Source organism: Notolepis coatsorum (assembly GCF_963971535.1).
Source record: "Notolepis coatsorum genome assembly, chromosome: 11".
Classification (NCBI taxonomy): domain Eukaryota; kingdom Metazoa; phylum Chordata; class Actinopteri; order Aulopiformes; family Paralepididae; genus Notolepis; species Notolepis coatsorum.
The window spans coordinates 40,144,682-40,216,770 of NC_140175.1; the positions used below are offsets into that span (position 1 = coordinate 40,144,682).

The 72,089-nt window shown below is 45.2% G+C and overlaps 3 protein-coding genes across 3 annotated transcripts; 1 reads left to right on the top strand and 2 right to left on the bottom strand.

Moving 5' to 3' along the window:
- Positions 1–16,400: 16,400 nt before the first annotated feature.
- Positions 16,401–38,018, bottom strand: LOC311236792 (uncharacterized protein). The gene is made up of 16 exons (XM_084324551.1): positions 37,887–38,018; positions 36,585–37,273; positions 35,123–35,234; positions 32,351–33,578; positions 29,901–30,989; positions 29,618–29,698; positions 27,621–27,733; positions 27,434–27,492; positions 27,066–27,155; positions 26,698–26,741; positions 26,393–26,565; positions 25,734–25,804; positions 24,571–24,731; positions 21,916–22,060; positions 20,040–20,186; positions 16,401–17,357 (listed from the first exon to the last, which is right to left on the bottom strand). The coding sequence occupies exons 2-16, from the start codon at positions 37,104–37,106 to the stop codon at positions 17,070–17,072; spliced, it is 4,323 nt and encodes a 1,440-aa protein (XP_084180677.1). The 5' UTR covers positions 37,107–37,273; positions 37,887–38,018; the 3' UTR covers positions 16,401–17,069.
- Positions 38,019–39,823: 1,805 nt separating this feature from the next.
- LOC311237100 (uncharacterized protein) lies at positions 39,824–44,025 on the top strand (the record flags this gene model as incomplete). The annotated part of the gene is made up of 2 exons (XM_084324906.1): positions 39,824–40,025; positions 40,651–44,025. The coding sequence occupies 2 exons, from the start codon at positions 39,824–39,826 to the stop codon at positions 42,330–42,332; spliced, it is 1,884 nt and encodes a 627-aa protein (XP_084181032.1). The 3' UTR covers positions 42,333–44,025.
- A 2,814-nt stretch (positions 44,026–46,839) lies between these two features.
- hcar2 (hydroxycarboxylic acid receptor 2) lies at positions 46,840–47,724 on the bottom strand (the record flags this gene model as incomplete). Its single annotated transcript, XM_084324907.1, has 1 exon — positions 46,840–47,724. The coding sequence occupies one exon, from the start codon at positions 47,722–47,724 to the stop codon at positions 46,840–46,842; it is 885 nt and encodes a 294-aa protein (XP_084181033.1).
- Between the last annotated feature and the right edge of the window lie 24,365 nt (positions 47,725–72,089).

Consider the following 72,089-nt stretch of genomic DNA (forward strand, 5'->3'; position numbering starts at 1 on the left):
TTAAAAGCAAAGTACTGTGTGATGTTGTAGCTTGGTTTAAAACTGTATTGGAACCAGACCAAATATGTAACGCGTGCATTGACACCTTCACAACTCCTCTCAGGCCACCAGAAACGTGTCCAAGGGCCTGCGCCGGGCCGCACATGAGGATGCCTTCTAAGAGGTGGGTAGACTGTGACCCTTACTGTCCTGCGTGATCCAATAGTAATGAAGTTGACAGGTGAGCTTTCTCTAAATATTCAGGTGAAAAGGTGGATATATCGATATTAAGGGGGGAGGGGGGTATTTTTCTCCCCATAAGGCCCATCCCTCATACCCCTATAGCTGCATAATATACCCTCTATAGTACACCATTGCTCACAAACAACTTCACATACTTGAGCAGCAGACTTCAAATGACAACACCTTTTGAGAAACCATCTCCCCACCTTTAAACCATACGGAGCTTGAAACAAACGCACCAGTCACACAGAACAATTGACCAAACAGAGTATCACTGTGTAGAGAGAGGGGGTGGGGGGGGGGGGGGGGGGGTACGACACATACACAGGTGCTCTGTGTCTCAGACTGGCCTATTAGACACACAGCCCCCCCCCCCCCCCCCCCATCCCTGAGGGCAGGAAGCAACTATTGACTGGGAGACATCAAGAGAAACACACCTTTCAAAGCACACAACTTCCGGGCACACACACACACACACACATACACACACACACACACACACACACACACACACACACACACACACACACACACGCACGCACGCACGCACGCACGCACGCACGCACGCACGCACGCACGCACGCACGCACGCACACACACACACACACACACACACACACACACACACACACACACATACACACACACACACACACACACACACATATACACACACACTCACACGCACTACTATATACATCCCACCTGGATAAAATCTACCAGGTATCAGGTACTGCCCCGAGGGACAGGGTTGACCTCTTGAGACAGAGGGGTGGGGGGTGGTGGGGGGGGGGGGGACAAAGAAAAGGGGTCGAACTCACACGTGACACACACAGGTCATTCACTATCACATTAACCCTTTAAACACACAATATACTACTCTGTATCTCCCGAGCTACACGTTTGAGATTGAAGATTACAGATCAGAGATCACGATGCACAATGCGCTCCATCATCGAATTCATAGCTATACGCCTGAAAGTAGCCATAAAGCATGCAGTGGCTGAGACGGGGTTAAAGCGGCTTGTCTCAGTGCCGATTCAAAAGCGTACGTTGAGATTAGGGAAGATAAGATGAGAGAGATCACTGCACAAACATTCTCGCTCTACCCACTCTAAAAAAACTACAATTAAAACTCAACTCCACCCTGCATTAACTTATGTTGCCCTTTCAGATGTGGTCCGCCGTCGTTATGTTTGTCCACAAGCCCCCCGTGTCTTGAAAGCCACACCGGGTTGAGGCCCTGTGCCTGAGGAGTGTTGTCAGAGAGAGAGAGAGAGAGAGAGAGAGAGAGAGAGAGAGAGAGAGAGAGAGAGAGAGAGAGAGAGAGAGAGAGAGAGAGAGGGGGCAAAGTTAGGTCATGCGTTGGAAATGCCCTTAAGCAAGGCACTTTACCTTAACTGTTCCAGTGAGAGGCTCCTTTGGTACAAAAAGCCCCACGTTTGTGAAAGGGCACGGAGGCTGTGAAATGTAAAGAGTTATTCATGTTGGGGGACTTTGGTCTGCTTGGCAAGCGAAATGAAAACGTCTGGGTTTGAAGGTCTGGGGCCTCGTGAGAAAAACAACACTAACAAGTGCAATCTGGGGGAAGAAGAGGGAGAACATGTCACTCGTCTTCGATGTTTTAAGAAGAGGGACAACACGTGGCTCGTCTTCGATGTTTGACTCCACCACGGCAGAGAAAAGGATCTAAAAGGATAAGGAAAGCCTCAAAAAGACAAGGACTGCACCATACTGGTGGTTTGGAAAAGCAGCAGGTGAAACAGATATGTTATTCGATCGGAAAAACAAAGTCACCTGCCCCATAAGATCACCTGCGCTGATGGCTCAGAACAGGAGTTTGTCAGCTTCTACAAATACCTTGGTCTCTGGCTCCTCACTTTCTTTCACTTCTCACATGCCTGCAGGCCAAAGTTAAGGGCAGACTGGGGTTCCTTTACCGTAACAAGGCTTCTTTCACACATTCTGCCAAACATACTCTGGTGAAGATGACCATACTCCCCATGTTTAAACAGGCCCTCCCTGGAAATTAGACGCAACATCCACTGGCTGGCCTTTGTATATAAAACACTTCTAGCCGTACTCCCCCTTACCTTACTCGCCTAGTCCAGGGGTTCCCAAAGTTTTCAGGCCGCGACCCCCGAAATAACAGTGTCAGAGAGCCGCGACCCCCACTATCATAGGAGGTATAAAAAAATAAAAAATATATATAATATAATTATATATATATATATATATATATATATATATATATATATATATATATATATATATATATATATATATTGATATATATATATATATATATATATATATATATATATATATATATATATATATATATATATTGATATATATATATATATATATATATATATATATATATATATATATATATTGATATATATATTGATATATATATATATAATATTTTTTTTTCTTTTTTTCTAAATGGAAATGTATGGTTGAAACATGCAAACGTTCAAACGCACACACATTAATACGAATTGGAGGCTTTTAACCAGGGCCAGACTGGGGAAATAATTCAGGCCAGGAAATATAGTGCGAAATATAGCCCCAGTCAGGCCACTTTTTAAGCGGGGGGTGCCCCACCAGAAAATGTTGTGTTACAAAGACTTAATTTCCTGCATTCTGGTGCAGGAATTGTTTTATTTGTACCCATTAAATGGCAGTGTTTGTGATGGCATGACTGCATAAAAAAAAATATTAAATATATATTTTTTTTAATCATCTGGCGACCCCCCCACGGCGACCCCCCCACTTTGGGAACCCCTGGCCTAGTCCACCCTTGTCTATAATTACCGAATAATAATAAGCGAATTACCACACCCGGTCAGCCACACATATCCTGGTAAACGCCCCCCATGCCAACTCCTCACAAGGCCGTATGGTAGCGTATCGTGGTTCGAGGGCCTGTCAGTGAACATAAAAAAGAAGCTTCAGGTTTCCCAAAATAAGCTAGTAAGGGTGGTAATGGGTCTTGGCCCTCGCACCCACATAGGGAGGAGTCACTTCCAGGAGCTAAACTGGCTTCCTATAGAGGCCAGAGTTACCCAGCTCAGACTGAACATAGTGCACAATATTATAAACCAAAGGTCCCCTAGATACCTCCAAAACTACTTCACCCCGGTTAACGAATCCCACAACCACAGAACTAGAGCAAGCATAGCAAACCTGAAGCCTGCTTCTTTCCGATCGAAACTGGGCCAATGCTCCCTTACTTTCTCTGGAGCCCAGGATTGGAACAAGCTGCCTCTCCCCATCAAGCAGAGCTTGAGCCTCCACAGCTTCAAGAGAAGCGTCAGGAAGTGGCTCATGGACAGAATAGAAGAATAGCCCCCTATAGTTTGAATGGGTTTCCAATCAGTTTTTAGTTATTGTGGGGTATACAATTTTAGCAATAGGTTAGTCTTTTAATGTTTTAAATGTATGAGTTTTGTGTAATTGTCAGTTTTTAGTTATTGTGGGGTATACAATTTTAGCGTTAGGTTAGTCTTATAATGTTTTAAATGTATGAGTGTTGTGTTATTGTCGTGTTTTTTTGTTGTGGCCTAACAGCCCTGGGACCATGACGGAAATAAGGGTTTTACTCTTTCTCATGTTATCCTTTGGATCCTTGTTGTGTGTTTTTAATCCATCAATAAAATAAAATCAAATCAAATCGTTCCTCCTTTCAGTACGCAGCAGCTGATAGCTGGAACACAAAAAACCTTAAATATGGAAACGTTTATTTCAATTAGATTGTTTAAGGAAACTTTAACAAACTCCCTAGAGCACTCATGTAGCTGCTTCTCCGTGTGCTGATTGATTGATTGATTGATTGATTGATTGATTGATTGATTGATTGATTGATTGATTGATTGATTGAAAACTTTATTAACAGATTGCAGAATGGGTACAGTACAGTACAGCTCAATACATACAATTGTTAAGGAGATGCAGAGAAATACTTTCGGCTTGTTTACATCAGAGTCCCCCATGCTAACACCATGCTGCCACTATTGTTCTGTTGTCTGTCAGTTGTTGTTGTTCAGTTCAGATGTTGCTCTGTATGTATGTCCTGCTTTTTTAATAATGTTCCTTTGTGTTTTATTTTTATTTATTTGATTTGATCCCCCATCCCCTTTCCCCTAGGGGCCTTTTTACCCTCAAATAGGCCGTTATTGAAAATAAGAACTTGTTCTTAATTAGCCTGCCTATTCAAATAATGGTTTGATGATGATGATGATGATGATTATGGTGATGTCATCTATATGGCTTCCAAGTGTGCCCCTAACAGGCTTGATGTTCTCCACCACTCAGGCATCCATTTAGCCACTGGTGCACCTTTTTCCACCCACCATTGTGAACTGTATAAAGGCGACTTCACTGGCTTCCACTTATTTACAAGCGTCTTCTAGGAAAGATACCTCAATACCTCTCCAGCCTCCTGGACCTTTCCCATAACAACTACCATCTGAGGTCCAGTGATCTCATTATTCTATTCCCAAGGTCCATTCTTTGGCCAGAATTTCTTTCATTTTGCTGCAGCAAATGACTGGAACTCTCTCCAAAACTCCTTCACTTCCACTTCCGTAATTTCATGTGTTTAAGCTGAAACTGCAACAGTCCCTATAGCTGACTGTTGCACATGCAACTGTCACCTAGCTTTTTAACTGTAATTTGACTGTTCTGCTTCATGTATGTATCAAGTATGTATCACGTATGTCATTTTATTTGGTTGTTTGTTTGATGTGTGTTTTAATGATTTCCATTATCTCTGTGATGTATGTACCATCTTTTTTTTGTCCCCTTTCCCTGTTACCCTTCAAGGGGACTTTTTGTCCTCTCGCCAGTCACTGAAATAAGAATTTGTTCTTAATTGACCTGCCTGGTTAAATAAAGGTTACATTTAAAAAAAAAAAAATTATAAAAAGGACAGAAACCAAATACACCATGTTGTACACCATGGCTGTCTTTGGTTCCTTGCTTTTACAGTGTTGTTGGTGTTACAGTTCAAGGATTGGAAAAGTATGCTTGAGACACTCTCTGGCACAAGTGGACAGAGAGAGAGACAGTGAGAAAGAGAGGTTGAGAGAGAGAGAGAGAGAGAGAGAGAGAGAGAGAGAGAGAGAGAGAGAGAGAGAGAGAGAGAGAGAGAGTGAGAGAGAGAGAGAGAGAGAGAGAGAGAGAGAGAGAGAGAGATAGAGAGAGAGAGAGAGAGAGAGAGAAAGAGAGGTTGAGAGAGAGAGAGAGAGAGAAAGAGAGGTTGAGAGAGAGAGACAGAGACAAAGAAAGAGAGGTTGAGAGAGAGAGACAGGGAGACGGAGAGAGGGCGAGAGAGAGGGCGAGAGAGAGAGAGAGAGAGAGAGAGAGAGAGAGAGAGAGAGAGAGAGAGAGAGAGCATAAGTAAGAGAGCTGACACAATGTCTGGCTGAAGGACCTGAGTGGACAGGATCACAGAGATCTCAAGGGCTCTGGACAGAGAAGGCTGCGCCACGCCACCAGCAGTCAATAATAAGGTTTCAGGATTTCAGGAATATTCAAAGGTGAAAACATTCCATGGGAATTAGTGGGAATATATGGGAATTAACGAGAATAAAATATAGGGGTTATTTGCACAGACTGTATTTACCATGTCATATACAGATAGAAACATAGCCTTTTTACCAGATCATGAGCAGATATAATTGCAAACCCTTCTAATAGAAATGAAAAGAAAATCTACAATTTAGTTATCAGTTGAACTTTAAAGCTGCAATAACTATTTTCTGACCACTAAAGGGGCAAGTCGTCACTATAAACAAACTCTTTATCCTCTTCACATGTCAACATTTTGTTGTTGTTTACAAGATTTCAACTACAATACAATACTTTCTCTTGGGCATTTCCTGGCTGTGAAACAATGTAGGTAAATACCTCACCTACAGACACAATATTGTTCTGACAGCACAATGCTGATGTAATTAAGAGATTAGCGTAAACAAATATTTTTTAAATGCATAGGTATAGAAAATAAGCAAAGCCAAAGTGTGTTTGTTTGAGTAGGACACCATGTCTCAATGAGACATTCTGATAGCAGGTAGATAGTAAGGTTTGAAAATGTAAAAAAATACTGTCAGAAAATAGATACTGCAGCTTTAATTATTTCATTTCATTTCATTTCAAATCGAGTCACGTCGAGTTACACACAGCATATAAAAACATAACAATAAGACAACAAGATGAGGCAAAAAGCAAGGATAACAAATCAATTAAAATACGTACAACTTGATTGACAAAGGTTGGAGATCAAGGTTTTAAACCCTGCTACAGGGGGGAGAATCGCGCCTCTTCATCAGAGAGGGCCAACCAACCTTGTCATAAAGTACACAGTGATGAGTGTTGTATCTATCACCAGTGATGTAACTGAGGAGTGATAGACAGATTTCAAGGATTTAAGGGTCTATAGATTACATCACCATAGTTCTGGACTGATAAGAAAACTGCTTTGACAACTCTCTTTCTACTAATCAAAGGAAAACTGGTTCTGTTTATTCTAATTAAATGAGTTGACTCTTTACATTGTGTTATATATTGTAGTCAAGTCAAGAGTTTTATTTGTCACGGCATACAAGTATACAATGAAATGCGGGTGGTCTTGCCGGCAACGATGTGCAATACAGTAGTAACAACATACTGTAGTGATGGGAGAATGCACTGTGCAGTGTGCATGCAGAGGGTTGTAATTCTGATGCTGCAAAGTCTGTCTAAAGAGTTCACTCTGCCGCCATCTTGATAACAGGGACTAACAAGACCAGAATCCTGTCTCTCTGAATGGGGAGTGAACCGTATCTAAGAATCATGCATGAGCCATGTTCTCCTGTTAGCAATATTCTCAAAGTACATTAATTATTGATAGGTTTATATGAGTAAAAACAGGCGTGCAAATTCCTCAAGGCACCATCGTTGGTTTGAAATATAACTTGTGTAGTCTTCATGTCATTATGATGAATTGAAAATGGGGGACCCTGATGTAAACAAGATGTAAATCAATCAATCAATTCATTTTATGGCAAAACAACTTCATTTTGCCCAGAGACAGTAAACGTATCCTAATTTGGTCACACTACACACTACACACACACACGCACACGCACGCACACGCACGCACGCGCACACACACACACACACACACACACACACACACACACACACACACACACACACACACACACACACACACACACACACACACACACACACACACACACACACACACACGCACACACACAGCTTAGGCTGTGCTGCAGAACATTCTCAGACAAGTATTTTTCACAGATCTTGAGTAAAAGAAAAATGTACATGGCTCGGCAGTTTCAACAGATATATCCTGACATCAGTGCAATATAAGAAATGCAGGATTAACATATGTCGTTGTTAACAGAAGTACAGAAAAACCTTTGCATGAGCTCACGAACACAAGTTAAATTCTCTTCAGCCATCAAGTAGTTTCAGCCAGAGTCCTCAATTACCATGGCAACCACTCACTGTGCGATTCCCAGCCTTTTGGCAGAGATCATTATTTATTTGAAACATCTTTAAAAACTCACTTTTCACCTTAAGATGTAATAAATTATAATTTCACTAAACATGAAATCACATTTTATTATTTTTCTCAGAATGTTTATTTTCCAGAAAGTAGTTTTGTCGTTGCCTCCATCTTTAGTGTTACAGATTTCCCCATTAAAAACGTACGGTTATGTATATAACCATAGTTATATGAGCATAGTGACACTCTGCATCTATTGCAATACTCTTCATATCCAGTATTGAACTGAATAAATTCTCACATGTACCTTTACATACCATCATCTGTCTGGCCACACCCCCATCCGCTACCTACATAAGCAGGGGTGTGGCCATACCATCAGCTCCTTCCCAAGTCTTTCACCACAAGGCAAGATCACGTCGTCCTCAGTGAGTCCGACGCAGAGCGTCACTATGCTCATATAACTATGGTTATATACATAACCGTACGTTATATATCGCATAGCTCTGCTCTGCGTCTATTGCAACACAGGAGCTGAGCAGAGCGGAGCTCGACAAATGTACCCGCTGAGGCCCCCCACAACCATCAGAACCGGGGAGGACCCGAGCCCCCCGAACCCCCCTAGCGGAGGACGGGAGGATGTCGGATCCGACTGCGCGAAGAGGAGATTTCAGCAACTCAACGCACAGGGTGAGCAGACCGTGGGGCGTACCCACGACTACACAAATGCACAACCCGCATGCCACTAGGGAACGAACGGAAAGGAACAAACCCCCGTTACCACCCCTAATATCACGGGGTCAAGAGCAAAAGCCCAACCCCATGGCAAGGCCGTAGCAGCGGAGCGCGAAGGAGGACCCAGACCCAGAAAGGGACTGGACCCCCCCGGAAAAAGGGGGCCTGGAGAGGCCAATGACGCCACAGCATCGAGACCTCACCAGGCGGTCACTAGTGACACCGCCCCCCACATCGCCAGCGTATTCGGACAGGGCCCATCCAAGAGCAGGCCCTTCCCCCCTACAGCAAGCTGCCTAGCTCACTGATCCTGGTATACCCAGGCAGTCACCCATCCAAGTACAACCCAGGCCTGAACCTACACAGCTCCCGAAATCGAACGAGATCGGGCGTGTCCAGGTTGGTATGGCTGTAAGCTCGAAGCACTCAAGAGGCTACACCCACAGCGGAAGCAGGCAGCGCACCGGGGAGACGACCCCCAAAAGAGGTCGATCCATCAATCCAGGCAACAGGCCACTCGACCTGAGCCTGGAGCACTGCGGACTAGACAGGCGCCAAAGGGGTCTGCTGAAACAGCACCCCGGCGGAAGGGGCGTATGCTGGCATTGTTGTGCACCATGTCACAGCCTCCACACAAACCCCTCGACTCTCTAGAGGGGCCGAGGCAGAGAAGGCTGACATGATTGGCAGACGTCATGAAACGTGCAGGGGCACACTCACCGGCCTACCCCGAGAGTTGACTCCGCTACCAACACACCAGGGAACCAACCACCCCCTTGGTTCTAACATGAGGCGGTTGTTCCTATAACCCCTCAAGAAAAAACTCCAAAACACAACTGCGGGTATACACTGGCTATACCGCAGTACAAGTGTTTCAGTTTTCAAAAAGGGGTTATCCCAGGCGTACGGGTCGACGAAACAATTTCGGACCAGGCCCGGCGGACCGGGACGTACACAGGGATGCCAGAGGAGTTCTATAAGAATCACCTCAACAGCCCCCTCCCAGCCATGCTTAAGCAGGAGAAGAGAGGGGCGAAAAGAATGGAGAAGGACCAGGCCCCCTTAGCGCAGCGCAAGGTACAACACAACATGGACCAAGCAACAGTGAGGGGTAATACGTAGTAACACAACCACAAACATCTCCATAACGTCAAACCCTGCAACACCCGGGCCGACCCGGCATTTCCCCCCCCGAAAAAAGCACAAGTCCCTCAGGGTACCAGAACAGCAGATCTGCGTCCCCGGCGGACAACGGGTTAACTGACCTGGACCGGCGCGACCAGAATCAGTCCCGTGCCCTAATCACGCCGCCATCCCCAACCCTAGGAGGGGGGTAGGTACGCGTGTCGATCCAAAACATTATAGAGGGCGCCACCCAGACGGCCCCTTTCGTACCGCGCTCGGTGGCCCACCCCAAGGGCGTGAGACCCCTCTACCTATGCTTTGATCTATTCCGTTAACATCCCCCAGATATGAACCAGAATTCGTCGAGACAAACCTACTGGCGCTCGGAAGAGACAAACTCCATCCCAGTTCCCCCATAAAAACGCTGTTTCAATGATGAGCAACCAAGGCGCGCCAGCCCATGCGTGGTTCCTATCAGAAACACCCAGGGCCAGCACTATGTACACGTCGAGACCCAAAACATATCAATGGATAGTCTAACAAGACACCAGATACCGTTCCTCCAAGCCGCCTGGGAGAACGACAAGAAGCCGTTTTTTTTCACACAAAAAAATACGGACATGGGTCCCATACGACGCGGCTGAGGGAAAACAACACCCCGTCAACCATGCTCCATAAAAGAGGGGACGGGGAGCAACGTACCCTATGACAGGGGGAAACCCATGACTCAACAGACCATTACCGGCGAGGAGTCAGGGAACTCCCTAAACAATACCCCGTCAACCTGCTCCATAAAGGAGGGGACGGGGAACCCCCAGAGAGACTTCCCACGTGAGCAATAGATTGAAAAGACATATTGCAACATTGAGCTATAACAATTGGACTAGGACTCTCCGAGGAGGAGGCTCTGAAACTCTGAGGAGGCTCCCTCACTGAGAGGGAGGCTCTGAACTCACCGAGAAGGCTCTGAACTCCCTGAGGAGGAGACTCTGAAAACTCCCTGAGGAGGAGGCTCTGACCCAATACACACACTACCAGTAGGGAGCAGAGCAGAAGAACAAAACGTCTCTACTGCGTTGCATCACCCACCAAGCTCAATACACATACAACAGAGCAGAACTTTTTAAGTTCTACTCACCTTGACAATGTGAGGAGGAGGCTCTGAAACTCTGAGGAGGCTCCCTCACTGGGAGGGAGGGTCTGAACTCACAGGAGGCTCTGAAACTCCCTGAGGAGGAGGCTCTGAACTCCCTGAGGAGGAGGCCCTGAAAACTCCCTGTAACAGAGGTCCACAACATGGAGCCTGAATAACCCACGGAAGTCTTACCAATAGAAACACGCCCAGTGACGTACTCCATGGCGGGGGAATTTCCGTGGTCCACCGCCCAATATGGGACCAGGAAACTCCCCCCCCCCCCCCCCCCCCACCCTGTAACGCGCTGATCCAGCAACGTGGCAGGAAGCCCGAAGGACAGGGGTTTCTGACCAATCAGAAAAAGGGGAGGAAGGTTTTACCAGTTCACCCCCTTATGACCCCTCACCCCTGATACGATGTAATGACAAAGTAGAGCCATGACACCAGTCACAGCATGCTACATGAAGCGTTAACAGCTTCACATAGACTCATGTGCGAACCTGCCATCTGAATTTTCAAAGGAAGAAAACACAGACCCAGAGAGGGCCCCTTTAAGAGCCCCGGTACCAGAGCTTACACATGTGACTTCTGTAGGCCAACACCTAACCCAGTTGTGGATCTTAACGACACACACAACCCTCCATCACAACAAAAAAGGCAAAAGTACACTCTCACTACCGTAAGAGGAACGCCGTTTTTCATAACGAGAGAAGACACAAGTCCTCGATTAAGTACTGGCCACAGGCCTTGCTAAGTCCACATGATAGCGACCAAACAATCTTTTCCCTAGGAAAAAATTGTTTCTCCAAGCAGGAGCACAACCCCAGCAGAAGCTGAGGGATTACACCGTATCCCCACAAACATAGTGAAACAATATATTGTAAACAAAAACATGTTTGAGAGGAGGGGGGGGCCCCAGGGAAACCGGGGGGGATCACCCCTCACCACCTTACCCCTGATACGACTAGGTTGAACAGGTACCGCCCTGTTAATATGTGAACACGCCACCTGTTTATTGTCATCACAGGCTGAGAGAAGGACTCACCCCTCGATCACATGTCACTAAGCATAGCTTTGCAGGGTTATTAACCCAGCTAGTTGTGAGCTCAACTACGTTATCAAACGTTACATGAACACACAATTTCTCATCACAACCAAACCAGTTCATTTTTACTCACGTAAAAAACAACGCAGATTTTCTAGGTAGAGAGAAAGCTATACCAGCGACAAGACAATTCACACACAACACATGTTGCATCTCCAATGTAGTGAAGCAACATACGTTTTGGAAAAAAACATCATTATTTACAAAACATTTAGAAGGGAAGGAAGGAAGAGGCGTTAAGTGTCCAAAGGACCCTTACCTATACCATGAACGCAGGCTGAGAGGACTGCAACACTGGTCTCCACGTTGACGAAAGTCCTCGCTGGCGGGGCAACAGAAGCTAAGACACCCCCCTCCAACAGCCGATCATGGTGTAGGGCCGACTACATCCTCTGTCAAAGATGACGTCGTAGTCAGAGTGTTATGGCCTGCTATTCTCACGGCTAATGTTCAACGGTGTAGCATAAGCTAACAGCCAACTCAGGCCGACTGGTGGCAACAAGCTAACGTTCCTAGCCTAGCGAACGTATCGAGCTAGCGCCGCAGCTAACAGCTAACTGGCTAACAGGTAGCTCACCCATCTAGAACGCAAACTAAGCAGCTATCACCGAATTGCACAACGGGAGAACACAATAAAGCCAACACTTCAGACAGTCGCCGTCCGTCCCCCTCCTCATCCTAAGAGAGAAGAGAAAAAGAAGTTAACACAGTTTTCAGAATGGTGATTAACAGATATACATCGGTATCGGCACAATTCCCTCATGGGCTGCAGCCGATTTGGGCGTGGAGCTTCCGATAACAAAACACCAAACCCACTTTCATCGTGATAGGGTAACTTTCAACTTGAAAGATGGGGCCATTCACGTGACAGAGAGAAATCCGCTCGTCCAAAGATCCGGGGTTTTAACCACAGATCTTGGTCACGGCCCACTAGTTTGACTACCGTGGGCTTCAAACCAGGACCCTCTCTCTGCCGTCTAAGAGGCAGAAAAAGGGTACTAGTCTGGGGCCGGCTTTCGTAAATCGTGCAGCTAATCCCCTCATAGCAACACAACTGGCGCTCGCGTACAAAATCATCACTCACCCAGAGAGGTAGCTAGCTTCTCACAACAGCCGTCGCCCCTCCTGCACAGTCCAGCTGCAGAACCGCAGGTAATACCTGTCCAGCTGCAGCTTGGAGGACTGCAGGTGGGGATTAGACCAGCGACGCGAGCCCCTAATACGAAAATGCCGGTGGAGGTTAGAATGATCATCATCTTCTAGACACCCCAGTGGCGAAGACATTATCGCTGTATTTCCTTGAAAATAGTGAGAGAGAAAACAAAGATATAATGTCAACGTAGCTCCTTCATCTCCTATTTCCTTTCTTCAAAAATCCATCAAACTTCAAAGTGTGGTACTTGCAGGCACTCGACGTGGTGAAAACTGAAGAAGGAGCTGATGGTATGGCCACACCCCTGCTTATGTAGGTAGTGGATGGGGGTGTGGCCAGACAGATGATGGTATGTAAAGGTACATGTGAGAATTTATTCAGTTCAATACTGGATATGAAGAGTATTGCAATAGACGCAGAGCAGAGCTATGCGATATAACTACCACAGTGATCTGTCTATTGTAGACTGTCTCTGGTTAAACTACCACAGTGGTCTGCTCAGTATACTGTAGACTGTCTCTGGACGCTGACAGTTACCTGTACATGTGATGGAGGAGTGCACTGTATATTGAATACAATTCAATTGAGTTTTGATTAATGGGGATATTTTAACTAAAACATGCCACAATATTGTTTTACTAAATACCTAATATTGCCTTATTAAGTGTATTTTCCCCAAAATAAGTTCACTATTATAGGCAACCCCCTTTGCAACCCTAGTCGTCTAGAGCAAAGCCACTGTAAGAGGACAGGAGAGACAGAAAAGAGGAGGACAAGCCAGGCGGAGAGCAAGAAGCTAATGGAAATAAAAAGAGAGAGAGAGAGAGAGAGAGAGAGAGAGAGAGAGAGAGAGAGAGAGAGAGAGAGAGAGAGAGAGAGAGAGAGAGAGAGAGAGAGAGGGAGAAGGAGAGAGAGATAGAGAAGGAGAGAGAGAGACAGAGGAGAGTGAGAGACAGAGAAGGAGAGAGAGAGAAGAAGAGAGGAGAGAGAGAGAGAGAGAGAGAGAGAGAGAGAGAGAGAGAGAGAGAGAGAGAGAGAGAGGAGAGAGAGAGAGAGAGAGAGAGAGAGAGGGGAGAGAGGGAGAAATAAAGGGTTAGTGTGGATAAAAGATAAAAAGTAACAAGTAGAGCGTGCGAGGCGTCAGCGCCAGATGGAGAATGTGTGTCGGGAGGGACATGGAGGACAGGCAGGCAGAGAGAAGGAAGCACAGCAACAAATGTGTGTGTGTGAGTGTGTGTCTAACTGTCTATATGAAAGGTTATGTACATTGGCAACGTTCAAATCAGGATAAGCTTGCGCGTGCGGTGTGTGTGTGTGTGTGTGTGTGTGTGTGTGTGTGTGTGTGTGTGTGTGTGACAGTGGGTGCGTGGGTGGCATATTTGAGCAGATCTCTATTAAGAGTAGCTGTGAGTGTTTGGCAGTGTTCAAAAACAAGTTAAGTGTTTGTGTCACCGTGAGGGGAGGGAGGAAAAAGAGCAGAGCCAGGCGGGAGCGACCGTATGTGTCGGAGGGGGGGGGTTCTTATTTGGAGGCCAGGCGCCCGGGTGAAGGGCGAAGGGAAAGCAGCTCACTGGACACGGCCCTAATGATCACAACTCGGGCTCTTGCCTTTTTAATTACCCAGCCAGGCCTGACTGAGCAGCACAAAGCTCTCCAGCCCCACAGAATGGAGTGGTTGAGGACGGAACAAAAACAGAGCACTTCCTTGTGAAGGATGCCCTCTGAACCCGGCGGCTAATGCAGGCCTCTCTGCCGGCTCCCGCTGCTGCGGCCACTCATTGTGTCGGAGTGGAGGAGAGAGCGAGGTGGCACTCCAGAAACAAGGCCTCCGCCACCAGCGCGGTCATGGTCTACGGGCCACGTGAGAACAGAGCCTCGGTCAAGACCTCTCTGATGACACCAGCAACACCCCCCCCCCCCCCCCCCCACACACACACACATACGGACGAAATGGAGGGTTGGAATTTGAAATAATAAAACATATGACAGATGTGAAGAAGTCTGCACACACTGCTTTTGCAATGACTTTCTTATTTAATTTTTTATTCATTATCTCTAACGTTTTCATCCATACGGACCTTCATCGGAGTATGGATTATTCTTTATGAAGGAATATATAGTCTGACAAAAAATTATCCTAATAAAATGTTAGATCTAACTTTGTTGCAAGAGCAGTGTGCAGGAATTTTGTCATTTCTAATATATTGAGCTCCTCTCAGCCGCACCTGCAAAAGAAGAATGGTTGTGCAAATTCTGCAATAAAAAATATGACAGAATTTCATTTTTCACACAAGAAAAAACTATTTAGAATTACTTTGCTAGCTGCCTCCTATAGCATGGATTTCGGTCACACCCTCAAGAACATTGAGGTTAGCCAAGATGGCGTCGCCTTTCGGTTGTATCAGGCTCCACCCGAGTCATAGTCATAGCCCAGGGCACCTCGTCATTCAGCCGCACCGTCAATCACCCCCATCTAGAGGATCTGACGTTATCTTAATGAGCTGTTGTTGTTCCAATGAATGAATCAATGAATGAATGGAGAGAAGCTTCCATTCACAACACAAGGAAATAAGCATTATCACATTACGCCAGCTATCACCAGCACAATGCAACCACTCACCGTTGAACCACCCAGAGCCTGATATTTAAGTGGGATGACAGAGGGTTTTCTTTCCTGGATGGAAGGAACTCCATAGAGACTCTCTAGGCCCTGTGTGGAAGTCGAGGGCCTCAAGAAATATCCCCTCGCTCAGCGATGCATGCAGACAGACAGACGGATGGATGGACAGACAGACAGACACACGGGCCGTCAGACTGGGACAGTATGACCCGCTCTGTATTGTCTGTGGCCCTCATTGCGTTTCTTCTTTTGTCACATCACATTCCCGCGTGTCATCCTGGACGAGGACATTAAGGAGGAATGTATGTGTCTGTGTATATGATTGTGTGTGTGAGTGTGTGGTGGTGAGGGGGGGGTCATCCCAGACATCCTGTCCTTATTGTCAGCCTCTCCAGGCCGACTGTCGCTCAACATGTCAGGCCTGAAAGGGAACAAAATGGGGGCATGTGTGCCACCGACAGAGATCACACACACACGCACGCACGCACACACGCACGCACACACACACACACACACACACACACACACACACACACAGACACACAAACACAGCCCTCCTAGTCTGCTCCATCTAGTCACTGAGGCTTGGCCGGTATACAGCCACCAAGGCATGAGTAATGAAGCATTCAAATTATTAGGTTTCATAACGGAGTTGACAGCTGAACTATAAGATGGCACAGTAATGTGGCAGCTGCTCCAGAGAGAACCACACACTCACTCTATTGAACACTGTATTTAAATGAACAACACCAATAATCACATTTTCAAACGATTTTTAAGATAGTTTCACAAACACACTCGGCTATAAAAGTACATTTTTCCTCCGACAGTGCATCTCTATTCGTGCCTTCATTCATTCGTTGAGATGTCCTGTAGTATAGTACCCTCTTGTGGTCGGAATTGCACAGGACATGCTTTTGCCCAGTGGTCAACACGGGCAAAATAAAAGCACAATATGGAGACTAATTGGTACAATTACTGGGCAGAATAATCGACATCTATGTCAAGGTGATGACAATGAAAAGTCATCAAAACATATCCATATGATCTCACTGGGGTCTGAGTCACTTCACACAGATCACCAAGAACTCTCTTAAAGAGCTTAAAGCAAGACCCCCTGAGGTTCCTCTTTATAAATGTGCAAACAGCCAAAGAAACATTAAATTAAATAAAAAAAGGGTGAAAGAAGGGTGAAAAATGCATACAAGACAACGGTAAAAATGAAAACGAGAATGACAGCAAACTCCCTGAGGCAGACTGAAGACATGGTCTCTCACTCCACACCATGGACACCTGTAGGTTCCCATTCAGCAGAACTGTGAAAACAAATCCACAAAGGGGACTACAGTACCCACATTCCATTGCAGTAATGTAACAGTAACAGCTTCCCGTGGACTAGTGTTTCAGAAACCACCATCATATAATGATTTTCTTTTGTCTCTCTCAGAGTTCTTTATTCCGTCTGATGATCCTGTGATAGGTCCGTCTCTCAGAGATGTTGCGTTGGACTTTGACCATGTGGGAAGAAGCCGTCTCCAGCTTCAGAGAAGGGCTGGAGTGGGACCTCTTCAGCCTTCCTTCCTTCTCCTCCTCTCCTAACGCCGCCAAAGAGTCTTTATACAGGGCCTTGTCAAACAGGTTGAGTTCTGCGGTGCCGACCGCAGCGCCAGCTGTCTTGTCCAGTCCTTTCCAGGCCTCCAAGACCAGGAGGTAGAATTTATAGCGACATATCTGCGAGGTGTAAATGAGAGATATGTATTTATATGGGCAATAATGCCTGTACAGTTGCTAAAGTCTATGGACTACTTAATATGAACGAGAAGAGTTCTCCAACTTACAACTGACAGACACTTTTGATAATAAAATACTTGAATTGTATACACCAGGGGTCAGCAACCTTATTGCACGAGTGCCACCATTGGCACGTGGTATCTTAACCAATGGCACGCTAGCAAGTGTGTAAGAGAGGAACCTTTTAGGAAATGTTGACGTGTCCTCTCATCCCCATGCAGAGTTACCTCTTTCACAGCCATTGGCAGTTGCACAGCCTGTTATTTAAGGTAGTTTGACTGATATACCAGGGATATTTCAGGGTCAGAGCCAATCAGACGGATCAGTCTGTTGTTGTTTGCCGAACATTGGACCTCATGCAGCAACATTCTCATAAATAACCTCGTAGGAAGTTCGTAAGAGAAAACCTACAGGAGTCATCAACGCGTGGAGAGGTTCTCTTAAATTGCCAAAATGATCGCAGCTCCGAACTCCTTGAATGAAGTTCTTAAACTGGAAGCGTGTTCTCGTACACCTGAATTTGCATACAGACACACCCCGCCAGCTCCTTATAAGGCGAAGGACTGTCAGTGTGTGCAAAACAGAAGCGAGAGGCTCAACATTGCATCTGTGCTGTGCTGACCCCCGTATTCAACAGGTACTGTAGCCCGGAAGCAATTTGCGACTGATCACAATTTGTTTAGATTAAAATGTATTGTCATCATACAGCACACTATAGCTATAGTGGAATAGACTGTATTAATATTCCATATACCGTCTTGTTGCGCGCTCCTGGCCACCTGCACTCAGCTCACACACACACACACACACCACACACACACACACACACACACACACACACACACACACACACACACACACACACACACACACACTGTATACGTGCGTAATGAATCGTTCCAGCAACAGTAGGCTTCCATTATTCTAATGACTTGTTTTATTAGGAGATCGTGGATATGTGCTGCCCTATAGTAGTAAGTCATACTTCAGAACATTAACAGTGCACATCTTAGGGGGCGGCTAGGTGGTGTAGTGGGCAAGGCACTCGCCATCAACGCTGGAGACGCTGGGTTCGAATCCAGCTCTCGGCGTTGCTATCAGCTTGGCTGGTCGTTCATACTAACACAATTGGCAGTGTTAGGGGTGGGAAAGCTGATGGGTGGGTCCTGGGCGTTGTGGACAGCGACCCCTACAGTTCGGTCGGGGCGCCTGCACAGCGAGGGTAGGATCTGGAGGGAGGTAGTGTGACCTTCCACACGTTACACTCTCCCGGTGAGAATCTGCGCTGCCAGGCTGGCTGCCGGCTGGCTGCACATGCGTCGGAGGAAAGCATGTGACAGTCTCCGGCCTCCCGGACCAACAGTAGGGGGGAGTGCGCAACAACCAGGAAGGGGGTTGGGAATTGGCATAACGACTAACAGTGGGATGGGAGAAAAATTGGAAAAAGGAGGGGGGAAAAAGATACGAAAAAAGAAAAAAGAAAAAAAAACAGTACACATTAGCGCGACATCTTATTTAGTGTCAATACGGAATGACTGTGCGCTTGGCTCTCCACCTCCTGCTCCGTCTGCGGGTTGGTGAGTGTGGTCATGAACCAGGGGGCAGCGCATATCCACGATATCCTAATAAAACAAGTCATTAGAATAATATGAGCCTATTGTTGCTGGAACGATTCATTACGCACGTATACAGTGTGTATGTGTGTGTGTGTGTGTGTGTGTGTGTGTGTGTCTGTGTGTGTGCATGTGTGTGCGTGTGTATGTGCACTGAGCGCAGGTGGCCAGGAGCGCGCAACAAGACGGTATAAATATGGAATATTAATACAGTCTATTCCACTATAGCTATATCCGCACGATTGGGTTAGTTCTTATTTATTTATTCACTGTCATTTGTAGTGTTGGTGTAGTGCTTTCATTTATTTTCGATTTTTTTTCTCTTGAAGCATGACTGTAAATGTGAAAGTAATTTTTAACGAGACAAAGATTGTCGTATTTATTATTATTATAATTATTTAGTTCCGAGGATGTCTGTAGAATCGACGTGAACGCAATCACCATGATTCCTCCCAAATAAAGCCCTTAAGAACACAGCGCATACCAGTCTGTCCGACTTACTGTATGACTGCTCTTCCGTAATTGTAAATTCTGCTCTTAGCTACGAGCGAATCCCCGAGAAGGAACCGTTAGTGAATGCCAAAATCAGCCCGAAAAGGTCGTAAGTGGAGCTAGGATGAAATTTGCTCGTAACTTTTGTCGTAAGTCCGTTGGTGCATGAGGGCCATTGAGTGTTAAACAGCATTTTGAGAAATGACTCTAATCATAGGTTTTACTCTCTCCACTGTTATCTCACCACCTACAGTATAGAGACAGTTCAGGAATAAGTCACATCTAACTCATATCTTCTCAGACGGGCGTCCCAGAGACTAAATAAAATCCAATGGGGGATGTGTATCAATGTGGAGGACCTTGACGTGAACCACTGACCTACAACACCCACATTTTCTCTACACCTACTTAGATGTACATTCATCCATTTAGTACATTTAAACCCCAACCAACTATACGTACAGCATCGTCTGTAAGCACAAATGGTGAATAGAGTTGTAAGTTGGAGCCAGTATACCTCGTGCTGCAGGTACTCCTCCCGCAGCCGCTGCTCCTCCAGCTCCTTGGCCTTGGCCCTGCGGCCCTCCGGTAGGTTCTCCTGCAGGTAGGCCAGGTCTGCCTGGAAGGACTCCAGCATGCCCGCATGGGACTGCAGCTGACGCTCCTGCACAGCCCAAGAGACACGGTAACCACGCGGGACACTCAGTGGTCACATTGGTTATAATAAGCAGAGTAGGATGACTTCAAGTATGGACGCAGAGACGCAGGTACAATTCACTAGTTTGTGGTGTCAGTCTGGCATGGCCCTTCTCGGCTTTCTTTCTCAATTTCAGTTTCAATATTGTAAACGTACGGTGTGTGACGTGGTCGTTGGTGTGAAGCCTTTCTCCCAAAATTACAATTCTAGAAATACAGAAAGTCTGAGGTGTACAGCTGAGTTGAACTAGTAAAGTGTTCGGATGATGTGTATGGTTTTCAGTTTAATTGCTTTCTATTACATTCATACCAAAGGAGTTCCAACGATATTAACATACCTTAACTCAATCAGCGCCAGACCCGAGTAAAGTCGGGTTAACTCGCCAACCGTTCAGCGCCAGACCCGAGTATAGTCGGGTTTTCATCGTTATTTCTTTTATTCGATATTTCCATTCATTACAGGCACACGGACTCAGGGTTAACATTGGGAATCATCCTGAGAATGCCAAAGTACAATACCGGCCGCATCCAGCTATACAGCGGTATCGAGCACCCTTTGTAACCTTGTATCTTGGCCTGTGTAATGGCCAAACGTCTCCGGTTTCATTTTTCCTTGTCGGGCGAGGGGAGCGGTTCTCCCGGTTCCATTGAAGCACGTCAAATATCCCCGATCCATATGTTGTGGTGGATTATGCCATGGACCAAATGGACATTGGATGTACCAGATGGCGATCAAACAATTGGAATATTATTTTTGGAATACTCCCGATCACAGGTAAGGACGATCTGACGTAAATGTTTGCTTGATCCTGCAATGCTTTTATACCGATCGGGCTGATAAGCGTTTTTAGTGTTCAATATGAATGCCGTTACTGACAATCAAATAATCAGAAACGACCCCCCCCCCCCCCTTTCATGCATTCATGATGGAACATAATACCTATGATATAGATTTGATTTCGGAATAATAGCATGTACAGGCAAGAAACGGCAACGTCTATAGTGGAATTGACGTATAAGGCTATAACTCAGCATTTCATGAATTACCCTAGACCGCTCTAAAAACCATACTTATATTCACCACGGTATAACACGGGAACGTATGGATGGAAAAATTTATTCTTTTTCACATACTGAACGATAGATAGGTGATGTCAAATGGGCCATAGTATTGTATCCATAGCTATAATATAGAATATAGTTATAGCTCTACAAACAAGGTGACGCACTCCTATCGTTTAAAGCGTGGCCTAGCTACAGCGGGCCTCGACTAATAGCTGGTGCTGAATGTGTTAAAAGGTAGGATCTGTAATGCGCTTTGTTTACTTTTTTGGTTTGACTTGTGCGTTGCAGTTTAGTAACTTATGTATGAGGTGTGGCCAGCAGTAGTAATCCCTCCCCTATCCCCACTGAACTCCACCCCATACACACAAAAACATAAACAAAGTACAATACCAAGTGGGGCTTTTTTAGCCTACAGGTCGTTGTTTGTCAACATTAGATTCTACATTTAAAGACAGAATATGTGATGATGTCAAACAGTGACCTCTAGGCAAAATAGCCCAGCTCGGTATTGCTGTTTGTTTATATTCCTCGTTGGGTTGGAGTTGAGTGGGGATAGTGGAGGGGTTGTACACATCAACCAAGAAGAAATAACAACAACAGAATCCAGATGAGGGATCAAGTGAGCAATGTACCACTGTCAGTGCGGACTGCGAGGCAGGCAGGATGGGCCTACAGAACCTCCTCTGGGAGCCCACAGCGGCAGGGAAGGGGGGTGAGGAGTGGAGGGCAGACACCAGGTTGATACGACCGATCCATGAATCCATCTCTACCCTGGAGCTGATGGGAGGAGGAGGTCAGTAAGACCAGAGGAAAAGCAAACACAAACCAACAGTGGCTTCAAAATAACTCTTCTTAATAATCCTTTAGATGAAGAATCACACAAGTCTGTTTTAGGTTTGAGGTGGAGGTGTATATTCATAGTTACAGACCGTATAGAGGTTGAGTACTTTCACATTCACAGTCCAAGCAATTCAGATTACCTTCACAGCTGAACATACATGGGTCGTACTAAATATTTTAATTAAATATTTTACTAAATATTTTATAACAGACTTATATGGTTCTTCGTCTCAAATGGCACACGATTCCAAAGGTGTGGCCGGTGCCACCCTTGAAATCTGATGGACCATCCGAGATGCCACCTGAACATTTCTGGCTTCTACCTCGCTGGGTGTTTATCCAGACACTGAAGCGGAGGAGATAGGGGGGCAAAGGGGTATTCCGTGGCCTACAGGAAGGCCCAGGTGGCTGCACTGCTCCAACTCAATTGAGTGGAATCTTTAACTGCTCAAATCATGTTTAAAGCCAGAAACAATTAAAATAGCCAACTGTCTGCACCACTCTTAAAAGCATGTGCATTTCAGTTTGTGGGGTAGCTTCGTGGAATAGACAAACACAGAACTGAGGAACTATAGATAGTTGGAATGTTTTGATTTAACCTTGTTTTATTTATTCTTATTTTTCCTCTCTTTTAGGTAGTAAGATAATTCATTTTAAATGGTATGATACTGTAAGAAAGGGGCAGGACTAGATACGCTTTGCTTCCTTCTGCCCCTTCTCTAATTCATCCTTGTTTGTTTTTCTATGGAGGAAAACAGACTAATTTGTACATTTGTTCAAGATAAATAAAGATCAATCAATACCCCACCGGCTTCCTACCCGGGAACACTGCCAATTGTGTTTGTAGGGATGACTGACCAAGCGTCAGGTACTGTTGCCAGGATTTAACCCAGGTCTCTGCAGTGGTAGGCAAGTGCTTAGACCTCTGCACTACCCAGCCGCACCGAAAAGGAAGCTTTGACACTTGGAATAACATAATGGCTGGAATCTACATTACTCAACAGTTTATGGTCAACAAACAGCACAAATGAGTCGTAAATATTCATAAATTAGTATGAAAACATATTAGCGTGTTAGTTTGTCTTGCAAGCTAACTTTTCTAGTTATCAACCAAAAGCTGTGTTATTCACAGCAGTCTATGAAAAAAATAAAGTATTTCTATTCTATTCTATTCTGTCTTGACAGCAGTGAGGCAGACAATTTCAGTTGTGGACGCATTGCATCTGTAGGTCTTTTAATTCAGTACTCCTATCTCCTCTTACATTAGTCCTATCCCCTGTTCAATTCAACACACTGTGTTTGTTTGGGTAATAGAAAAGCTATGTACAGTAGAAAATAAAAGTGCTATGTGAGTGAGTGAGCGAGCAAGTGAGACTCATTGATCATAAAATCAAGCGTTGGTGCCCTCTAGAGGCTGAGGGACGGTAGACAGCCCAACTCGGGACATTGCTTCTGTTTAGCCATTGCTCCTGTTAATATATTATTTAATGTATTTCAGAGCTATACTTATCCTTGATAGTTAACTCGCACATTCCCTAATCAGAATATACTTGTGAGGAACAATATGGGCTAAAGAATGTGTAGGAAATATTGCTTTTATTATAAATAATTGAATAACTCTCCCAATATCTGGGCAAAAGACAAGCATTAAAAATGGGGCAATCATCAGTCCAATCTACAAGAGGAAGTTGACTAGATTCAAAATCATGATAACAGACTGTAGCCTGTAGGCTAAATGGGACTGTTGTCATTTTGCTTTTAGGATGGTCATTTACCTATTTATTTAAAAACCATGTATAAACTGTGAAACAGAGAAGCACCATAATAATACTGCTGGGGTCTAAGTTACTTTCAAAGTAGAAATTGTCATTGGTTTACTAAACAATTCAGACAAGTAATTTTTTGTTAATTTAGAGGAAGACAGAACCCAGAATAATGCATGTTTGTGTGGTGGTGGATTGCTAGAGCATATGTCTACTTAATAGCCTTTTGTAAATTAAAAGAAGGCTTCAAGGCTCAGAGAAAAGCCTTGATGACAAGAGGCTATAGCCTATTTATTTGTCAATGGTAATGTTAGCCTACTTAGACTGTAAAGGTTCTGCAAAACAGGAGTGAGACTGACCAGCAACAGTTATGTGTAGCCTATTAATTTATGTTTTAGCCTATTATTAGTAGAATGTTTGTTTTATTGTATTACAATAACAATCCAACTTCTTTTCCTGTGCATCCATGGCAGGCAGTGGCCACCTCTGGACAAAGCATGGCCACCCAATGTACACAGTACATTTCGTAGAGTACATTTTACTAAAACTGAGTACAATTCACTCTGCGAAATTTACTGTGTACAGTCCCCCCCCCCCCACACGCACACGCACACACACACACACACACACACACACACACACACACACACACACACACACACACACACTCTAGTAGTGACTTACGCGGCCTGGAACAGAAAGACCCTCCAGTCGGCGGTCTGCAGGCGGAAGACGTGTGGTTTCTTGGTGTAGTCTGCAGCCCGCTCTGCCAAGGCATGGTGCACACTCACACACTCCTCTGTGTACACTCCTCTGTGCTCCTCTGTGCTCTGACTGTATTCATCCTGACACACACACACACACGCACACGCACACACACACACACACACGCACACGCACATACATACAAAACATTCTCAATCAAAAGGCACAGAAATAGGTAAATACCAGTTGAACCCTTGAGATGAAGAACCATATAAGTCTGTTTGTTTTTAAATGTTTGGAGCCAAAGTATAGTTTCAGTAGTCAAGTTGATACAAATCACTTAGTTGGAATCAAACTCTACTGTCTTTAATTATGAGATACACAACACTCATAATTAACACTGTTAATCTGAAAACTTAATTTATACTTATATAAGACTTATACGATTCGTCTGAAGGATATTTGATTATATCCAAGGATGAACATTTTGAATGAATTAATGAATACATGAATGATAAAGAACTTTTCAAGACACTGGCGCTTTTACAATGTAGAGGGTAAATTGCCTCCTCCACCAATGTGTAGTATTATCACTATTATTACTATGTTCTATGTTCATTACTATTACTATTGCTATTATTACCTCTTCTGCATGTACCTCCCCTCCCCTGTGTTGCTATGACACATGCATTTGCCCAAAGGGATTAATAAAGGAACACATGACTTGCCATGCTAAATAAAACAAAACTTGAACTTGAACATGACTAGTTACGTGGGTTCAATGGCTGCCAGGCAAGGATTGTTGTCAGCCAATTAAGGACAGGGATGATTATATGTGGCCCTGATGTCAGAGACCTGATTGGGAATTTGGCCAGGAACTTCAAGGAACCCCCTACTCTTTAGGTTTGACACCATGGGTTCTTTAAGGACTGAAGTAAGTCAGGATCTTGGTTTAACGTCTCATCCGAAGGATGGCATTCACAGCTGTCCCTGTCACCATGACAGGGGCATTGTTACTGCCAGGTCCAGAGGACAGAGTGCTCCCAACCGGACAACAACACCACTTTACGACTCTCTGCCTGAACGTTTTGGAGCATAATACCGGATTCATGTGAAAACAAAACCTGAGACGTGCCACTCACTTTCTGTAAATACAGGACCATTCCCTTCAGAACTCCGTAGAAGGTCTTCCAACTCCTCTTCCCCCAAGGAACTGGCTCATAGGAAAACATGTCAGCAATTACATGGTGGTTCCAAAGAGTGAAACAACAAGCCATCCATTATGAGGACCATTTAATGAATCTAGAAGATAGGGGTGGTTCCAGTAGAGAGAGAAGTGTGAATATAGACAGATAATATGGGATTGTGTCATTAAAAAAATTTATTGATAGAGCTCTTGATACAAGGACAGCCAATATGTGGTAGTTAAATGTGAATTTAAAACTATAAATTGAATGTAATGGTTGTTAGGTTTGCATTGGCTTGTATGCATAGACCTAAATTGAATTTTTCCATTAGTTGGATGCTTTTGATTTATCTAAGCTATCAGCTAACACATCTATAATAATACATCACAAAGATGTTGATAATGACTGAGAAGTAATATAGCATAATTGTACTTATTAGCTCAGAATTTCTGACATTAATCAAACTGTGATTTATGAATCAAGATACATAATATATTATAAGCCTGTTAATAATTCAATATTGTAAAACATATTCTGATCTATTACAGCTGTATGCCAACTGTAATAAAATGTTGTTGTTAAAAAAATAATATATATATATTTGTTTAACTCACTGCGTTTGCCATCAATGTCAGCGTGCGCCTTCCTCTGGAGGATTCCCTGTTTGAACACTGCGGCCTTCTTGTCGTGAGGCACGTCTTGGAAGGGGTTGCTCTTGGAGCGCGGGGGCGCGTCCTCTTTAGCGTCCTCCTCAAGCAGCAGGGAGGTCTTCAGTTCGTCCTCATCACTTCACCACGCGGGAGGACAACGAGGATGACACAAGTGAGATATAAGAATGAGGAAGAACCGGCTAGACATTAGACATTGGAGATAATAACAATGGTGCCAATTTCCTGGTAGCTCCGGTAAGTATACTTACACAGCCCATTCAAATGGCTCACTCTTAACAGAGCTGTACAAGCTCTGAAAGACACGACGAGGAGAGGAAGAGTTAAAGGAACACGTCAACATTATGGGAAATGCACTTACTGTCTTCTCCCGAGTCAGATGGTTTTGGCCAACAGCTAGTGGTCCGTATCCACTTCCATTAATCTGTGCTAAGCTAGGCCAGCTTGCAGCCGGATAGCTTTCTACTGAACACACAGAGAGGAAATTGGTATCCATCTTCTTGTCTGACTCTGGAGAAGATGGTAAGCGTACTTTAAAGTACTTAAACCAATGTAGATTTGATATGAGCATTACAAATGTTTTCTGAAACAACGGGTAGTGTGGCGAGGAGGGAGTTACTTTTAACAGATCCTTGTTGAAGTTTTCTCCTTCGTTCATTCCGTCCAGGTTGGACACGAAGCAAGACGTGGACATGGCTTTACCCACATTCTGTGAAAACGCAGAGTATCAGTATGATAAGAACGTATTCACAGTTCACTGTGAATAAACACAGACATACAGTATACATTTAGTTTTCAGAATAGTATTATTTCCTCAAAAATATCCTATTTTCATGGAATTTGCCTCTATCTGATACTACTTATTATAATCTACTATGCACTCTATTTCACAAATAAAAAGATGGGTAAACTGAGGCGGGTTACCCTCCACCACATCCCTGTTCATAACATAGAATACAAAGCGTGAGCAAGGTTTCAAGGCCCCACCTGTCCGTGCAGGTCAGTGTTGAGAAGCATCACAGCACATGTTAGTGTGAGCACAGGCCCTGAGGACGGGGAGGACACACAGTTACTTCTCATTGTTCAGCGACACACAGTGATATCTTTTAAACAGGTTTGAAAACATCCGAGGTAACAACAACGTTATCGTATAGCTGAGTGACCAAGGCCCCACCTGCAGAGGTGAAGGACTGGGTGTTGCACTGATGGAAGCGGGAGGAGAAATGCTGCAGCACTCGCTCCCTCTCCTGGGTCTCCCCTATCAGCACCACCACCTTCAGGAAGCCCCTGGTACAGGATACACAGCAAGGGAAGATATATCAACATCCTAGCACCCCACCACCAGGACCAAGGACCAACCCTAGGGGTGACAGGGCTGTTTCCACTCCTGCACCCTCCCTTTGAAACACCCTCCCTTTGGAACACCTTCCCTTTGGAACACCTTCCCTTTAGAACACCTTCCCTTTGGAACACTTTCCCTTTAGAACACCTTCCCTTTGGAACACTTTCCCTTTGGAACACTTTCCCTTTGGAACACCCTCCCTTTAGAACACTTTCCCTTTAGAACACCTTCCCTTTGGAACACCCTCCCTTTGGAACACCTTCCCTTTGGAACACCCTCCCTTTGGAACACCTTCCCTTTAGAACACCTTCCCTTTGGAACACTTTCCCTTTAGAACACTTTCCCTTTGGAACACCTTCCCTTTGGAACACCTTCCCTTTGGAACACCCTCCCTTTGGAACACCCTCCCTTTGGAACACCCTCCCTTTAGAACACTTTCCCTTTAGAACACCTTCCCTTTGGAACACCCTCCCTTTGGAACACCCTCCCTTTGGAACACCCTTTCTTTGGAACACCCTCCCTTTGGAACACCCTCCCTTTAGAACACCTTCCCTTCGGAACACTTTTCCTTTGGAACACAATCCCTTTGGAACACTTTCCCTTTAGAACACCCTCCCTTTGGAACACTTTCCCTTTAGAACACTTTTCCTTTGGAACACTTTCCCTTTGGAACACCCTCCGTTTAGAACACCTTCCCTTCGGAACACTTTTCCTTTGGAACACCCTCCCTTTGGAACACTTTCCCTTTAGAACACTTTTCCTTTGGAACACTTTCCCTTTAGAACACTTTCCCTTTGGAACACTTTTCCTTTGGAACACCCTCCCTTTGGAACACTTTCCCTTTAGAACACTTTTCCTTTGGAACCCCCCCCCCTACTTTAGAACACCTTCCCTTCGGAACACTTTTCCTTTGGAACACCCTCCCTTTGGAACACTTTCCCTTTAGAACACTTTTCCTTTGGAACACTTTCCCTTTGGAACACCCTCCCTTTAGAACACTTTCCCTTTAGAACACTTTTCCTTTGGAACACCCTCCCTTTGGAACACTTTCCCTTTAGAACACTTTTCCTTCGGAACACCATCCCTTTGGAACACTTTCCCTTTAGAACACTTTCCCTTTAGAACACCCTCCCTTTGGAACACCCTCCCTTTGGAACACCTTACCTTTGGAACACCTTCCCTTTGGAACACTTTCCCTTTGGAACACCCTCCCTTTGGAACACCCTCCCTTTAGAACACTTTCCCTTTGGAACATCCTCCCTTTGGAACACCCTCCCTTTGGAACACCCTCCCTTTAGAACACCCTCCCTTTGGAACACCCTCCCTTTGGAACACCCTCCCTTTGGAACACCTTACCTGAACACATCTGTGATGCCAGTTCACTCCACACTTTCAAAACATCTGTTCAAACTTGCTTGTAACCTTTGAGTTTCTTTCTTTGAGTTTCTTCTGTGTTCCATTGTTTTGTTTTTTTGTCCCTTGTAATTCTAGCGTTTTCTCCCATGCTTTCTCTTTTTTAATCTTTGTATGTTTATGTCATATTGCCATGGTGTTTTTGTAATTTAATTCAGATTTTATACTGATCTCTATATAATTATAATTATTAGATTATTTGTATATGTATCTCATGTAGTGTGTCTTTGAGCACCTTGAAAAGCGCTATACAAATAAAATGTATTATTATATATTATGATTATTATTACTACTACTACTAATAATAATAATAATAATAATAATAATACTATAAATAATATCAATAATAATAATAACAACAGAATAGTTATATAATGGAATGTGCATGTGATAAACTGTGATGCTGTGATGTCCACCTCAGGCCTTGGTCCAGAGTCTGATCAGTGAAGTCAAACAACTTGAGGTATTCCTCTCCTACGGCTCGGCTGAAGTCATTACTGTAGGGAGGAAACAAGCCATTCTGTATCATCATTATCACAAATACCTCTCTTTAAAATTCAAAACACAGTCACTAAAGTATGTACCCCCAGCGGGGTTGGGATCAATTCACCTTCAATTCTATCAATTCAAAATATTAACGGAAATTGCTGTTTGCTTGCTAATGGTGAATACGGTGTAACATATATAAAATGTCTTTACTCTTTGTCTAGATGTTTGACCACGTCCGTGCGTCGGATCCCGTCCAGCTTGTGGAGCCTTTCAGCCAGACGAGCGGCCTTCTCCCTGTCCACCCCTCCTCCGTTCATAAGCGTCTTTGCTGTCCCTGAGGGCTCCGACTGTACACTGTCGTCCACTGTCATCTGCAAGGCACATTCCTCTGCACATTCTGGGTGTTCTGTCTGATCTGACCTGTCGGTCCGCGTATCTTCTTGTGTTAACTCAGTCTCTGCTAACACCACTGACACCTCAATCTTGGGAGATGTCTGCAGTATCCGCTCTGACGTGTCTGTCTGCGGAGGGTCCCCCGGCTGCTCTGAAGGAGGCTGCTGATTCTCCTCCTCTGACTGTTCCATTCGCCGTGGCTGCTCCGTCACTTCAGGTTGTCCCGATTGCTCTGAGGCTTCAGGACAGTGTACCTGCTCGTTGTGCACCTCTTCTGGCTGTCGTAGCTGCTCCGTCTGTTCTGTTGGTTTCCATTGTTCCAGGTGTTCTGGTCGCGTTGACTCGTCCCTCTGTTCCACCTGTTGCGTTTGTTCCAGGTGCTCCGACTCTTTTGACTGTTCCGAATCTTCAGAGCGCCGCGTCTGGTTTAACAATACTCTTTGATCCGACTGTTCCCCCGATGGCTGTAACTCAGAATGTCGCGTCTGCTCTGAGGGTTCCATCTCCTTCGAAGCCGCCGTTCGTTCAGAACGTTGCGTCTGCTGTGACTGATCTTCAACACAAATTGTCTGCTCTGGTTCTTTTGATCCAGAGCCTTCTGACCCTTCTCGTTTCTGAGCATCTTCGTCGTGTTGCGGCTGTTGAGAGGCCTCTGACGGCTCCGCCTCTGCTTCCTGCTTCGCCTCTTCACACTTTGCTGGCTTGTCTTCATCTTCTTCCAGATCTTTGGACTGTTCCCCCAGATCACGCTGCTCATGTAAGCGCTCTGGCTGGTCTTTAACATTTCCGGACCCTGTCTCGTTCTCTGACTGTTGCCCTTCCAGCAACCGATCTGATTGGTCTGAATGAATCAGCTGATCTGGCATTACTGTAAGTCCAGGGTGATCAAGCTCTCCAGCATGCTCCCTGAAAGGATGTGGGACAGATGTGTGTTACAATGCATTCCATATGTTATAATACAGTACATATGCATAACGTGCAACAAAAGGAAAAGGATGAAAAGCACAACATGGATGAAATAGTATGCTGCCCTACAAGGGCAAAGGTAAGGGACCTGCGCAAGTAGAGTGAAACTTTTTGTATATTATATATCTACTTTTCAAACCAACAAACCCTTTGGCAGTACAGGAGATGATGCTGAAGTAATCTTTCTCTGCATCACTGCTCATGCAGCAACAGCTGTTTGCCTTTGATGGCAGTGTTGTAGTAGTAGTAGTAGTATAGTAGTAGTAGTAGTAGTAGTAGTAGTAGTAGTAGTAGTAGTAGTAGTAGTAGTAGTAGTAGTAGTAGTAGTAGTAGTAGTAGTAGTATAGTAGTAGTAGTAGTAGTAGTAGTAGTAGTAGTAGTAGTAGTAGTAGTAGTAGTAGTAGTAGTATAGTAGTGGTAGTAGTAGTAGTAGTAGTAGTAGTAGTATAGTAGTATAGTAGTAGTAGTAGTAGTAGTAGTAGTAGTAGTAGTAGTATAGTAGTGGTAGTAGTAGTAGTAGTAGTAGTAGTAGTAGTAGTAGTAGTAGTAGTAGTAGTAGTATAGTAGTAGTAGTAGTAGTAGTAGTAGTAGTAGTAGTATAGTAGTAGTAGGTAGTAATAGTAGTAGTAGTAGTAGTAGTAGTAGTAGTAGTAGTAGTAGTAGTAATAGTAGTAGTAGTAGTAGTAGTAGTAGTAGTAGTAGTAGTAGTAGTAGTAGTAGTAGTAGTAGTAGTAGTAGTAGTAGTAGTAGTATAGTAGTAGTAATAGTAGTAGTAATAGTAATAGTAGTAGTAATAGTAGTGGTAGTAGGTAGTAATAGTAGTAGTAGTAGTAGTAGTAGTAGTAGTAGTAGTAGTAGTAGTAGTAGTAGTAGTAGTAGTAGTAGTAGTAGTAGTAGTAATAGTAGTACTAGTAGTAGTAGCAGGTAGTAATAGCATTTAATAGTATTTAGTAATAGAAATTTTTTTTAAACCAAAAGCGAATTACTCATTCTTACATTTATATCAGCATTGTTAACCCCAACAGAATAGAAATACATCTCCTTTTAATACCTTTCTTAGCTTTTTGAACAGTAAACTTATTGCATTCTGCCACTGCATTCTACTGCTAGCGGGGGACCCTGATGTAAACAAGACGAAAGTCTTTCTCTGGTCTGCATCCCCTTAACAATTGTGTGTATTGAGCTGTACTGTATTGTACCCATTCTGCAATCTGTTAATAAAGTTTTCAATCAATCAATCAATTTTCAATCAATCAGCAGTAAGAAAAACGCTTATCTCAAGTTAAATAATGAATACTTACTTCTCATGTGGACAAGTGTCGTCAGCCATCTCTCCCTCTTCACATTCTCTATGAAAAGCCTCGGTCTGCTCCCCATCGTCGTGCCCTCCTTCCTCATTCTCATCTTCATTCTTCACACCGTTTGCTGTAGCAGCGCACGGCTCTTGTCCAGTCAGCAGAATGACAGGCTCTTCCTGTTCCTCTTGCTCACTCTCCACCCCAAGCTCTGAGTCTCCACTCTCCTGAGGTCTAGAGACTCTCTTAACCCCAAGCTCTGAGTCTACACTCTCCTGAGGTCTAGGGACTGTCTTAACCCCAAGCTCTGAGTCTCCACTCTCCTGAGGTCTAGGGACTGCCTTAACCCCAAGCTCTGAGTCTACACTCTCCTGAGGTCTAGAGACTGTCTTAACCCCAAGCTCTGAGTCTCCACTCTCCTGAGGTCTAGAGACTCTCTTAACCCCAAGCTCTGAGTCTACACTCTCCTGAGGTCTAGAGACTGCCTTAACCCCAAGCTCTGAGTCTCCACTCTCCTGAGGTCTAGGGACTGTCTTAACCCCAAGCTCTGAGTCTACACTCTCCTGAGGTCTAGAGACTGTCTTAACCCCAAGCTCTGAGTCTACACTCTCCTGAGGTCTAGAGACTCTCTTAACCCCAAGCTCTGAGTCTACACTCTCCTGAGGTCTAGGGACTGTCTCCACCCCAGGCTCTGAGTCTCCACTCTCCTGAGGTCTAGAGACTCTCTTAACCCCAAGCTCTGAGTCTCCACTCTCCTGAGGTCTAGAGACTCTCTTAACCCCAAGCTCTGAGTCTCCACTCTCTTGAGGTCTAGGGACTGTCTTAACCCCAAGCTCTGAGTCTACACTCTCCTGAGGTCTAGAGACTGTCTTAACCCCAAGCTCTGAGTCTACACTCTCCTGAGGTCTAGAGACTGTCTTAACCCCAGGCACTGAGTCTACACTCTCCTGAGGTCTAGAGACTGTCTTAACCCCAGGCACTGAGTCTACACTCTCCTGAGGTCTAGAGACTGTCTTAACCCCAACCTCTGAGTTTACACTCTCTTGAGGTCTAGAGACTGTCTTAACCCCAAGCTCTGAGTCTCCACTCTCCTGAGGTCTAGAGACTGTCTTAACCCCAAGCTCTGAGTCTATACTCTCCTGAGGTCTAGGGACTGTCTCCATGGCTTCAACACTGTCTTCAGCTACTGGCCATATTCCATTATCTTCCCCTAGATCTACCCTCTGCAGCATCTCTGGAAGACAGATTGGACATATGTGAACATTAAAGGACCAGTGTTTTTTTTACATGTGGGTCCCATTAGTCATTCTTGCCTTGATACAAATCTTCATAATCTTTTTGTTACGGTTCCACCTACACAATCCCCTCTGTCTCCGTCACACACCTCCGTGTCTGTCTCTAACCCTGTGTCTGTCCCATTCACTCCCTGCACTTCGGCGCTCGCTCGCACAGGTGAAAATCATCACGCTGATGGATGGAGACTCCGCACCTGCCTGCTAATCACCACACCACCCTACAAGATACCAGGATCTCCATGCATCAGCGTCAGATCTTCGTTTTAAGATGGCCTGGCAAGTATCTTTGATATTCTTCCCACTGAATATGTTTTTTGTCGTTTCTATGTTAACCTTACTCCCGTTGTGTTTTCGTGTATCCATGTTTTTTTGACGTCTCATGTTTTTGTATCGTGTTTTTTCCGTGTGCTTCCCCTCGTTTGTGCTGTGAAGACTTATTTTGGTTTTTCTCTCTGTTGTCTTCACAGCTTCACTCCCGTGCGTTCCACTGGTCACGGTTACCCACTCGCCAGGCTCAAGACGCACACACACACCGCACTGGTGTTCATTCATTTTTGCAATGTATTATTAAATGCCCTTCGGGGTTGAACATTCTTCTATCTCCTGTGTTGTGCATTTGAGCCTACCTGTTACCGGTTCCTAACACTTTTACCATATATGATTAGTTTTTTAGTTTAGTTAGTTAAACACCACATAGACCCATGAAAATCATAACGTTAGGCTGAAATGCCATCCTAACATCTGAGGTGCAGGTGCTCTAAAGTTGCTCTATTGACCATATTCACATGGTGGCCATTTTGCTCTTAAGTTATGCTCAGGTTGGGTTCCTTTCCACCCCTCTCCCACCATTGTGCCTTAATACAGTGTATAACAAGGATGAAGATACTGTATTATATAACAATGGCAAAACCTTTTCAGAAAACAAGTGACACATAAGAGGTTAGCATGGCATTTCTGTCAAATGTGATGATTTCCATGGGTTGGTGTTGTGTTTATGATTTCAGATACACCGAAAGCCTATGGCAGTGATGAACTGGCAACAAAATATTAAACAGGTAACCTACTAAATATGTCAGTAATAGTAAAAGAGTATGGGTAAGTATTGAGTGAATTGAGTATTGAGTGAATAAATAATCAAGGCAAGAATGATATATGTCAAAAACACTGGTATTGTTGCAGTCAAACACTGATATATTACGCAGGTGGGTCAGATGCTGGGGATATTGCAGTGTTCGGACTTCTAAAATAAACATTCCAATACTATTAATAGATTCATACCGCCCACAAAAAGGGCTCTGTATGCATCTCGTCTCTACACTGTGGGAGGTGACAGAGATTCATACCGCCCACAAAAAGGGCTCTGTATGCATCTCGTCTCTACACTGTGGGAGGTGACAGGTGTGTGTGTGGGGGGCGGGGCGGGGCTTGTCCTCTATACATCTTATTCTGAAGTGCTGGTGTGTAGGTACATAATGACACTCACCGTCATTGTCTTCTAATAGTTGTCGTGATGGCTCCTCCTCCTCGTCCTGTGTCTCCTGCTCCTTGATGTCTGTGTCATCACATGGCTGGATGTTGCAACAGAGGTCAGCAGCCTGGGAACATTAATATGTAGGATGAGGGAACTTGTGATGAGGAGCAGTGTAGGTTCATCAGCAGACAGCTGTGATCTGAGGCTCATCTGACCCAGTGTGTGTTCAACCGGTACTGTTGTGTCCCACCCGCCTCCGCTCACCCCACCGCAATAACCTACTCTCATCTGTCTATATGTGGATTAATGTCTCAGTTGCGGCGACGTTTGATAACACCAAGTTTCCGCACAAGCTGGAACCAAAAACAAAATAAAGGCCATATGGGATATGATGCTACTGTACATGTGAGTTTAAACAATCACACGAAGAATCCTCTTAGTTGCTCTCACACTGGTTGGGCCATGCGAATTCGGAGGTCAAAGGTGAACACATTTTAACTCTTGAGTAAAAGACGCAGAATCAAAGTGGAGCAAATTTAAACTAAGTAAAAGAAGCAGAATCCTATTTGAACTCTTCGAGTAAACAAAGTGGAATACATCCGCAACCGGACGCAAAAACCGGGTGCACTCTTGCTTTAATTGACGTGAATTGAAGATTTTGCGCTGGTGTGACCGGGCTGTTGGTGTGACCGGGTCAGATGAGAATAAGACAGAGGTGGCATGTCTACATTTAGGTCTACGCTAGGTCAGACAGACTGGCTATATCACAACCACAATCTCTATATTGACACACACACTCACACATACACAAACAGAGGCGCACACACAAATGCAGATAGTATACATATATAAACACACATACACAATTAATAGAAACACAATTTGTGTCATTTTTAACACATCTGGGCCTAACGTGACGAAACACCAGTAATGGAAGGTGCTGCCCACTTGATAACCTTGGTGATATGCTGGCTCTCTAAATGTTGGCTTGTGGTGGTCATTAGGGGCCATGTGGTAGGGTAGGTATTATCGGTATTGTCAATACCTAGAGCTCACATCAAAGGGGCACAAGTCTGTTGAAGTTGGCAATGCTGTTTGGGGGCCATTATGGGCCATGTAATACATTAGTAGTAATTCCATTTTAAGTATTTCTTAAGTATTTTTATGGATGTTAGACGTTCCTTTGGTAATGGGAGTGGGTTTCTTCATTGAGGCTTATCCTTATCATTAGGGGACAAGTATCTTGTGTTTTATTATAAATGTTTATTTGTAATAAATATTAACACAACCTGTGTTATTTTAACGCATTCCTTTTTGAGTCATGTCTTTTTGAGAGTGCACTCTCAAACACAGTCATATCTTTTAGAGAGTGCACTCTCACCCAAACACAGTCATATATTTTAGAGAGTGCACTCTCTCTCACCCAAACACAGTAAGACAACCTCACATGCATTCCTGTCTTATCTCCACATACCTGAGACACGCTCTCTTCCTGACCTGCAGTCGGGTTCAGAGACCGCAGCGCATCTGACCCATCCCGTTTCTCTGTGTCGTCCTGAGTGGAGACCTCAGCGTCCATCTCCTTAAACTGGTGGAGGGACAGGGGGTTGATGGTCCAGTCCAGCTCGTCAGCCGAGCTGGAGTCAGTCATAGGGGAAGGCGTGTCGTAGGAGGGGCTGGGCGTGTCCCACTGCACCGTGGCGAAGAAGAGATGGGTGGGGGGTTGTCTCATGGGGTACACGGGTTGAGCGCTTGACTCCCATTGATCCGTTTCTACCTCTGCAGGAGTTTGTAAGTCTACAGGTCTGTAGGAGTCTGCTTGAATTTGGTCTTCCCTGTGTGTCTTGGTCTCAGAAATCTCCAACTCTTCCCACGGTATGACCCCCTGTTGTCCGTTGACACGCGGGGCCTCCGCGGAAGCCGGTGGTTCTTTCTGACACTGCCTGAAATCCAGCAGAGGAGAGCACACACTGGCCTCCTCCATTAGCTTCTCCATCAGTGAGGTCAGGAGAGTATGCTGGGAGATGTAGGGGTAAATGTTGCGTGGCTAAGAAAGGCTGTGTTCTGTCGTATGCGCGGTGTCCATCTTGTTGTGAGGTCACATCGGTGTTGTCATGCTAGACTCCTGTGGCGTATCCCAGCATCCGGCGACTGAACACATATCTGTGAGAAAGAATGGGGGAAAAAACTCACTGAAGTTCACAAATATTTAAACGGCTATCTAACCACACCCGGCAGCAATGTAACACTGACAACCTTCTTCCCTCCTTTTCTGAAGTCAGAGACAGGTGTTAAAGGATCAATGTAAAGTACAACTGAACAAACAATAGTCTCTTGTTCTGCTAAACTGGTTCTTTGTGTACACCATCAGAACAACCATCACTGCCGCATTTAGAAAGAAAAAGATATTCGATGGACTGAGTCACTTACTGGAGAGAAGTCTGGCTAGCACAGATACCAGACTTCAAATACAATTATAAAACCCAATGGTATGTGGTCATTCATGACACTCAATAGTATTTGTACTACAGTAAAAGTGGTAATAATTATAATTCCGATTGGGTAAATGTTTAGGATATGGTCATAGATTAATGATTAAGACATTATATAATACTATTTTCTAATGACTATAATAAAAAATAAAAAAGTAAATGAAACAATTACTGACAGTGGCCTTGCACTACTTGTACAGACATAATGTCAAGTCACACATATCCACTCAAAGACTAAGACTAAACATTAGATGGATATCAACGAATATAGTGTACAAACTCACGATTCAATTGGATGACAGTAATCCAATTAGGTCCTTAAGGAACGAATAGTTTGAATCCTTTTCACTTATCAAAATATTTTGACATAGCATGGGCGGATGTGCAATGCAATGGCTTTTGCTGAAATGTACTTCCTGACGAGAGAGAGAGAGAGAGAGAGAGAGAGAGAGAGAGAGAGAGAGAGAAAGAGAGAGAGAGAGAGAGAGAGAGAGAGAGAGAGAGAGAGAGAGAGATAAGGTGTATACTGTAACGATTAAGTGGGTGGGGTCACAGGGTTTTTTTCAGCAGTTTAACGGTATCTCCCGCTGTGCTCATCATAACATCATTACTATACAAGTTATGGTTTGACCGATAAGCCACGAGAAGATTCAATGAGACTACACTTATAGAATGTTGTAATTTCTGGAGTGTAGTTTTTAAAAGTCTACAAATTGATCTTGAAAAGGCACCAATATGTCTCACCCTGAGTACTCAACCTACCTAGTCTAGGGTTCAAGGGACAATAACAACATACTACCCAGTGTGTATTGGTAAATATCTCTCGTCTTGGTTCTCAAGCAGAGAGAGAGAGAGAGAGAGAGAGAGTTATCCCATAGATGCCAGTCTGTATGGCTGGCTGCAAACAAGTCCCCCAGTCTTTCTGTCAGCGGTTCTGTCAGCACTATAGCCTGGGGTGTCGCACAAGATGCATGCAAGTTACAAGGCCCTGCTCTGGTCCTCTCTCTCTCTCTCTCTCTCTCTCTCTCTCTCTGACAACTCTCCTCTTCTAGATAGACCAGGATCTGACTTCCGCCTCCTTCTCGTATGTTCCTCTGTAACACGGATATGCCCGGGGAAGAGGGGGGGAATTAGGAGGAGGGTTAGGTGGAGTGGAGGCAGTAGACGGCTCTGGGTGGAGGGAGGGAGTGTGAAAGAGGAAAGAAAAGGCTCATTGTGATTGGCAGAGGGCTTGAGAGCTCAGAGATACCTGAGAGTCTCTGGCTCCCGCCCACTGGCCTGAAGGCATGCACACTGTATACAGGTCAGGGGAGCGGCTCAACTTCATTCCACAAGGGAAGACACTGTAGTGTGTGGTGAAAGCACAGAGGGGAAGACATTCATGATGCAATTTATACAAGCCATATAGCCGGTTTCACTGACATTCTGTTGCTAGGGAACATTTATTTCCTGTAGGTTATTGCATTAGCAAAGATTGCAAGGAAATAAACGTGGGTCTGTTTAGAATTATTTATGTTGTCAAGATGAAACCGTCCGTAGGTCCCCCGTAAGACCTCTCTCTACTCTATTATTTTACTAGATAAATCGTTATCACACAAAGGCATGAACCAGCTGTGATGCCAAATGTATGTTCCATCATCATAGCTGCAAAGTAATACATTGTATGGTTTAAATCTAAATTGTACTTTTTTTCCCTCATTGATTGATTGATTGAAAACTTTATTAACAGATTGCAGAATGGGTACAGTACAGCTCAATACACACAATTGTTAAGGGGATGCAGACCAGAGAAAGACTTTCGTCTTGTTTACATCAGGGTCCCCCATTTTCAATTCATCATAGATCATTACCTTGAGCTACCTTCAGTTAGCCGAGTCTGCTTGGTTCTGTGTCTTGTCCATACGTCTTCTTGGTCAAATAGTATAGCCTATAATAATAATACTCTGTCTCTTGCCAAGTCACTTGCTTGGTTCCAGTCCACGACCACACGGGTTCTGATGCGATGCGCCCTCCAACACGGCAGAGGCGGCAGTGGGACTCTTGGCAGCGAATCAAAACGAAGGAACAGCTGGCGCGTCGTCACTTTCACGCGACACGTCCCTGCTTTGTTTGTTCCGCACACGGCAGCAGCAGCGCACACGCCCACTTTGCGAGATAGTTTTCACTCGTAAATAATAAACTATCCGCTTGTTTATTTTCGTCGGCTACCGTTCGGTCGAATATGGCCACGTCGAAAGATCTAAAGATGTTCTTGGAATCGTCGTTGAATGAGATTTTCAAAGCCACAGTGAACGACATCCTGGACTCGGTGGACCGGACTCTGACGGAGCACCAGGGCAAGATTCAGAGAATAGAGTCCGAAAATGAGGATCTCAGGCGGATACTGTTTGCACAAACTAATCATGTGGAGACGACAACAAGAGGTACGGTGGTGATGAACGTGAGGTGTGTGGGGCGGTCTGTGTTACCTAGGTGTAGGGTTGGTGGTCGCTAGGGTCGCACTCGCTGTCAATGACCTTTTGTTCATTCGGTGCCCACTGGCCTGTTGTCAGGTAATATCACTAGCTGCACGGCTCATGCTCGTGTCTTTTAATTATAAGGTCATTGCACGACCCACGCTGGTGCATATTTTGATGCTTGTGTGTGTGTGTGTTCATGACATCTTTAATGAGTGTTTATGTGTGTCTAGAAGCAATATTGAATAGTGATTCTAGGTGTGTGTGTGTGTGTGTGTTTGTTTAGTTTGTGCGCACGTTATGTGACTACTGGCTTAGTGAGTTAATTATGTTTATTTTACAAGCATGCCCACAGGCCATGTCTCTTTTAACAAGCCCAGTGACTGGTTAGTTGAGTCTGCATATTGTTTTTTCACAAAGATAAAGACGAGGCCTGTTGCTTCTACAATTTAGCAACATAATCTGTGGTTAGCTATGTAACCTTTTTACTCAGGAATAAAAAAAAAAGTGTACGTCAACAAATCAAGGGCTATAATACCATGTGTTGTGGTGCCGTTTACATTTTAATTATGGGGCTTTTGTATTTCCACAGACACAACAAGCGAACAGGAAGCCGCTCGGACGCCTGCGGCCTCAGAGTGGAGCGTCTCCGCTGCTCAGGGAACCTTCAAGATGTCCATCCGCAGCAGCGACAAGAAGAGCTCCCGGAGGAAGAACAAAGACAAGCTGAGAGCGAGTCAAGGGGCTGCTTCCTTCTCGCTCCAAGACAGTCCGGTGGTGGAGGAACCTTGTGTAAATACGTCAGATGAACATATGCCCACCCCGCCGCCGTTATCCATCAAAACAGAACCTGGCCTGGTCTACGGCGGCGCCATTGATCTCTCCAAGCCTCCGTCCCCCCCTCTCGACCTGGCGGTGAAGTCGGAGAGCTCTAATGTCGACGTCAAGGAGGAGTACGGCTCTCTGCTGCCGCTGCCGGGCTCCGACAAGGAGGACTGTAAAGACAGTGACAGTGATGTTAAAGTCACCCTAGTTTCTGACAGCTACATCACTGTAGAGGGCAGCGAGGAGGACGACGATGGACACTTTGTCAAGACGGAGGAGGAGGAGGAGTCCAGCGGGAGGCTGCAGTACAATGACACCGGGGAGGGGTTCTCCTCAGAGGTGCCTTTGCTGAACTATTACTCTGAGCCAGAGACGGATCCCGCCGGGGCGAGCGGAGGAGGTCTCGTGGTCGGAAACGTGAACGACGGGGAGGAGGAGGACTTGACCTCTGACCCGGCTGATTTCCTAGAGACTCGCGACAACTTCTTGCGCTGTCCAGTGTGTCCCGAGACATTTAGCCGAGCGATGTCCCTCAACGTCCACATCAAGACCCACAGCGGCGAGAAGGCCCACGGCTGCGGCTACTGCGGCAAGCGATTCGGACGGGCCGACCTGCTCAAGTCGCACAAGCGCACCCACACGGGCGAGAGGCCCTACTGCTGTAACATCTGCAGCAAGAACTACGCCCATCCCAGTCAGCTCAGGATACACAAGCGCGTTCACACCGGAGAGAGGCCTTACTGCTGCCCGTACTGCGGGAAGCGCTTCAACGAACACAACCAGCTCAAAGTCCACTTGCGAACTCACACGGGCGAGAGGCCGTACAGTTGCAACGAGTGCGGCAAGACGTTCAGCAACGCGGGCAACCTGCGCATCCACGAGCGCATCCACACCGGCGAGAAGCCGTACTGCTGCGCTCAGTGCGGGAAGAGGTTCAACGGTCTGGGCGACCTCAAGACCCACTACAGGATCCACACGGGCGAGCGGCCGTACAGCTGCGAGCTGTGCAAGAAGACCTTCAGCCAGGCCGGCCACCTCACCATACACATGCGCATGCACACGGGGGAGAGACCGTACAGTTGCAACGAGTGCGGGAAAAAGTTCACGGTGGCCAGCAGCCTCAAGCTGCACCTGAGGACTCACACGGGGGAGAAGGAGTACAGCTGCTCCTACTGCAGCAAGAGCTTTAGCAGGTCGGGCCACCTGAAGAGACACGAGCTGGTCCACACCAAAGAGAAGGTCTACCTCTGCAGCCTGTGTGGCAAGACCTACACCGACCAGTCTTCCCTTAAGAAGCATCTGAAGATGCACGCTAGCAAAGAGCAGAAGGGCCAGGTTGAAGGAAGCACCAGTGGGGCTGAAGTACAAGCCGGCGGCGCCCAGTCGACTAGTAGTGAGCCGTCGTCCCCCGTGGATAAACCACAGAACCACTCTCTTGGGGACGACTGAGTGAAAGACTGATGAAGGAATAGTGCTGTATATGGTTATTTTGTTACAGTGCAATACACTGTTGTCTAATCTTTGCTGTGATTTGGTAGGCCTTAAATATTTAGCAGTACTATATGCTACATCATCTTACAATTAACCTATTTATCATTATTTAAATGACTATTCTTCTCCTAGTAGCCTGCATTCTAACACCATGCTTACCTTGATTGTAGTTTTAATCCCTTCCTGTCGTGAGGAAACAAACGGGCCCTGTGATGTAATTGTGGAAAGAGAGTTGCACATATGACCAAAGTCTCTGTTACAAAGAAATGTTAAGGAAATGCTTAAAATGAGCTGGACCGGGACATCAGTCACAATCTGTCGGACACCACCCACCAGTGCAACCATCCTTGCCGTCCCATATGTGTTCTACTTCCTACTGTACTATTCCCCCAAACCACTACAAAGCTGAGGTGCCATGGACAAGTGGACCAGCGTTGATTCTCTCTTGACTGACCCCCTGGTGATCAGAGGTGGCCATGGAGTACACAATCTCCATACTCAAGTAGAACCTGGGTGAAAATAAACCCAGGACAACTTTTGTTGCCTGTTGTTGGAAATTTAAATGTTTCCCCCCCTCTGTAGGCTAATACATAAGCAGGCATACATTTTAGCACAGTAGAGCTATAGGTGTTGTATATTATACAGCCTTTTCGTGCATCTTCATCAAGGGAACCCATAGCCTAATAATTGTAATAATATTGTGATGATACGATATGGACCTAGGTCAGTCACAGCATGCTGACAAAATAACGTTAGAATAGTCCACTGAAGTTGCGACCTCCCTGCGCGTCCTTGTTAACTAGATCAGTGCCGGCCGTGTTTTCCTTTTTACCCCCTTGAATGCCATCATCCACTTCAATGTTAGCGTTAAAAACGCATAATCTATGTTTTAAATTATGGCTATGTGTCTAATCTGCCCGTCGCTTATCAATGACTTGTTTGCAGTCAACATTGTCGAAAGTGATTGTTTTTTAATCGGTTCATAACCTTTTTATAGCATTTCGAAAAGCTATCGTTCTCTAGAAAATTTTCGGAAAATAGAAAGATTCCCCCATAAACGGCATTTATTGGAATATTCTCGAATACACTAGACACGTTGTCATGTGTCGGCCTATTTATGAATAGTTTTCAAATAAACGCTAGATTATCGATAGTATTGTGTATTTATGCACGCTATAGAAGCGGGCTGAAAAATCTATTCTCTCATTTCCTCAACATCACACACACATACACACACACGGCACATGCTGATATCTCAGTGAATACAGCTCTGATTATCCTAAAACTGGTAACATAGACTCCTTGCCTTAGATCAGATGTTCTCCAAAAAGATTATTCCAATTCCTGATCGCCATTCCAAATATCGATCGCGTTTATTGATTGATTATTGGCTGCTGTAAATATATATTCCACGCTGCTTTCCAACTCGCGATCACATCCCTCATCATCAGACGGCTCGCCAGCATAATGGAGCCAGTTAGCTCCCCCCACAGGGATCCAGCAGTATAATCGAATGGCCTGCAGTTACACAGGGATAGACGATAGGGGGCGGTATTTTCCCATCTGAGCTCCTAGAGGGTCTGCTGTACCAACGGGAGACTCGGTTGATGAAATATGAATTCAGATCGCTAATAAAAAAATCAAACGACAATTTGCGTTGTCGGCACTCAACGGGGGGCATGATAAGACCACAATACACGTTGCTGGCACTCAAAGTGTTAATCATGAAGCTACTCCATGCTTACCGCTTCAACTACACTTTCCTTCTGCTCCTGCTCACTCTGCCCCTCAGCCCTGTCACGCTCACTCTCTCCCTCAGCCCTGTCACGCTCACTCTGTCCCTCAGCCCTGTCATGCTCACTCTCTCCCTCAGCCCTGTCACGCTCACTCTGTCCCTCAGCCCTGTCATGCTCACTCTCTCCCTCAGCCCTGTCACGCTCACTCTGTCCCTCAGCCCTGTCACGCTCACTCTGTCCCTCAGCCCTGTCACGCTCACTCTGTCCCTCAGCCCTGTCACGCTCACTCTCTCCCTCAGCCCTGTCACGCTCACTCTGTCCCTCAGCCCTGTCACGCTCACTCTGTCCCTCAGCCCTGTCACGCTCACTCTGTCCCTCAGCCCTGTCACGCTCACTCTGTCCCTCAGCCCTGTCACGCTCACTCTCTCCCTCAGCCCTGTCACGCTCACTCTGTCCCTCAGCCCTGTCACGCTCACTCTGTCCCTCAGCCCTGTCACGCTCACTGTCCCTCAGCCCTGTCACGCTCACTCTGTCCCTCAGCCCTGTCACGCTCACTCTGTCCCTCAGCCCTGTCACGCTCACTCTGTCCCTCAGCCCTGTCACGCTCACTCTGTCCCTCAGCCCTGTCACGCTCTGTCCCTCAGTCCTGTCACGCTCACTCTGTCCCTCAGCCCTGTCACGCTCACTCTGTCCCTCAGCCCTGTCACTGATCACTCTGTCCCTCAGCCCTGTCACGCTCACTCTGTCCCTCAGCCCTGTCACGCTCACTCTGTCCCTCAGCCCTGTCACGCTCACTCTGTCCCTCAGCCCTGTCACGCTCTGTCCCTCAGTCCTGTCACGCTCACTCTGTCCCTCAGTCCTGTCACGCTCACTCTGTCCCTCAGCCCTGTCACTGATCACTCTGTCCCTCAGCCCTGTCACGCTCACTCTGTCCTTCCTCTGCTTCCCTGTCACACGCCTCTGCTTCCCTGTCACACGCCTGCTCCTCTGCTTCCCTGTCACACGCCTGCTCCTCTGCTTCCCTGTCACACGCCTGCTCCTCTGCCTGGCTGACAGTGACCACCTCTCCCCCCTTCAAGTTCTACTTGTTATTGTACAATGTCGATGTTGTCAAACTGTAGATGTTGAAGCTACTGCAGCAAACTTGTCTGTTATTTTTGCACATTTGGCAGCATCTGCCTCTAGTCTAAACACTTCTCTGCACTCCCCTTGCGCTTTTGTTTATCCATTTTGACACCCTCATCCATCCACAGATTTTGGGCTCTGAGCCACGAGAGGACAGATGGGGTGGGGCCTAGTAAGAGATGTGATTGGGCCAGCCCAGTGTCAAAAAATATCTGCTTTATGGGCCAATCATTGGCCACATAAAAAAAAAAAAAAAAAACATTATTAAGAACTATTAATTAAATAATATCGGCCCCAAGGTGTGCCATATTAGCAGTTCAATGCTGCAGTGTAATGAAGGTGCTATTACAACCTTTGTAGTCCAGGGATTAATATTTCCAATGGTGGAGAAAGATGTGTTACATCATAACATCATACGTCTTTGGGTTCCTGAAAAGCGCTTTATAAATCAAATGTATTATTATTATTATTATAACTCATTCTACATTGAAATCATTAACATGATGCTGTACATAGCTTTAAATATACACATAACAGTCTGCTGTATGAAACAGATTAGAATGTATTTGTACGTTATTGCTAGAGTGGGAGAGAAATATACTCATTAAAAATCAACCATTCACTATTTCATTTCAGTAAGTGTTTTTACGAAGCCATACTGATTTTAATGATGAATGTTGTGCCTCTAGTCTAGAACATTGCATTCTGACCACGAAACACGTCCTCCACTACATGTAAAACTGACTCCTAGCAGTAGCCTATAATTCCATGTCACTGATTATAATATAGGGCTACTGTATGTTGTGGCAAATTAATAATATGCCTACATAGCCATTTAAAATTAGTATTTGTTACTGGGAATTTTATGTGGAGTTTTACTTTTGTGTGCTTTTTGTCTAAATTAAATAAAAAAGATCTATCGAACATAATGATTTACTCATCGTTTTTTTTTTATTGTCACTATTTGAAATACAAAAAAGGAAAGATTATAAAATCTTGAATGAGTATCATAGGGCTTGGAGGTATACCGAATATGAAACGGTATGGATTTTTACTATACCATCATCCACGATAGTAGATAGATAGATAGATATATATATTACATATATATTGTATAAAAGAATATACATACTGTATAATTTAAAAGAAAATTAAAAACTTTCAGCAGTATTAAAAAACTAAAAGAAAATAGACTTGAAAAAGCACAACAATTGCATTACAAGGTAATGATATATATAAAATATGTCACATCACAGTAAATAGCATTACACAGTCAAAACTAAGAAAAATATGATATGTTGGCCATGTCGACCAGCCCTGGAGCATCATGTATTTTCCTAAATACACTCATTAAATAAACAGTAATATACACATATTGTATTTTATGCATTCAGTGATTTAATTGAACATCTGAAAACGTCTGATCTAGTGAAACTAAATTGCTTTCTCCCCTGGCTTTATTTCATATCGACAATACAGGAACTGGGTTTATTTGGACCATTTCCAGGGCTAAGTGGGAAAACACAGGCTTGGGCAAAGTCTGAAACGTGCACTACTGCACTGCAACTGTATATAACAATAACATTATATAACAACGTTACACTTTACTCGTGGTTCGTCCGGCAGCAGAGGCCGGGGCTTCGTGGTAGCTTCTCCCTGGACAGGTAAAGCACGGGCTGGATGCTGCTACTGAAGTCCATCAAGCCAAAGGCGATGTAGTGAATGTAGCACCGAAACACGTCGGGAGAGAAGTATTGCTGGAAGGGGAACAGCGCTACGGGTGGGAAGTAGTTAAAGACGATGATCGCCAAGATGATGAGGACCATCTTGAAGGCCCTCTTCTTGACCGGGTGCATCTCGTCTCTGCCGGGGCCCGACTGCCGGAGCGCCCACAAGATGGCAATGTTGCAGAACACCATGAAGGCGAACGCCGCCAGGATCATGACGGTGAACACCTTCTCGAAGTGGACGATGTTGCCCACGCACTTGGCGGCGGCGTAGGCAAGTGTGAACAGCCACACCACGGTGGCCAGCACCGCCCGGTGGCGCCGGTCCTTCAGCTCGGTGAAGGTGATGGGGTGGAGCACCGCCATATAGCGGTCCAAGCAGATGCAGGAGAGGAAGAGAGGCGATGAGTCTTTGATGCCGTAGAAGAAGCGCAGGACATACCAGGTACTGCTGGTGTTCAGGTAGACAATGTTGGCCAGCTCCAGAGGAGGGGTGAGACAGAAGAGCACGTCCAGCACCGCCAGGTGAAGGATGAAGATATCCGAGGTGGAGGAGTCGCCCTTGTTCTTGTGCATGAGCCACAGCACCATGATGTTGGCCGGGATGCCCAGGAACATGTTGACGAACTGCAGGCCCAGGTAGAAGATGAGGACAACAGGCATGTCTTTGCAGCTCCCGTACACCGTCTTGTCTACAAGGCTGTAGTTGGCGGGCCTGTGGGAGATGAAAAGCAATGAAGAGTTGATGTAGAAGACCTCCATGATGGTAGGATTGAAGTGGGCCGGTCAGTGGACACCACACCACCCAACTGGTCAACAGGTATCTGTCAAGGCAAAGAATAAAAACAGTCAAAACGAGAATAAATAATCAAAATGTGCCTCCTCATTCAGCCTTAGCGCCTTCCGTGACTGCGATGTGCAAGCCAGCAGCGTTTGAATTTGAATTTGAATTTGAATTTGAGTATATAGGCTTGCACATCGCAGTCACGGAAGGGGCTACCTTAGGGAGAGCCATCGTCACTATTATGTAATGGAACAAGCATAGTTTTATATAGATATGATATAGGTATGTATACAGGTTGTGAACAGAGACATATATGCAGATATATCCAACAGTACAGTCCAACATATATGGTATATACACACAGTATAATATACTTATTGTACATGGCAATCATACAGGTATGTCAACATAATAAATGGGTCGACTATAGAATGAGGTAGTAGGTAGTTATGATATGGATTTTTCTGTATCACAAACAGTACTGTATTTGCAAATCTGGTATGTCATAAATGTATAGATGTAGCAGTACTGTCTATCTGTATGTCGTGTGTGTCATATGATGAATTGAAAATGGGGGACCCTGATGTAAACAAGACGAAAGTCTTTCTCTGGTCTGCATCCCCTTAACAATTGTCTGTACTGTACCCATTCTGCAATCTGTTAATAATCTTTTCAATCAATCAATCAATCAATCAATGAATGATTACAGTGCAAGGTAGTAGACAGTGAAGGCAGTAGATAGTATACATTGAGTATAGTCAATAGAGTCAATGCTGTTACTTTGCTATCTACTTCATCCACCGCCACGCTAGCCTCCACCAGCTCTGTTTTTCTTCTGCTTGCATCGAAAGGTCACTGTGTTATTTCTATGTTAGCAGCCTGCAGGCACACCTAAATTTGCTTGGGTTAAACAGCCTCAACACAGTCCACAATCAATGCGATCAATGCAGAAATATCATCCTTTATTATGACGTGTGCTACAAAAATGTATTAAAAAGCAGACACTTCAGTCCTTCAGACTATCATACGTGCTTAAAGCACTGAGCCCTTCAGTCCTTACACTATTAAAAGACTATTAGGACTTAAACATCTATATTTTGTGTGGACTATATTTTGAGGCTGTTCTTTTTTAGTTCAGGGATATACTGTAGGTGTGTGGGGTGTCTCTGTCCTCTCAAGACTGTTAGCCTGTTTCCATTGATCCAGTAAAGGGTTAAAAGCTGCACGTGTTCTGTGTATTTTCTTAAAACCTGTGCTTTATTGAAGAAGACGACACAAGAAAAATAAACTGAATATATTCACACCAGACTTACACAACCAATGATTTTTCATAAATGAAACACAAACTTCTTACCTTGCAGTATATCTGCATGTAGTTGAACAAACAAGTCCTTCTGCCCTCAATCTATGTGTTACCATCAAACTGATAATGTATAATAGGCTATCTTGTTACCATCAAACCAATAATGTAGGCTATCTTGTTTGATTTCCATCCTCAAAGGTAGAACCAACCGGGAGAAACAATGCCATGATGTGCATCTCCACTGAATGGTTCTGGGGATGCTTTGTACAGTAAGTGCTTCCGTAATGTATTCACCATAATGTACCATAAATAGAGAGTACATACTATCTCTGTATCCAAGGCCAGGTGACATGTTTGTATAATTATGTGCATCCCAGCCCCATGCTGGAGATTTACAATGTCTAATCACTCTGCTGTAAAATCAACACACCCATACTGTATCCAAACCACATCCTGTAACAACCTGCTGCTCACAGCACATATTTGAATAGTTCACTTTAAGCAAACTATATACTGTAAATGAGATCAGAGATTGCCATTTATACGCAAAATAAACAGTGGCACTTACCTTGTGTATAGGTTGATGTACAGTAGCACCTTCTGATGCAGTGAAAGAGGCCCCCTACTCCCCTACTTCATCCCTGTGTGACTCCTGTGTGTCTCGCTGTCAGGGTGTGAGCGAGGGCTGAGACCTCACCTCAGTATGAGGTACGGAGAACAACCTTTCATTAAAATGACCCAACACTTCAGGGATCCTGCTCCAGCCAATCACAAAGTGGAGAGAAGGGTGTATATTTCCCCCTGGATGCCATGGTGTCTTGCTTGGCCCCCCTCACTTACAATACATCCTCAGATACAAAGAATACAAATATATATATATACGACAGATTGTTAAATAAAAGTTATTCAAATGTGAGAAATGCATGAACGTTTGAATATAGATTGGGGGCAAAATGAGGAGTTTGATTGGTTCACCTTGAGGACATGTCATGGAAAGCCATATCCATTCACACCGATTGGCAATGATGCAACAAACACATTGGTGCCTGACGGAAATTTTGGTGGTAAACAACTGATGCAACCTTTCAAAAGATTATCCTGAAATCCAGTGTAACAGCGTGTCATCTGTTACGTGAGGCTGGCATGATGTTCCAGGTGGGATGTCTCTCGCTGGTTCTGGCAAATGCACAACATTTACAGAACAGTCCCTTTTACCTCAGTGGCCTTAATGGGCAACTCCTTTACTTCAATCAAATGAAATAACCCGATAGAATACCTGATAGGTACAAATAAAAGTCATTAATTTGAAATTTGACTCAAATAAAAGTATTAAAGGGCGACAGTGGCCCAGGAGGTAGAGGAGCCATCTGGTAATCAGAAGGTTCCCGGTTAGATTCTGGTTCCCCCCGGGTAGCCTTGTAGCAGGCCTTGCAGATTAAACACTTTTTCTCTTGCAATTGTAATTCAAGGTACATGTGTAATTTGTTATTTGACATGCAAAGGAAATATAAAAATTAAGGAATAATACATTACCTCGACTGTATTACTGCTGTCATATAACGGCTTTGTTATATAACCATTTCATTCATCACAAATGCCTATTTTTACTGGTTTGGTTTTGACTGGTTCCCAGTTCAATTCTGTCTCCTCTCGGGTAGCGTGTTGAAGCATCCTTGAGCAAAGACACTTAACCCCTAACTGCTCCCAATGAGCAGGTTGGCACTTTGCATGCTTGCCTCCGCCGTCTGTGTGTGAATGTGTGAATGTAAGGCATAAGTTGTAAAGCACTATATAAATACAGTCCATTTAGCATTTATTTAAAATACTTGCTATTAAATGTACTCAAGTATCAGAAGTAAAAGTACTTATATTTTAAAGAAGCAGTCCTTTCGGGCGGCTAGGTGGTGCAGTGGGCAAGGCACTCACCACCAATGCTGGAGACGCTGGGTTCGCGTGTTCGAATCCAGCTCTCCACATTGTTTTCAGTTTGGCTGATCGTCCGTACTAATACAATTGGCAGTATTAGAGGGTGGGAAAGCTGATGGGTGGGTCCTGGGCGTTGTAAACAGAAAAATACTCCTACAGTTCGGTCGGGGCGCCTGCTCAGCGAAGGAAGGATCTGAAGGGAGGTAGTGTGACCTTCCACACGTTACACTCTCCCAGTGAGAATCTGAGCTGCCAGGCTGGCTGCCGGCTGGCTGTGCATGTGTCGGAGGATAGCATGTGATAGTCTCCGGCCTCTCGGACAGTAGGGGGAGTGCGCAACAACCAGGAAGGGAGTTGGGAATTGGCATAACGACTAACAGTGGGATGGGAGAAAATCGGAAAAAGAGGGAAAAAAAAAAAAAAAAAGCAGGCCATGTTTATCCTCTCTAGGTTCTGCTGAGAGGGAGGGCTGGTCCAGGTATAGTATCCCCGATTGCTTCCTTTTTTAACTGTTTTGTTGGCCAAATTCAAAAGGTACCATTTTTATTTAATGATTTCATGTATTGTATAAAAAAACTGTTTTATTAAAAGTAACTAGTACTTTTAGAGGTTTTATTAACAAAACATAGTGGAGTAAAATGTAGGATTTCCCCAAGGGGATCAATAAAGATATATCTTATCTTATACTCGTTTTGGAATGTAGTGGTGAAAAAGTATGAAGTGGCCCTACAATGGAAAGAACCATCAAAATTAGGGATGTCCAATATTATCGACCTACCGATATTATCGGCCAATATCGGCATCGGTTTTCAATTTTAATTTTTGTTTTTACATTTCGATAACCTTTATTTACCCAGGCAAGCAAGTAAGAACAAATTCTGATTTTATTTATTGTCAAAAGTATGCATAATGTTGTGTTAATTCCACAACAAGAGATATGTAATGTTAATTACCTGAAATTATTCCATTTTGGGGGGGGGGGGGGGACCTTGCATATATCGGTATCGGTTGATATCGGTTGATATCGGTATCGGAAATTAGAGTTGGACAATATCGGTGTATCGGTATCGGTAAAAAAGCCAATATCGAGCATCCCTAGTCAAAATGTACTTAAAGTAAAAGTCACTTGACACAGTATAAAATATTTTGTATATTTTGTGGTGGTTTCTATGGCTGATCAAGGGAGTATTCTCTATGGCCTTTCAGATGACCTTTTACACAGATTTCTACTCTTTATATTCATGAGGTCATCAAGGGACTCGGAAAGCAGACTTTTGTGTAGATCAGACTGTTCTTCTATTAATTCTGTGGTGACTTAACATTATTGGATAGTGTTATAGTGTATATTCTAACCAGCCTATGCATCTAGCATACTAAGCTATCACAATACAACCCAAAAGTCTTTCGTTTTCATATTTAATTTTTAATTTCAAATACTTAATATGAATGTATATTAGAAATAATTTCCCTGACAGTTTGTATATTTTCTGACCAATTTGCGTTTCATGACTTCTTTTTATTTGATGATGTTTGAGCAGCTTGTTACACCATCTGTTGCAACATGAGCCAGGTTTGTTTACCTTTGTGTGACAGAGGTTGTTCATATTGGTGTCGGGTTCACAGAGCATGTGTTGTGCTCCTATGAGGGAAGATTCTCAAACATGTGCCAGATTCTACACTAGAGCATGAATACATACAGTACTAGCCACAACACACAGCTTTGTGTCATATTAGTTAGTAGTAGTAGTAGTAGTAGTAGTAGTAGTAGTAGTAGTAGTAGTAGTAGTAGTAGTAGTAGTAGTAGTAGTAGTAGTAGTAGTAGTAGTAGTAGTAGTAGTAGTAGTAGTAGTAGTAGTAGTAGTAGTAGTAGTAGTAGTAGTAGTAGTAGTAGTAGTAGTAGTAGTAGTAGTAGTAGTAGTAGTAGTAGTAGTAGTAGTAGTAGTAGTAGTAGTAGTAGTAGTAGTAGTAGTAGTAGTAGTAGTAGTAGTAGTAGTAGTAGTAGTAGTAGTAGTAGTAGTAGTAGTAGTAGTAGTAGTAGTAGTAGTAGTAGTAGTAGTAGTAGTAGTAGTAGTAGTAGTAGTAGTAGTAGTAGTAGTAGTAGTAGTAGTAGTAGTAGTAGTAGTAGTAGTAGTAGTAGTAGTAGTGTAGTAGTAGTAGTAGAGTAGTATTGGATAAACAGGTTATACCAAGAGCTTGCTGTAGAGCAGGGGGTGGAATCTTAATGCCCAAGGAGAAAGTGTCCTCAGTTTTAAGCCAGTTTCAGACTATATCTTTCAGAGGCTAGCAAACTATTTAGAAAGGTTAGATTGATAGGTTAGTTTAATAGATACCACAGTGCAGAAAGAAGGAATCTCAGGTTTTTCAGGGTGCATAGAAAACATTAGCATTATTTCTATGTATGTATTTATTTATTTATTTATTTATCTATCCAGGAAGGTCCCATTGAGATACAAGATTTTTTCCAGGTCAAGACGGCAGCATAAGCATTCTCACATAAAAAACGATTCCACATAATATAACACATACAATACATAAAAGCTACACAAGGGAAAGTGTAGAAGAGTAGAAGAAGAGAGCCATACCAGCTATATCAATAACACTGTTCCACCTCAAGTCAAGTCAGTCAACTAAAGTCAAACAGCAACATGTTTCCTTCAGGGCAATATGTAAAATACCGTTTAAGGTATTCAAAGGAGAGAGTGCTTCTAAGGTAATGGTATTTTGCAGGTCATTCCAAACCCAAGGAGCATAAAAGAAGAAAGCAGTTTTACCAAGTAGCACCAGATTCAAGATTCTGATCAAGATAGAGAAAAGAGATTTACTGTACATGTGGTATTTTTAGACCTGGCAAATGTGTTTGGTTCAGTACCACATAGCCTCATTATGATTGGTTATTGATGCAGGGAGCTGATGTTTTCGTCCAATCAGATGTTCTTGGTCTGCCAAGTGGTGTTCCCACCACCTGCCAATCAGAGGCTGGGAAATATTTATTATTATTATATATATTTTCTTATTATTCAGTTGAAAGCTGCTGGTGCCTCCGGGCGTCTGTGGAACACCTCTGCTGTGTGTGCCTCCGGGCGTCTGTGGAACACCTCTGCTGTGTGTGCTCTGGGCGTCTGTGGAACACCTCTGTTGTGTGTGCCTCGGGGCGTCTGTGGAACACCTCTGCTGTGTGTGCCTGGGTGTCTGGAACACCTCTGCTGTGTGTGCCTGGGCGTCTGTGGAACACCTCTGTTGTGTGTGCCTCTGGGCGTCTGTGGAACACCTCTGCTGTGTGTGCCTGGGTGTCTGTGGAGAACACCTCTGTTGTGTGTGCCTGGGTGTCTGTGGAGAACACCTCTGTTGTGTGTGCCTGGGTGTCTGTGGAACACCTCTGCTGTGTGTGCCTGGGCGTCTGTGGAACACCTCTGTTGTGTGTGCCTCTGGGCGTCTGTGGAACACCTCTGCTGTGTGTGCCTGGGTGTCTGTGGAGAACACCTCTGTTGTGTGTGCCTGGGTGTCTGTGGAGAACACCTCTGTTGTGTGTGCCTGGGTGTCTGTGGAGAACACCTCTGTTGTGTGTGCCTGGGTGTCTGTGGAACACCTCTGTTGTGTGTGCCTGGGTGTCTGTGGAACACCTCTGCTGTGTGTGCCTGGGTGTCTGTGGAACACCTCTGCTGTGTGTGCCTGGGCGTCTGTGGAACACCTCTGCTGTGTGTGCCTGGGCTTGAAAAGTGATGCATAGCTTGTTCTATATATCTGCTGGGCAGGTAAACTCACTCTTGCAAATTTCTCTGAAGTTGCCCATTTTGCTGAAGATATTACGATACTATTGTATCCTACTATTGGTGCTTATAGACATATGATAAGCAAGTTATTGAAGTAATATATTAATAACAATAATAATGATGATGATCATCATCCTCATCTTCATCCACAATACAAGAGTGAGATGTTTACAGTTTCCATAGAGACAGCAGGTCTGAAAGAGATGCTCTTACTCCTCCCTCTTCTCAAATAACACTGACCCGCCAGGCACAAGGAATACATCAGAACGGCATTACGTCTTCCGCCCTGATCTGTGATATTTTTGGGGGAAACCATCTTGGGGGGTAAAGAGGGCGTTTATTCACAAACTACAACTTTAGGACAAAACAAACAGATATAAATCACATCCCAGACCTCTTATCAAGTCACAGCTAAGTTTTCTTGATGAATTGAAAATGGAGGACCCTTATGTAAACAAGACGAAAGTTAGCAGTTGTTTGTATTGAGCTGTACTGTATTGTACCCATTCTGCAATCTGTTAATAAAGTTTTCAATCAATCAATTATTACCTCTTAGTTTTAGGTCACCCTGAAATGCATAAGCGTAATATTAAATGTCCAGGTGGGGAGATGTGGAAATATCCTGCAGTTGGGAAATACCATAGGGAAGACTGAATGGCAGCTATTTTGACATATCATCGCAGGGTAAACACAGGTGTAATTAATAACATGAATTATACAATGGCATGCAAATATCTTGATTCTGATTGGCTGAAACAATCAAGTTAGCCGTTGTTATTTCGTATAACACACTCCGCGTGACCCCAGATCCGAATAACTTTTTTTTCTTTTTTTCTGAGTCCGCCATAGATAGACAAATGGAAGTATGAATATCTTTTGAACGAATCCTCCAAAAAAGATACAGTCAACTGGAATATGTTAATTCGTTACACATATGTTGGATTATGTAATTGGTTTGTCATGACCCATTGTGAAACAAAAGAAAAATCGTGGACTTAAAAAAAAAATAATAATAATGGCCGTCGATTATTATTATTTATTACATGGCGTTTTAACATTCGCCGAAATGCTTGATTGTGATTGGTCAATAGCCCCTGACAGCAGTGAATTATTTTTCGATAACCACCGTGATTATTGTTTTTCGCAGCTGGAGCAATCAAGCCCACTGACACACACTGTTTCAGTGCAATCAGACACACCTGCCGGCTGCCGGCGATAATAATAATCACTTTATTTGGGCTGACAGAGCCACAGAACAACTGTGTCTGCATTTGATCTCGTCTTGTCGATGATGTAAAATGAATGAGGTATATTGTTAGTAAGTTAGCCATGTAATAAGCGGGATAATGTATAGCTATACTCGGTCATTGTCGCAAAATAATTGACCTTCACTGACGTTTAAAACGCCTCTGTGTTCTAAACTCTGTGTCGGTCAATTATTTTGCGACAATGACCTCGTAGCTATACATTATCCCTTACTTATTTTTTCAGACCATTGGATCTACTATTGGATCTACTTTATCTGTGGATGGTTTTGTGAATAAATCTCCACTATGCTTCAATTACTGTATGTATAGCAATAAGGTTGGGTGAATTGGGCCATTGTATAAAAGCATTACATCACTTGAAGTCGCGTGTTATACTCATTAGATCACGCCTAGGGGGGTCTAACGACCCTCCGCTGCACGTCGAGCCTAACAACCACCCCTAGGTGTGATCTAATGAGTATAACTGTTATGGTTTGTAACCGACCCCAATCGCACAACACAAGACAGGTATGGTGGTTTGCCAAGAAACAGATATTTATTGAGAACAGGGAAAAAGGGCACTGTCCCTTTAAGGGAGAAAACACAAAACACTGGAATAACACAAGAGGGGAAGGTAAAGTGCCTTTAAGAGGCGGGCAGGAAAAGGGAACACTATGGGAAAGTAAGGGAACGCCTAAGGGAAGGTTAAGGGAACGCCTAGGGACAGAGGAACTAGAGACTAGGTAAACTAGGGACAAGGAGAACTAGGGAGAGAGGACTAGGGACTAGGAGAGCTAGGGATAGAGGACTAGGGACTAGGAGAACTAGGGATAGAGGGACAGAGGGGACTGAGGCCCGCGGAGGCGGGCTGGGGAACAGGGAGGAACTGGGGACAGAGAACCGCGGAGGCGGGCTGGGGACAGGGAGGAACTGGGGACTGGTGGGAAAACATCTGGGCCGCTCTGCAGAACAGAGGAGAGGGTTAATATTCAAAGGGAACAAACAGAGCAGATGCAGAACAGTCCAAAATAACAAAGTAACAAAGTAAATACTATCTTCGTGTGAACAAACACACAGTGGGAGATGAAATGTCCAAAATAATATCCACGAGAGAACAAAACAGAGTGGGAGATGAAATGTCCAAACTAATAACTAAGTGAGAACTAAAGGAGGCAATACGCTGGGTGAGTGACATCACAATCAAAACTCACCCAGGCGTATGCGTAATGGTACAGGAACAGCAGCGGGACGAGGGCAAGGGGCATTACGCTGAGTGAGTGACATCACAATCAAAACTCACCCAGGCGTATGCGTAAAGGTACAGGGACAGCAGCGGGAACGGGGGCAAGAGGCATTACGCTGAGTGAGTGACATCACAATCAAAACTCACCCAGGCGTATGCGTAAAGGTACAGGGACAGCAGCGGGAACGGGGGCAAGAGGCATTACGCTGAGTGAGTGACATCACAATCAAAACTCACCCAGGCGTATGCGTAAAGGTACAGGGACAGCAGCGGGAACGGGGGCAAGGGCACTACGCTGAGTGAGTGACATCACAATCAAAACTCACCCAGGCGTATGCGTAAAGGTACAGGGACAGCAGCGGGAACGGGGGCAAGGGCACTACGCTGGGTGAGTGACATCACAATCAAAACTCACCCAGGCGTATGTGTAATGGTACAGGGACAGCAGCGGGGCGAGGGCATCGCCACCGGGTGGCTGGCTGTCCGAGCCGAGGGACAGAGTGCTGGAACAGTGGCGGTGGCGAGGGTGTCGTCCACCGGGTAGCCGACTGTCGGAGCCGAGGAACAGAGTGCTGGAACAGTGGCGGTGGCGAGGGTGTCGTCCACCGGGTAGCCGCTGTCGGAGCCGAGGAACAGAGTGCGCGCCACACCTTGGTGTGCGCGTCGGAACAGTGGCGGTGGCGAGGGTGTCGTCCACCGGGTAGCCGCTGTCGGAGCCGAGGAACAGAGTGCGCGCCACACCTTGGTGTGCGCGTCGGAACAGTGGCGGTGGCGAGGGTGTCGTCCACCGGGTAGCCGCTGTCGGAGCCGAGGAACAGAGTGCGCGCCACACCTTGGTGTGCGCGTCGGAACAGTGGCGGTGGCGAGGGTGTCGTCCACCGGGTAGCCGCTGTCGGAGCCGAGGAACAGAGTGCGCGCCACACCTTGGTGTGCGCGTCGGAACAGTGGCGGTGGCGAGGGTGTCGTCCACCGGGTAGCCGCTGTCGGAGCCGAGGAACAGAGTGCGCGCCACACCTTGGTGTGCGCGTCGGAACCGAGAGACGCCTCGGGGTGCGTCTGCGAGGAGGAGTGTGCCAAGCACGAGGATCCTTGGAAGATGCGCGTTGCGCGCTGGAGACTGGAGAGCGTGCCAAGCCCTTGAAGATGCGCGTTGCGCGCTGGTGACTGGAGAGCGTGCCAAGCCCTTGCAGATGCGCGTTGCGCGCTGGTGACTGGAGAGCGTGCCAAGCACGAGGATCCTTGGAAGATGCGCGTTGCGCGCTGGAGACTGGAGAGCGTGCCAAGCCCTTGAAGATGCGCGTTGCGCGCTGGTGACTGGAGAGCGTGCCAAGCCCTTGCAGATGCGCGTTGCGCGCTGGTGACTGGAGAGCGTGCCAAGCCCGAGGGTCCGGGAGATGCGCGTTGGTCTAGATGTGCGTCAGGACGAACAGCTGCGCTGGGGTCTGCAGTGGAACGCTGGGGTGCCTCCCGTGGAAGTTACAGGGAGCGCAGAACAGTCTCCTCCACAGGCTACGGCGACAGCAGACGAAGGCTGGAGCAAACATCTCAAGGCTGGAGAGATCCATATACAGCATTGGTAGACCAGAGGATCTCCCGAAAGAGTCTAGATGTTAGAGAATATGACTCAGCATGAATACAACACGACCCCACGCCGAAACGAGGGGAAGCGCCCTGGTATTTAAAGCCCACAGGGGAACTAATTAGCCTGCCACCACAGGTGCGAGAGGTAATTGATAATCGAACAGGTGTGGCCACTGAGAGTAAAGAACGAGAGGGTGGGGGCTAGAGAGAGTGAGTAGGGAATTCCTAACAGTAGGCTTAAAGAAGACAGAGAAAGTTGGTGAGCAGCGGACAAAACCTCACAATAACACACTCCTGCGCGTGATGTAATGCTTAATTATGGTCCCCATTTAGATGTGTCACAGCCATTGGAGAAAGACAGCATGCACAATACCAGGGCCCTGGCCCACACCTGAGAAATCTCTGACATCACAGATATGCACATTTTCAGATGACTCAGTTCAGTGAAGGTGAATATTGTGAGAGGAGAATTGGAAGAATGCGCCAATATGAGAATTAGAGACATAGATCCTCATAATATAAGTCCACATAGCTAGGAAACAATGCTAAACACTGAAAAAGGCCATTTATAAGATAGTTCCCCACTTTGAGTGCCAACAACGCTATATGTCGTTAGTTCATGCCGACCGTTGAATGCCAGCGACGACATATAGCGTTTGTTTGTCGTTTTTATTTTTATTAGTGATTTGAATTCATATTTCATCAATCTAGTCTCACGTTAGTGCTGCAACCTCTCTCTGAGCTCTATTGGGAAAATACCGCCCCCTATCGTCTCTCCCTGTTGTACTGCACCCCATTGGATTAGACTGATGGGGGGGGGGGAAATCCAGTTTCCTCATTTTACTTATCCGGCAAGCCATCCGAAGAGATCCAAGTCTTCGCCGACCCTCAGAACAGCGTGGAATCGGTATTTCCAGTACCCAGCGCTGAATCAATAAACGCGATCGATATTTGGAATGGCGATCAGGAATTGGAATAATCTTTTTGGAGAACATCTGATCTGAGGTAAGGAATCTATTTTACCAGTCTTAGGATAATCAGACCTGTTTTCACAGAGATATCAGCGTGTGCCCTACGTGTGTGTTTGTGTGTGCGCTGATCAGGAAATGAGAGAATAGATTTTTCAGCTCGCTTCTCTAGCGTGCATAAGTACACATATACTATCGATAATCTAGCGTTTATTTGAAAACTATTCATAAATAGGCAGAAAAATGACAACGTTTTTTGTGTATTCCATAATATTCCAGTAAAGGCCGTTTATCACAGAATCTTTATATTTTCCTGAAACTTTCAATAAAACGAGGGTTATTCAAAATGGTATAAAACGGAAATGAACCGATTAAAAAACAATCCGTTTCAACAATGTTGACTGCAAACAAGTAATTGATAAGATTAGACACATAGCCATAATTTAAGACACAACGCTATCATTGAAGTGGGTGCTGGCATTCAACCATGTTTTGAGACGGGGACCCGTGGCAACCAAAGTGTTAATGTTTTTAGTTTTATGAGAATAGCACCACCATGAGGCCAGATGAGTCAAAACTTGAAAGGCCTCATTGCTATGGTAAGGCAAACATATTTGTCAAGTTTAGTGGAAATCAGATCAGGAGATACATGTACACTCATTTGAATATTGAACGGTGGCTCTAGAGGGAAGGCCATGGGGTCACCAACATAATAGTAATAGGCTTCTTCCTCTAGGGGTCATGAATGTGCACAGCTAAGTGTGTGAACCAGTAAGCCTTTAGGATAATGCTATTGTTTCAGAACAGATGTTCGAAGCAGCACGCATTCTGCCTCAGCATCATCTGCAGTGGTTGCTTTAAAATGACTAATTAAGGGCAATCCAACAAGCCTTGGGTAGAATATTCTCAAGCTGAGTACGTCACACTGAGAATCTTGTGTTTATTAATATGTTCAAAACTAGTGAGTAGCAATACTGTGCAGCAAACAGTTTTGACAAATGTACTGCAAAGACGGATTTGTCTGAAATGATTTAATTCGTGGGATGAAATGGAAGTACGAGACCTCGGCTGCCAAGATGTGACTCTAGACTTTTCAGACACACATTCACGACTCACTGCATCAATTGTCTGGCCAGGGTTTCCCAGTGATTACAGGCCAAATAGGATTAAATTCCTTGTTAAAATATCGCTGACCTAATCACATCTGCGGATGAAGAGTAAATCAATTGGAAGAATTACATCACCGGACCCAGGGCCGCCTCAGGGGGTGTGCGAGCAGTGCGGTCGCACAGGGCCTCGCGGGAAGGGGGGCCTCGCACAAAAAAAAATAAAAATATTTTTTTTCTTTTTTTTATTATTATTATTATTATTATTATTTTTTTTTTTTTTTTTGCGAGGTCCCCCTTCCCGCGAGGCCCTTTTTCATCACAGACATAAAATCTAGTTTTGCTTATATGCTTATATATTTCACATTAGACACGTTTGTAGAATGTGTGTGACTTGTTCCTGGCTCTGCAGCAGACATACTCACTATTGGAGCTCTGGGGCTCTGCAGCAGACATACTATTGGTTTCAACGAAGGGAGGGGTTACATCATGTGTACGCCGGCGTGCGTCAGCTGCGTTTGACTATTTCGCGCGTGCAGCTTTGGAGGTTATGCTTAGTTATGCCAGCCAAGAGGAAGAGGACGGTCATTCGGCAGATGGACTGAAGATGAAAGTTGTTGCATGTTAGACAGTTCACTCAGGCTAGCCATGTCGGCTTATCTAAAGGCAGGGACAGCTAGTTAGCTTTAGCTACGTTATAATATCGAGTGCTAACGTGTGGTTCAGTCGGGATAGCCATGATGATGTCGGCTAGTAGCTAGCTTAGCTAAAGGCTAACTAGCGTTAGCTAACCTAGAAAGAGCGCGTGCAGCATTGTTATGACAAGATGAAGAGGACGGTCATTCGGCAGATGGACTTCGTCAACTCCACGCGGTTGTCTCCATCCTCTTGGACGTTTGGTGAGTTTTTAATGCACTCTATTCTATTCCCGCCGTGGATATATCTCTCTCTCTCTCTCGGGAGCCAAACGGGCCGGCTAGCTGTTGTAGCTAATGTTATATTGAGCCAAAGCGGGCCGGCTAGCTAACGTTATATTGAGCCAAACGGGCCGGCTAGCTGTTGTAGTAGCTAACGGTGTGTGGCCTGGTGTCAGTACCTGGCTACTCTATTAGCAGTTAGCCTATTTAGCTGATGTCGGCCATTGGCTCCTTGCTACTTTGTTTTCTCTGGTATAGACCCTCTTCTCTTTGGATTTAAGTGTTGATCTTTGTCCTTTTGGATCTATGTATATTCATGTTGCCTTTGTGAAGTTATCTTTTCCTTCTGTTTTGTTCTTCCATTAAAAGTTGAATATCCTTTAGGGGCTCATCTTTGCTTATCTCTCTCATACATGCTCTCTCTCTAACACACACACACACACAGACATGCTCTCTCTCTCTAACACACAAACACACATGCTCTCTCTCTCTCTCTCTCTTTCTAACACACACAGACATGCTCTATATCTCTCTCTAACACAAAATGACATGCTCTCTCTCTATATTTCTCTCTCTTTCTAACACACATATACATGCTCTCTCTAACACACACACACAAACAGACATGCTCTCTCTCTATCTCTCTCTTTCTAACACACACAGACATGCTCTATCTATCTCTCTCTCTTCAATTCAAATGGGCTTTATTTCACATTCTTGTATTTCTCCCAGTAGGTATGGGAGTTTTGAGTTATTGTCGATGTTTTCAAAGTCTCTTTGGGTGTTTGCAATTTGTGGGAAGTATGTCTTGGTATAGTGGGCAGGTTGTTAAGAAGTGGAGCTCGGTTTCCACCTCATCTTGTGTGCAGTGGGTCTGTCTTCGCTTGGGAGCCAGGTCTGCCTATGGCAGCCTTTCTCGATGGCTAGGCTGTGCTCGCTGAGTCTGTACCTAGTCAAGGATCTTCTTAGTATTGGGTCAGTCACAGTGCTCAGGTATTCTGCCACTGTGTACTCTCTGTTTAGGGCCAAATAGCATTTCAATTTGCTCTGGTTTTGGGTTGTTTCTTTCCAATGTGTCTCTCTCTCTCTCTCTCTCTGGCCTTGCTCTGGTGGGTTGGGTCAGGGGCATTGTCGGGTCTGTGCAGCGATAACACTGTATATTGACTGTAGAACGGGAGCTCTCTCTCGCTCTCTCTCTTGCTATATGTTGACTGTATCATGCCTAGCCTCGGGCAGCGCTATTATTTAAGAATATGTTGACTGTATGAAAAAAAAATTATATTATATTAAAATTATATTATAATATTCGCGTTTAAATCTCGCACAGGGCCTCGCATTTCTCCCAGGCGGCCCTGACCGGACCATCCAGCCGATTACGAGACGTTTCCTATTCTGGTGATCACTGATCACAGGCTGTGAGAGAAGAACATTCTGGAAGTCCACTGATCTGTTGTTTCTCTCCGTAACAGAGAGGGACAACAGCGAGAGCTTCATCTCATTTGATGAGAGTGAACAAACTGGTCGACTTGGTTCGCTCAGAGGGACTGTCGTGTTTCCACGAGGCGACAGGCCTTTAGGCATAATGGAAGACGAAGAAATAGATGTGTGAGCGAGTCATATGGTGTCGCTCACTCTAAAATATGCTGCTTAAAGATTCAGTACAATGAAAATCTTGTTTTTCAATGTCATTGCATTTTTGTTACAGAAGGTATGTGGATGTAACATAACATTATCCAAAATGTTAGAAATGTTGTGAAAATTATGACTAAAGCCCTTTGATTTCTCCCCTGGATATCTTCACAATCAAAGCCATTTCAGATGTACATTCGGCTTACTACATTCAAAGTATTGCATAATTGTAAGCGGTTTCTTTTGTAAATTATTTTGCCAAATGAAACTTCTGTGACCTCAAATACATTTACAGAGAAACTTGAATAATTCTGCTTTTAAATCTGATGCTGTTTGCACTGGAGTTGTGCACTGAATAAAAACTCTAGGGCTGTCCCCGACTAAGGATTTGGATGGTCGACTAGGATTGGCCAAAATTTGCCGTTAGTCGACTATTGGTAAAAAAAAAAAAAAAAAAAAAAAGTATAATATTAAAAAGATTTTTTATTTTTATTTTTTTGTTATCTTACTTCCCCTCTTTTTCCCGATTTTTCTCCCATCCCACCCTTCCTGGTTGTTGCGTACTTTCCCCTACTGTTGGTCCGAGAGACCGGAGACTGTCACATGCTTTCCTCCGACGCATGTGCAGCCTGCCGGCAGGCCAGCCTGGCCGCGCAGGTTCTCACCGGGGAGAGTGTAGCGTGTGGGAGGCCGCACTATCTCTCCCTAGTTCTTACTCTTGCTGAGCAGGCGCCCCGACCGAACTGTAGGGGTTGCTGTCCACAACGCCCCAAGGGCGTGAGACCCCTCTACCTATGCTTTGATCTATTCCGTTAACATCCCCCAGATATGAACGAGAATTCGTCGAGACAAACCTAGTAAACTGCCGCTCGGAAGAGACAAACTCCATCCCAGTTGCCCCATAAAAACGCAGTTTTAATGATGAGCAACCAAGGCGCGCAAGCCTCATGCGTGATTCCTATCAGAAACACCCAGGGCCAGCACTATGTACACGTCGAGACCCAAAACACATCAATGGATAGTCTAACAAGACACCAGATACCGTTCCTCCAAGCCGCCTGGGAGAACGACAAGAAGCAGCTTTTTTTATTTAAAATTTTCTACAAAAAAAAGAATACGGACATGGGTCCCATGCGACGCGGCTGAGGGAAACACCACCCCGTCAACCATACTTCATAAGAGGGGAAGGGGAGCGATGTACCCCTATGACGGGGGGAAACCCATGACTCAACAGACCTTTAAGGCGAGGAGTCAGTGTTGGTGTAGACCACGGGTTGTTATGGTTACGTCATTCACAAAGGGGTCACATGGTGTTGGTGACAGGTATAGACCACGGGTTGTTATGGTTACGTCATTCACAAAGGGGTCACATGGTGTCGTAGTAGTAGTAAAGTCAGCTGTTCACCGGCGGGTTTCTGGTACGGTAATGAATGAGGGGGTGAACGGGGAAGTCACACGTTGCTGACCGTACGCTACACTGTGATAAACCAAGCTGTGATTCACTTTAGTTTTGTAGTATATGAACTGATCTAACTTTAACAAACTAACCCAACGCAGTATCCTGGAGCAGTGATTTTATGACAAGCGGCGTGTCTGGCAGGTATCATTATTTCTAGGGATGTCCCGATCCGATCACGTGATCGGGATCGGCGTCGATCATGTGCTTTTCAGAGGATCGGGGATCGGGAAAAGATAATAATAAAAATCGGCAGTCAAAAAAAGAAAAATTTTATTCAACAAACATGACCATGTCCACGTCTTAAACTCATACGGAGGCCTTAGTTTTGGTTTTAAATTACATATAATATATCATCATTAATGTATTTATTGTCACACAGAGCAGAATAATTGTCCACAACAAACACATTCCCCTTTAATTTACACCGTTGCAACAAACACATTCCCTTTAATTTAGACCGGCTACACGCTACACGCTCCACATCACAACAACAGTACAACACGTCGCTCCCGAAACACGGTTAATATCCACTGACTTGAGCAGCTAGACTTAATGTCAGAGGTTTGGAACTAAGCATTTTAAAATAGAAAGTCAAGCCAGTTGCAATGTTTGCAAGGAGGACAGGCTGGAGGCGAAGTTTTCAGGATAACGTGACTGAGGATTATCGTCGGCGTTTCAGACCAGAATGGACCATTACGTAAGTCGAACACTGAATGTATACTAATGTGCAAACATATATTGAAACTTTTAATATTTATCATATGAAGCAGAAGCACATTTCTCAGGGTGAATGTAATAACAAAAGCCTCCGCGCTCGCGCCCCGGACTATAGGCAACAGATGGGCTTGTCTCGCTCTGCCAGTTTCTGACAAAAATGCGTCAAAATTGATTACTAATGTGAAAGATCGGATCGGAAACGATCGGATCGATAGATATTTAAAATCACATGATCGGGATCGGATCGGGAGCAAAAAAAGGCGATCGGGACATCCCTAATTATTTCCCCGTTTTAGTCTCTCGGTGACTGACTACAGTTTGTTTGGACAGTCGCCATACAGTCAGGGAAACCCTAAACAATACCCCGTCCACCTACTCCGAAAAGGAGAGGACGGGGAACCCCCAGAGAGACTTCCCACGTGAGCAATAGATTGAAAAGACATATTGCAACCACATACAACAGAGCAGAACTTCTTTTAAAGTTCTACTCACCTTGACAATCTGAGGAGGAGGCTCTGAAACTCTGAGGAGGCTCCCTCACTGGGAGGGAGGGTCTGAACTCACAGGAGGCTCTGAAACTCCCTGAGGAGGAGGCTCTGAAACTCCCTGTAACAGAGGTCCACAACATGGAGCCTGAATAACCCACGGAAGTCTTACCAATAGAAACGCGGCCAGTGACGTACTCTATGGCGGGGGGATTTCCGCGGTTCACACGCCCAATCTTTCATGGCGTGGGACCAGGAACCCCCCCCCCCCCCCCTACCCTGTAACGTGCTGATCCAGCAACGTGACAGGAAGCCCGAAAGACAGGGGGTTTTAACCCCTGACCAATCAGAAAAAGGGGAGGAAGGTTTACCAGTTCACCCCTTTACGACCCCTCACCCCTGATACGCTGTAATGACAAAGTAGAGCCATGACACCAGTCATATCATGCTACATGAAGCGTTAACAGCTTCACATAGACTCATGTGCGAAAAATCTGCCATCTGATTTTTACAAAGAAAAAACACAGACCCAGAGAAAACAGCCATCTGATTTTTACAAAGAAAAAACACAGATCCAGAGAGGGCCCTTTAAGAGCCCCGGTACCAGACTTACACATGTGCTTCTGTAGGCCAACACCTAAACCAGTTGTAGATCTTAACGACACACACAACCCTTCATCACAATAAAAAAGGCAAAGTACACTCTCACTACCGTAAGAGGAACGCCGTTTTTCATAACGAGAGAAGACACAAGTCCTCGATTATGTATTGGCCACAGGCCTTGCTAAGCCCACATGACAGCGACAAAACAATCTTTTCCCTAGGAAAAAATCGTTTTCTCAAGCAGGAGCACAACCCCAGCAGTTTAAGCTGAGGGATTACACCGTATCCCCACAAACATAGTGACACAATATATTGTAAACAAAACATGTTTGAGAGGAGGGGGGAAGCCCCAGGGAAACCGGGGGGATCACCCCTTCCCACCTTACCCTTGATACGACCAGGTTGAACAGGTACTGCCCTGTTAATATGTGAACACGCTACCTGTTTATTGTCATCACAGGCTGAGAGAAGGACTTACTCCTCGATCACATGTCACTAAGCATAGCTTTGCAGGGTAAACAACCCACTTAGTTGTGAGCTCAACCACGTTACTAACGTTACATGAACCCACAAGTTCTCATCACAACTAAACCAGTTCATTTTTACTCATGTTAAAAACAACGCCGATTTTCTAGGTAGAGAGAAACCTATACCAGCGACATCACACACAACACATGTCGTATCCCCAAATGTAGCGCAGCAACATACGTTTTGGAAACATCGTTATTACAAAACATTTAGAAGGGAAGGAAAGAAGAGGTGTTAAGCGTCCAGCAGGACTCCTACCTACACCCTGAGCGCTGAGAGGACTGCAAACACTGGTCAACGGCGACAGCCGGAGTCGAACTTGGCGTCTCTTGCGTTGGTGACGAGGGCAATGTCCGCTGCGCCAACCAGCCGCTACGTTCTCCATGTCGACGAAGTCCTCGCTGGCAGGGCACACGGTGTAGGGTCGACTAACATCCTCTGTCAAAGATGACGTCGTAGTCAGAGTGTTAAGGCTTGTTATTCACACAGCAATGTACAACAGTGTAGCATTAAGCTAACATCCAAATCAGGCCGACTGATAGCAACAAGCTAACGTTCCTAGCCTAGTGAACGCAACGAGCTAGCGCCGCAGCTAACAGCTAACTGGCCAACAGGTAGGCCACCCAGCTAGCACGCAAGCTAAGCAGCTATCACCTGAACTGTACACAAGAACATAATAAGCCACACTTCAGACAGGCCGCCGTCTGACTCCCTCCTCATCCTAAGAGAGAAGAGAAGGGGAGCTCCAGTAGCTCACCGCGTATCTCGGCGCTATTTCGGCGTCGGGGACAACCGTGCGCGTCACGGATCTGGGGTACACGAGTTCGCTCCCGGACTCGCCGTATTTTCTCAGAGTGTCTTCCCCCGATCTATACCCCATTCAACATGTTTCTGTCGGTCATGCTTGACCAGAAAAAAGCGATAAACGCTAAAAGAACCAGCTGTCTGGTCAAAGTTTAAAAAAAAAAAGAGAGAAGAGAAAAAGAAAAGTCAACACCGTTTTCAGAACGGTGATTTAACAGACATACAGCGGAGTCGGCACAATTCCCTTATGGGCTGCAGCCGACTTGAGCATGGAGCTTCCGATAATGAAGATCCAGACTCACTTTTCCTCGTGTTTAGGGTTTAAACTTCCACTCATTTGAAAGATGGGGCCTTCACGGGACAGAGAAGAATCCGCTCGTCCAGAGACCCCGGGTTTCAATCACAGATCTTGGTCGCGGCCCACTAGCTTGACTATCATGGGCTTCAAACCAGGACCCTCCGTCCGCCGCCTAAGAGGCCGAACAAAGGACACTAGTCTGGGGCCGGCCTTCGTAAAATTGTGCAGCTAACCCCCATAGCAACACAACCGGCACTCGCATAGCAAAACATCACTCACCCAGAGGCAGCCAGTTTCTCACAACAGCCGACGCCTCCTGCACAGTCCAACTGTAGAACCGGAGGTTCAATACCTATCCAGCCGCAGCATAGAGGACTGCAGGTGGGGATTAGACCAGCGACGCGAGCCCCTAATACGAAAAAGCCGGTGGAGGTCAGAATGATCATCATCTTCCAGACACCCCAGTGACAAAGACATTATCGCCGTATTTTCTCGAAAAAAGTGAGAGAGAAAACAAAGATATAACGTCAACGTATCTCCTTGCTCTTCTGTTCTTCTTTCTTCAGCTTAATTCATTTTAAAGTGATTGGTATACAAGGCACTTTCTTGTGGTGAAAGTGAAGAAGGAGGTGAGTGCATGGCCACACCCCTGCTTATATAGGTAGTGGGGTGGCCAGACGGATGTTGGTATGTAAAGGTACATTGTGAGTTTTTATTCAGTGCACAAGTACTGAAGTGAGATATGTGCAATATGGCGCTGAGCAGAGCTACACGATATGTAACTGGATGTATTCAAATAAAACAGGATGTATTCAAATAAAACAGGGTGTGTTGTCTTTAACTAAACACACAGACGTGTTAGACAAGCGCAAAACCGCAACCATGTATGTGCACGCACAATTATGCCACAACAATGTGGAACGCCCTACCCACAGCCGTAAAATAATGTGAATCCCTACCCTCCTTCAAACCGCGCTCAAAGAGCACCTACGGGTGGTTGCAATTAGAAACTGGCTGCAATTAGACACTTATAGACTGTCTCCCTCCTCCTGTACATACACGTATAGACTGTCTCCCTCCTCCTCCTATACAGACACTTATAGACTGTCTCCCTCCTCCTCCTGTACAGACACTTATAGACTGTCTCCCTCATCCTGTACAGACACTTATAGACTGTCTCCCTCCTCCTGTACAGACACTTATAGACTGTCTCCCTCCTCCTCCTGTACAGACACTTATAGACTGTCTCCCTCCTCCTCCTGTACAGACACTTATAGACTGTCTCCCTCCTCCTGTACAGACACTTATAGACTGTCTCCCTCCTCCTCCTGTACAGACACTTATAGACTGTCTCCCTCCTCCTGTACAGACACTTATAGACTGTCTCCCTCCTCCTCCTGTACAGACACTTATAGACTGTCTCCCTCCTCCTGTACAGACACTTATAGACTGTCTCCCTCCTCCTCCTGTACAGACACTTATAGACTTTCTCCCTCCTCCTCCTGTACAGACACTTATAGACTGTCTCCCTCCTCCTGTACAGACACTTATAGACTGTCTCCCTCCTCCTCCTGTACAGACACTTATAGACTGTCTCCCTCCTCCTCCTCCTGTACAGACACTTATAGACTGTCTCTCTCCTCCTCCTGTACAGACACTTATAGACTTTCTCCCTCCTCCTCCTGTACAGACACTTATAGACTGTCTCTCTCCTCCTCCTGTACAGACACTTATAGACTGTCTCCCTCCTCCTCCTGTACAGACACTTATAGACTGTCTCCCTCCTCCTGTACAGACACTTATAGACTGTCTCCCTCCTCCTCCTGTACAGACACTTATAGACTGTCTCTCTCCTCCTCCTGTACAGACACTTATAGACTGTCTCCCTCCTCCTCCTGTACAGACACTTATAGACTGTCTCCCTCCTCCTGTACAGACACTTATAGACTGTCTCCCTCCTCCTCCTGTACAGACACTTATAGACTGTCTCCCTCCTCCTCCTGTACAGACACTTATAGACTGTCTCCCTCCTCCTCCTGTACAGACACTTATAGACTGTCTCCCTCCTCCTCCTGTACAGACACTTATAGACTGTCTCCCTCCTCCTGTACAGACACTTATAGACTGTCTCCCCCCTCCTGTACAGACACTTATAGACTGTCTCCCTCCTCCTGTACAGACACTTATAGACTGTCTCCCTCCTCCTCCTGTACAGACACTTATAGACTGTCTCCCTCCTCCTCCTGTACAGACACTTATAGACTGTCTCCCTCCTCCTGTACAGACACTTATAGACTGTCTCCCTCCTCCTCCTGTACAGACACTTATAGACTGTCTCCCTCCTCCTCCTGTACAGACACTTATAGACTGTCTCCCTCCTCCTCCTGTACAGACACTTATAGACTGTCTCCCTCCTCCTCCTGTACAGACACTTATAGACTGTCTCCCTCCTCCTGTACAGACACTTATAGACTGCCTCCCTCCTCCTGTACAGACACTTATAGACTGTCTCCCTCCTCCTCCTGTACAGACACTTATAGACTGTCTCCCTCCTCCTCCTGTACAGACACTTATAGACTGTCTCCCTCCTCCTGTACAGACACTTATAGACTGTCTCCCTCCTCCTCCTCCTGTACAGACACTTATAGACTGTCTCCCTCCTCCTCCTGTACAGACACTTATAGACTGTCTCCCTCCTCCTGTACAGACACTTATAGACTGTCTCCCTCCTCCCGTACAGACACTTATAGACTGTCTCCCTCCTCCTCCTGTACAGACACTTATAGACTGTCTCCCTCCTCCTCCTGTACAGACACTTATAGACTGTCTCCCTCCTCCTCCTGTACAGACACTTATAGACTGTCTCCCTCCTCCTCCTGTACAGACACTTATAGACTGTCTCCCTCCTCCTGTACAGACACTTATAGACTGTCTCCCTCCTCCTCCTGTACAGACACTTATAGACTGTCTCCCTCCTCCTTCTGTACAGACACTTATAGACTGTCTCCCTCCTCCTCCTGTACAGACACTTATAGACTGTCTCCCTCCTCCTGTACAGACACTTATAGACTGTCTCCCTCCTCCTGTACAGACACTTATAGACTGTCTCCCTCCTCCCGTACAGACACTTATAGACTGTCTCTCCTCCTCCTGTACAGACACTTATAGACTGTCTCCCTCCTCCTCCTGTACAGACACTTATAGACTGTCTCCCTCCTCCTCCTGTACAGACACTTATAGACTGTCTCCCTCCTCCTCCTGTACAGACACTTATAGACTGTCTCTCTCCTCCTCCTGTACAGACACTTATAGACTGTCTCCCTCCTCCTCCTGTACAGACACTTATAGACTGTCTCCCTCCTCCTCCTGTACAGACACTTATAGACTGTCTCCCTCCTCCTCCTGTACAGACACTTATAGACTGTCTCCCTCCTCCTGTACAGACACTTATAGACTGTCTCCCTCCTCCTCCTGTACAGACACTTATAGACTGTCTCCCTCCTCCTCCTGTACAGACACTTATAGACTGTCTCCCTCCTCCTGTACAGACACTTATAGACTGTCTCCCTCCTCCTGTACAGACACTTATAGACTGTCTCTCTCCTCCTGTACAGACACTTATAGACTGTCTCCCTCCTCCTCCTCTACAGACACTTATAGACTGTCTTCCTCCTCCTCCTGTACAGACACTTATAGACTGTCTCCCTCCTCCTCCTGTACAGACACTTATAGACTGTCTCCCTCCTCCTCCTGTACAGA

Coding starts and splice junctions, on each gene's coding strand:
- LOC311236792 (XM_084324551.1), bottom strand. CDS start 37,106: ATGGAGAAGCTAATGGAGGAGGCCAGTGTGTGCTCTCCTCTGCTGGAT. Junction 27,156..27,433: donor ACACTGACCTGCACGGACAG/GTGGGGCCTTGA, acceptor GCGTTTTCACAG/AATGTGGGTAAAGCCATGTC. Junction 17,358..20,039: donor AGGAGTACCTGCAGCACGAG/GTATACTGGCTC, acceptor TACACCTCGCAG/ATATGTCGCTATAAATTCTA.